Source organism: Ahaetulla prasina, chromosome 2 (assembly GCF_028640845.1).
Source record: "Ahaetulla prasina isolate Xishuangbanna chromosome 2, ASM2864084v1, whole genome shotgun sequence".
Lineage (NCBI taxonomy): Eukaryota > Metazoa > Chordata > Lepidosauria > Squamata > Colubridae > Ahaetulla > Ahaetulla prasina.
This window is the reverse complement of record NC_080540.1, coordinates 28,044,012-28,113,813: the sequence shown is the minus strand read 5'-3', so window position 1 is coordinate 28,113,813 and position 69,802 is coordinate 28,044,012. Positions and strand designations below refer to the sequence as shown.

The 69,802-nt window shown below is 47.9% G+C and overlaps 3 protein-coding genes across 8 annotated transcripts in view; 1 reads left to right on the top strand and 2 right to left on the bottom strand.

The window, feature by feature from the left end:
- The window catches only part of LOC131190871 (major histocompatibility complex class I-related gene protein-like), a 25,001-nt gene extending 3,250 nt beyond the window's left edge, over positions 1-21,751 (bottom strand). Inside the window, exons 1-9 of one of the 5 annotated variants that reach the window (XM_058168353.1) lie at positions 21,623-21,751; positions 16,658-16,946; positions 16,008-16,220; positions 13,894-14,169; positions 10,688-10,963; positions 9,731-10,018; positions 7,730-7,880; positions 6,093-6,128; positions 2,630-2,661 (exon numbers count right to left, since the gene is read on the bottom strand). In XM_058168353.1, coding sequence (XP_058024336.1) covers positions 2,643-2,661; positions 6,093-6,128; positions 7,730-7,880; positions 9,731-10,018; positions 10,688-10,963; positions 13,894-14,169; positions 16,008-16,080 — 1,119 coding nt within the window. In that variant the 5' untranslated portion in view covers positions 16,081-16,220; positions 16,658-16,946; positions 21,623-21,751 and the 3' untranslated portion in view covers positions 2,630-2,642. Of the gene's footprint in view, positions 2,790-6,092; positions 6,129-7,729; positions 7,881-9,730; positions 10,019-10,687; positions 10,964-13,893; positions 14,170-16,007; positions 16,221-16,657; positions 16,947-21,622 lie in introns of all 5 variants that reach the window. The other 4 variants (XM_058168349.1, XM_058168350.1, XM_058168351.1 and 1 more) reach the window with 4 other exon arrangements.
- A 13,450-nt stretch (positions 21,752-35,201) lies between these two features.
- On the bottom strand, positions 35,202-57,703 carry LOC131190873 (major histocompatibility complex class I-related gene protein-like). 2 transcript variants are annotated; one of them, XM_058168356.1, is made up of 8 exons: positions 48,780-48,922; positions 47,836-47,894; positions 42,647-42,892; positions 42,054-42,329; positions 40,107-40,385; positions 38,535-38,597; positions 38,045-38,168; positions 35,202-36,876 (listed from the first exon to the last, which is right to left on the bottom strand). In XM_058168356.1, exons 1-7 carry the CDS (start codon positions 48,905-48,907, stop codon positions 38,056-38,058), a joined length of 1,164 nt encoding a protein of 387 aa, XP_058024339.1. In that variant the 5' UTR covers positions 48,908-48,922; the 3' UTR covers positions 35,202-36,876; positions 38,045-38,055. The 2 variants fall into 2 exon arrangements, 1 of the variants encoding a protein (XP_058024339.1); XR_009153349.1 differs by lacking the exons at positions 35,202-36,876; positions 38,045-38,168; positions 38,535-38,597; ... (1 more) ...; positions 42,054-42,329; positions 48,780-48,922 and adding exons at positions 53,153-54,450; positions 55,718-57,703 and having other exon boundaries at positions 42,850-42,892.
- Positions 57,704-64,666: 6,963 nt separating this feature from the next.
- LOC131190454 (major histocompatibility complex class I-related gene protein-like) lies at positions 64,667-68,866 on the top strand. Its single transcript, XM_058167777.1, has 4 exons — positions 64,667-64,947; positions 65,631-65,933; positions 66,149-66,424; positions 68,544-68,866. The coding sequence occupies exons 1-4, from the start codon at positions 64,875-64,877 to the stop codon at positions 68,864-68,866; spliced, it is 975 nt and encodes a 324-aa protein (XP_058023760.1). The 5' UTR covers positions 64,667-64,874.
- Positions 68,867-69,802: the final 936 nt, after the last annotated feature.

Genomic DNA, 69,802 nt, shown 5'->3' with positions numbered 1-69,802 from the left:
AAAGTTTGCAGATCTGAAAGTCAACCAGGAGACGTGGTTTCTGAGCCTTCATAAAAGTAAAGGTAAAGGTTCCCCTCGCACATATGTGCTAGTCGTTGCCGACTCTAGGGGGCGGTGGTCATCTCCGTTTCAAAGCCGAAGAGCCAGCGCTGTCCAAAGACGTCTCCGCGGTCATGTGGCTGGCATGATTCAATGCCAAAGGCGCACGGAACGCTGTTACCTTCCCACCAAAGGTGATCCCTATTTTTTCTACTTGCATTTTTACGTGCTTTCGAAACTGCTAGGTATAAATGCTCAAATAAGGTATTCTAGTACTATATCATAAAAATTATCCTAACGATGGAATCGAAAACAACAGAACGAGAGTGAACCAAGAGCTTCTTCAGGCATCATCAGGCAGAGTCAGATTTCCTAGGTATACTAGACAGGAAGCATGACCAGATAAGCTAATTCCATATTATTGTAAGGCTACATTAACAGAACTTTGCAAGCCTGAAAGTACAATTTTCCTATAGGCCCCTTCACAGCCTAAGAAGCTACGTTCCCTTCTGAGTTTCTCACCCTGTCTATTATGCAGCTCTGGGCTACAGGTTCTCTTATCTGACCCTTCCCTAGGCAGCATTTTTTTTCTCCCCTTCACTCAAGGTCTTTCACAGGCACCATTGCAGGTAATGCTAAAGTTATAGCATTAGAAGAGAGAAGACCTGGATTCTGATCTTGCTTCAGCCGTGGAGCCTGCTTCCTTGTTTTTCCCAGTGCAAGTTCTGAAGAGCAGACAACACACTGTATTCAGGCTGACAAGGGGTCCCCATAAGGCAATCTTGCTGAGGATGGGGTGATCTGGTGGATCAGAGCCCCTCCCTCCTGGGAATCCAGACTACATTCCATCACAGGTAGGAGAATACTAAAACATGATTGTTGCGCACTGCCTGGAATCACTTTCAGTAAGATGAGAGGCTAAATTTCTTCCTTCCTTCCTGTTGTGTCTTGTCCGCTCTCACCGCAGCCGGGGTCTGCTTATCTGCTCCTGAACACGGAGGAATGTATGCCTCCCGGTCCCAGTCCTGGTTCCATGCCCAGACAAGCTGCAGAGGAGGGGGCACCTCCCGATCCCAGCCCTGGCTCCATGCCCAAGCAGGCTGCAGAGGAGGGAGCATCCCCCGGCCCCAGCCCTGGCTCCATGCCCAGGCAAACGGAGCAGCTAGACCCCTCCCCCTCCTCCACAGCATGTGAGCCTGAGGAAAGTTTACTTCCAACAGCTGCTGATTGGAGTGACCCTCGCATCAGAAGACTGGATAGGCGGAGGCAACAGAAGGAAGGGAGGGGCAGGCCTTAATGAGTGCTGAGTCATGGAGCCACACCCCATGGCCTATATAAAGGATCTGCTTTCTGGCAGTCTCTGAGTCAGGCAAAGTCGAACTTATCTTGCTGAAGTCACTTACTGGTCTCCTGCCTGCTCTGAGGACTTTGCTAGGACTTTGGGCAGAGCTGCAGAGGCAAGCCTGATTCGGATTTCCCTGACCCGGCCGTCAGCGGAGGAGTGGGACACGACACTTCCTTCCTTCCATACATACATACATACATACATACTGTTGTGACCCAGGTTCCTGGACTCAGACTCCTGGACTCGGACTCCTGGACTCAGATGATTCAAAAAGTGAGGAAGAGGAACTGGTAAGGCCTGCTTCTCCTGGGCCCTCTCCCTCCCTGGCACCCACCCCAGAGGAGGAAGAGGGGCTGGCAAGGCCTGATTCCCCCGGGCCTTCTTTTGATTTGGCAACGCCCCAAGAACAATCTTAGCTCGATGCAAGACTGCGCAGACATGATTGGCGCGCGCAGCAGAGGAGGCGTTGGGACAAAGTCAAAGAATGATGAGTCACGGAGTGACACCCACAGGGGCTATAAAAGCAGGAGGCGGAACTTCCTGGCTTTTTGTCTTGGACAAAGCAGTGAATTTGCGTGGGCAAACTGTTTCAATGGAGGGAAGAATATCTTAGTAAGTAACTCTGGCCTTATCTATAATTTCCTAGTTATCTCCAGAGACTTGGCAGGCGCATGGGTAGACGTGGCCAGAACATTTATCTATGTAAATAAATTAGAAAAGAAGGCCTTTGACTGACTCTTTGTTGGGAGTATTGGGGGAGGGAAACAGAACACATACATACATACATGTATACATATATACATACAATATTTTGTCAGAGTATATTCATCAACTGGAATAGGACACAGTAACAAGGTCAGCCAATGAATAGTCATAGCAACTAAGTCAATCAATTAGGAGCTGAGACAGACTGGAGCCAGAGTGTGCCTTAGTCTGCAGCTTCTGAGTCTGAGAATTGAAAGTGACACTAGTCTCTCTACTGTTCTCTCTGTGTGTGAACTTGTCTGCTGATCTGAACTGCAATGAAACTGATCTCTCCTGAAAGAACCACTGTTGGTATTGTAAATTTACTTCATGTGTTATTATGCATATAAAGAAGTTAATGAATCCTGTTGAATCAGTTCTCTGTTTTTCTGGATTTAATTTTACAAGAAACTCTGATATATTTTGTTTCAGTCCCAGTGGTTTTATTTTTTCCCTTTGATGAAAGAGATATGATCCTACAGCCCCGTACCTCCTACTTACCACTGGATGCATTTCAAAAAACTGGCTGGTGGCTGTAACAGAGAGATGAGAAAAATCAAGATCCAGGACAAAGTGAAGTGTCTCCTTTAGTCAGACAATATATCGAAGGGTTCACACATAAGCCACACAAAGTCCTGGGCCTCTCCCACATGTATTCCTCCTTTAAAAAAAAAAAAAAAACCCATCAAGAGTGTTTCATTTTGCCGTCCGTCACCTCACAACAACCATCATCTAGAACAGGGGGTCTCAACCTTTTCTTCATTACAGACCCCTTTTAATTACCTTTTGTGGCCACAGACACCCTTCTCCCAAGACTTAACTCAAGATTCAAATCATAACATTTCTTCAAGCCTTCGCGGGCCTCCTGTCATGATATCATGGCCCCTGCCCAGGGGTCTGAGGACCACAGGTTGAGAACAAGTGATCTAGAACAGCGGTCACCAACTAGTGGTCTGTGGACCACTGGTGGTCCATGAGAAAATTTTGATGGTCCACAGAAAAATTATTTGCATTTTTTATATTGCATTAAATCAGGGGTCTTCAAATTACAGCCCCTGGATACATGCAATTAATATTTGTGTTGCTGCAGAGAGTCTCCCACTTCGGGGTCTTTTTGTGTGGGTCGGAGGGGGGGAGAGATTCCAACTTGGGATCTGCTTCAGCCTCCTGGTGTGGGGCTTTGGGCGAAGGCTGGAGGGAAGTGCCGCTGATGGCAAAGAGCCGGAGGTCCTTTGTTCCAGTTGGACTGTATCATGGCCTGAAACTGGCTGACCATCTCAGCCCGCTGAGTCTCCAGGCACCGGTACCTGGCCTTGCACTCCCGCAGGTCTTCCCTCTGCTTGGAAAGCCTATGCTTCTAGTCCTCAGTGAGGTGCTTCTGCTGTGCCTCCTTCTCGGTCAGATCCAATTTGAACTGAGCCAGCTGTTTTTCCAACTCTTTCTCATGGTGGCTGCTTAGCTCCACCGGGGAGTTACCATGTAGTTCATCATGTTAGCAATAGCTTCCTGTTGGGGCCCTAAGGAGTCTGGGCAGGCAGGAAAGGAGTGGGTGGGAGTGGCGAGTAGAGGCTGACGAGGTGCCCCTTGACGTGAGTGACATTGATTTGGCCATGCCCACCCAGTCACATGACCACCTAGCCATGCCCACCCAGCTGGTCATTAGCAGATCATATTAGTGGTCCGCAGAATTTAAAAATTATGAATTTAGTGGTCCCTGAGGTCCGAAAGATTGGTGACCCCTGATCTAGAACAGGGGTTTTCAAAAGGGCCTCTGGTGGCTCAACAGACTAATGCAGTCTGTTATTAACAGCAGCTGCTTGCAATTACTGCAGGTTCTAGTCCCACCAGGCCCAAGGTTGACTCAGCCTTCCATCCTTTATAAGGTAGGTAAAATGAGGACCCAGATTGTTGGGGGCAATAAAAGTTGACTTTGTATATAATATACAAATAGGATGAAGACTATTGCTTGACACAGTGTAAGCCGCCCTGAGTCTTCGGAGAAGGGCGGGATATAAATGCAAATAATAAAAAAAAGGTGTTCTGTGAGAACTTGATGGGCATTTTTTTTAAAAAAATGCACTCAAATGCAGCCAGGTTTCCTTAGTAGTTTTTCTACTAAAAACTAGTACTTTTCTACTAGTTTTTCTACTGTGTTGTAAATGTTGTAGCTTGATGAAGGTATCTTTTCTTTTATGTACACTGAGAGCCTATGCACCAAGACAAATTCCTTGTGTGTCCAATCACACTTGGCCAATAAAATTCTATTCTATTCTATTCTATTCTATTCTATTCTATTCTATTCTATTCTATTCTATTCTTAGAATTCTTGATGAAGGTATCTTTTCTTTTATGCACACTGCAAGCCTATGCACCAAGACAAATTTCTTGTGTGTCCAATCACACTTGGCCAATAAAATTCTATTCTATTCTATTCTATTCTATTCTTAGAATTCTTGATGAAGGTATCTTTTATTTTATGTACACTGAGAGCATATGCACCAAGACAAATTCCTTGGGTGTCCAATCACACTTGGCCAATAGAATTCTATTCTATTCTATTCTATTCTTAGAATTCTTGATGAAGGTATCTTTTCTTTTATGTACACTGAGAGCATATGCACCAAGACAAATTTCTTGTGTGTCCAATCACACTTGGCCAATAAAATTCTATTCTATTCTATTCTATTCTATTCTATTCTATTCTATTCTATTCTATTCTATTCTATTCTATTCTATTCTATTCTTAGAATTCTTGATGAAGGTATCTTTTCTTTTATGTACACTGAGAGCATATGCACCAAGACAAATTTCTTGTGTGTCCAATCACACTTGGCCAATAAAATTCTATTCTATTCTATTCTATTCTATTCTATTCTATTCTATTCTATTCTATTCTATTCTATTCTATTCTATGACAGAGCAGGAAAGCAAAACTGGTGGCCCCTATCATTGCTCATGAAAATGCCTCGGACAAGGGTGATCTCCAGCATCCATCCATCCATCCATCCATCCATCCATCCATCCATCCATCAGCCAGGGTTGCCCTTTTGCTCACCTTGAACCTGTCTCCCACAAACTCAGCCTGCCCCAGCGCTACTTCCCTCCCCTTTCCCCAAACGAGGTCTTATGGAAGGTTTCAGGGGGATTGTTAGGCACAGCTGACAATTTGTTTCATTTGTTGATACTTTTGCTAGAGTTTTGCCTCTTGATCAGGGATGAAAGATAAATGAATAAAACAAATTGTGGTTGATCAATGGAGCCTGACGTTTACTACAACGTGTATGTTTCAGCTCAAATTCTCTGTCTGTGTCTTTCCCTGCTTCTCTCTTCCTCTTCTTTCTTTCTCTCTGTTTCTCTTTCTCTCTCTGTTTTTCTTTCTCTCTTCCTGTTTCTCTCTGTATGTGTCTGTTTCTCTCTCTCCATTTGTCTCTTTCCCTGTTTTTTCTCTATTTCTCTTTTTTCTCTCTCTCTGTTTCTCTTTCTCTCTCTCAATTTTTCTCTCTCCCTCTCTCCATTTCTCTCCCTCTCTGCCCCGTTTCTCTCTCTCACTGTTTCTCTCTCTCCCTATTTCTTTCTCTCTGTCTTCCTGTTTCTGTGTTTTTCTCTCTCTGTTTCTCTTTCTCTCTCTCCCTGTTTCTCTCTCTCTCCATTTCTTTTCTCTCTCTTCGTTTCTGTTTCTTTCTTTCTCTCTCTCCATTTTTCTCTCTCTCCCTGTTTCTCTCTGTCTGTGTTATTGTGAACTGCCCAGAGAGATTTGGCTACTTGGCAGATAACAAATTGCAATTTATAAATCAATAAATACACTGGTCTATAACCAACTTTCTTCTATGTAACACGATCCGATATTTCCCATTGCAAAGGAAGCCATAAATTGCCACAGCTTCATTTGGGCTGATCTGGATTGTTCCCCTTTCCACCCCAAAGGTGACAAACTGTACAAAAATTGCATTTTGTGGTCACTCACTTGAGGTTTCTCTGCCCATGGCTCCAATGCGTTTGGCTGCAAGACAAAATCCAGAAATTAGAGGTTCCCACTTCAGAGACCCTCATTTCCCCCTCGACCTTTGGTAGATGGGACGTTCAGAGCCTCGGCGCTTCCTCAAGTAGCATCAGAAAGCCGTGGGACAGACTGGGAAGTCGGAAAACCATGCCGGAAGAAGGCAGTGGCCCCTAAATCCATGGGTTCAAACATATCATTGGCTGACTTTGACGGCTTTAAAGAAGCTAAGCAGGATCAATGCTGGTTAGTGCTTGGGCTTACCACTTTCAGGCTGCAGGCCTTGGATTTCTTGGTGGTCTCCCATCCCAGCACTAATGAAACCCGGCTCTGCTTTGTTTCTTAAAGCCTGCCAAATTTGGCTCAATGACGCTACCAGTTAGGTAGAAGAACTCCTGGTTGACAAACCAAAACAAGCAAGCTAAAAGCAAGCCAGCCACAATGTTATGACTTAAGTTGACAATGTTTCTCAACCCCTGGCAGCTTACGTGGACTTCACTTCCCAGAATTCCCCAGCCAGAAGTCTACGCATCCTCAAATGCCAAGGTCGAGAAACAATGGCTTAGGGTCTGTAGAGATTCTCAGTCGTGCAGGTTTTTTTCAGGAGGCAACTGGACTTTCTTGTTTTTATTTTGAAGACGTTTTCGCTGTCTGCAAGGAATATAAATCCTTCCATTCCCCACTAACCTGTCAGAGCTGAAGAAGCTTCTTGGATGAGAAGCGAAAGGTCTTCAAAAGAAAAAACAAGAAAGTCCAGTTGCCTCCTGAAAAAGCACCTTTGGGACACTGGCTTAGGGTATAATGTGGAGCAGCTCTCCGGGACCTTCAGGAGATTCGGAGGGTGGGTTCAGGGAGCTTGCGGGGAATACAGGTAGTCCTCAACTTACAACAGTTCATTTAGTGACCATTCAAAGTTACGACGGCACTGAAAAAAGTGACTTATGACCATTTCCCCACCATTACAACCTTTGAAGTCTCCCCATGGTCACTTGATTTACATCCGGATGCCTGACAGCTGGTTCATGTTTATGACCGTGGCTCTGTCCCAGGGTCACGTGATCGATCATCTTTTGTGACTTTCTGCAAAGTCAGTGGGGAAGCTGGATTCACTGAACAACCAGGTTACTAACTGGGCGTAATTCACTTCACAGCTGTGGCAAGAAAGAGCGTGCAATGGGGCCAAACTCACTTAACAAATGTCTTGCTTATCGAGATGAATTTTGGGCTCAACTGTCGTAAATCAAGGACTAGTTGTACCTGGTTTGGGGGCCTGGAAGTTGGCAGCCTGCACTTTTTGCGAATGGTGTACCCCATTCCAGGGGTGAAATGCTACTGGTTCGGACCGGTTCAGCCGAACCGGTAGTGATGGTGGTGTGTGGTTCGGAGAACCGATAGCGGCGGCAGCAGCGCGAGGCTCCACTCACCCGCCCGGATGTCAGGAAGTAACCTGTTTTTGACTTTCTGCGCATGTGCAAAAAGCTTTGTGCGTGCGCAGAGGGTCCAAGCACACATGTGACATGCACATGTGGAGCACACACTTTTGAACCGGTGGGGAAGGTAAGTAGATTTCACCCCTGCCCCATACCCAACCAAGAATTACTTACCGACGTAGATCAGAAAGAACACAGCCGCCAGAGCCAGAACCGCCAGAAACAGAACCGCCACAGCCACCAAAACTCCAGTCCTGAGCCCCATGCCGTTGGCTGTTTTGGAGAAAGGGCAAAATGACTGGAGGAGCCTCGGGATTTCTCTTCCCTTGGAATGAAACAAGGGACATTGCTCTAAAACGTTCTTAATAGTAGGCGCAGAACTTCTGATCCAGGGAGATGATGGATTTGCCCAGAGGATCAAAACAGTCATCTTTCTGAGATGGTTTAAATTGGATGCCTGAACTGAGCAAGGGGTGGATTGGATGACCTCAAGGGACACTTCCAACTCAAGAATTTTGACATGCAGTCGAAACATACCTGCCTGTTGTGTCTTCCGCCCCCGAGCCAGGCCTCCTGGCAGAGAGTGACTCGGAGAGTGAGGGGGAAGAGCCGAGAGGGTTCCCTTTGCAGAACCTTCCTCTCTGGCTCTGCTCCAAATTCCAGAGGCAGGCCAGGTGGAGGAGGAGGAGCTGATGTGGCCTCTTTCCCCCGACCCCTCCTTCTCCCTGGCAACACCCCAAGAGTCAGCTGAGGAGGATCAATCTTGGCTAGATGCAAAGCAGCGACGCCGAGAGAAACGTGCGCAGCAAAGGAAAGGGAGGGGCTGGCCCAGAGAGTGCTGAGTCACAGAGCCGCACCCCACAGGGTATAAAAGTGGGTGGAGCTTCCATTGAGTTTCGTGACGGACAAAACTGACTTTTGGAAACTTTGGCTGCTTCATTGCAAGACTAAGGAATTGGCTTTTGGGATTTCTGTTTATTTCTGAACTCTGGGTTGCTCCAGCAACAGACCGCATTTGCACTGAAGAGATAAGAGGACTTGGCAGGCAATCGCAGGTTTGTTGCCAGAACTGATATCTGTAGTAGGAGTAAGTTGCTGGCAAATACAGTCAGCTCGCGAGTCTTTTAGGTTGTGGTTGAGGGGGACAGAATACCTGCCTTTCTGTACGATAAGCCTTCCTCCCCTCCCCCCACCCACATTCATTCTTCCGACATCCCACAGGAGTCAAGTTTTCCAGACCACTTTTTATACCAAGGGTCACCAACCTTTCTTGCTCTATGGATCGACAGCAAAAGAGGCAGCGGCAGCAAGGGGGGGATGGAATGGTTTTGCAACCTAGCTCCCACGCTTGCACAAATGAATCTTTGTGCCAGTGGTGGGTTGCTACCGGTTCGTATCGGATCAGGCAAACTGGTAATAGCAGCAGCAGTGGGAGGCTCCACCCACCGGCCTGGACGCTTCTGCGCGTGTGCAGAAGCACTGCATGTGCAAGGGAGCGCATCCGCATGAGCAAACTGGTAGCAACGGGATTTGGAACCCGCCCCCACTTTGTGCGCTCGCCTGCAGCTTTTGTGGCCCAGTTTCCAAACAGGCTGCAGCCCAGTACTGGTCTGTGATCCGGGAGTTAGAGAACCCTGCTCTGAACTTTCTCCTCTTTCAGATGGCCTTAACCCACTAGCTCAGATTTGCACAAAGGTCTGGATGGCCAAACACACTGGACCTGGACAAGGGTTCAGTTGAACCTAAGATAAGGTCTCTCGGGGCCTGGCATGATGAGTGAATTCAACCCGTGGCCAATTTAATCGCAATAGCACTTAGTATATTATATACCACTTTATGGTGCTTTACAGCCCTCTCTAAATGGTTTACAGAGTCAACCTGTTGCCCCAAACAATCTGGGTCCTCACTTTACCAACCCCGAAAGGATGGAAGGCTGAGTCAACCTTGAGCAGGTAAGAATCGAATTGCCAAACTGCTGGCAGCCGGCAGTCAGCAGAAGTAGCCTGCAGTACCGCATTCTAAGCACTGCGCCACCACGGCTCTTAATTTAAGGTCCACAGCATCAGGTGAACCTGGTAAAGGAGGAAACTCCATCACCACATTCATCATGTTGTATGACCACTCAAGGGACATGTTTGCTTGGGTTCAACTGGTATCTCATCCCACTTCTCTCACCAGACTCTTCCAAGGCCACGATCAGAGGCTCCGACAGGCCCGCATGTTCCACGTAGCAACGATAATGATCCTTCTTCTCTTTCGGGTCAACCTCGATGCTCAGCCAGGCATGGTAGGTCCCGTCTGAGTTTGGAAGAACACCTGCCCGGAAGATGCCTTTCTCCCAGACTTCTCCATCCTTCCTCCAGGTGATATTCACTTCTTTGGGATAGAAGCTGTAGGCTCGGCAGATGAGGGACTCTAGGCCCTTGTACTGGATCCCACAAGTTACTTTAGCCACTGGGGGTTCTGTAGAAAAACAACTCTGGCATATTTTAACAGTGCACATGTGTAGCCTGGGGGACACTGTACCACAGGTTGAGCATTATTTTTCTGACCCAGCTCCTAAACATGACAAACCCTCTGTAGCTAAATCAATGATTTCTTTACTAGGAGCGCCAGCAGCCCCAGCAAAAAGTCTCTCTCTCTCATTCTCACAGCAGGCTGACAAGTCCATTCGGCAAGGAGATGAATAGTTGTCTGCCATACCTATTCATCTCCACCCTCTGCCTTTTAATCCCAGAGCTAGGATGGGGCTTCGCTAGAAGCGGTGGCTCTTCCATCCCAAGGATTGGCCCATAGATTTCCACTGCTCTCCTCTCCTCTGCCTTCTACGCACCCACGCATCAGACACTGGACCCAGCTGTTTCTCCTCTTCCTCATCAGCCACCTGCAGATCTGGGGGCTGTTGACTCTTTATCTGAGGGGCTGATGGACAGCCGAGGCTCCACCTCGGTCTCTATCTCTGACAGTTCCATTCTGTCTTCCCCCTCGGAGCTCTCAGGTTGCCTTGATTCTGGCCCTGATTCTCACATCACCTCCTCATCTGATTCGGCTGCTGGAGGAGCGGACAGCTGACAGGCCACAACTACTCTCCTGTGACATCACCAACCCTTGGCTCCCTTCTTCCAGCCTCACCTTTCCTCAGCAGGGAATCCTTTCCATACATGACGCACTTCTGAAGAAGCTCAATACATTTGTTCTCCAAACAGTCATTCCTGCTATGGGCGATCAAAGGCTCAGCTTCCCACCGCCTCTTGGTCACCTGTGCTTGGACATTGACTGCGATCCAGGAGAGGGTCTTCTGATCCAAGCTGATGAAGGGTTCCCCATCATAGCCATACAAGTAAGTGCCCTGCTTTTGGCCTTCATCGCTCAGCTCGCAGCCGATCACGTTCTGCCAGCTGTGAAACCCTGACGAGAAAATGGGCACAGGGCTGAAATGTGACATCACAGGAAGATCAGATAACTGTCTATGGAGATTCTCAGCCATCCAGTTTCAGGGGTCTGCAACCTTGGCAACTTTAAGACTTGTGGACTTCAAGGGCCTCTGGTGGCTCAGCAGACTAAGTCTGTCTGTTATTAACACAGCTGCTTGCAATTACTGCAAGTTCAAGTCCCACCAGGCCCAAGGTTGACTCAGCCTTCCATCCTTTATAAGGTAGGTAAAATGAGGACCCAGATTGTTGGGGGCAATAAAGTTGACTTTGTATATAATATACAAATGGATGAAGACTATTGCTTAACACTGTGTAAGCCGCCCTGAGTCTTCGGAGAAGGGCGGGATATAAATTCAAATTAAAAATAAATAAATCCCAGAGTTCCTCAGTCAGCTTTGCTGGCTAAGGAATTCTGGGAGTTGAAGTCCACAAGTCTTAAAGTTGCCAAGGTTGCAGACTAGGGGTGAAATCTAAATTTTTTCCCTACCGCTTGTGTGGGTGTGGCTTAAATGGTGGGCATGGCTTGGTGGTCTGGTGACCCAGTGGGTGTGGCTCGGTGGTCAGGTGACTGAATGGGCATGGCCAATAATAATAAATAATAAAAATAATAAAGTATACAAAACTTGGGAGCGCACTGGTCTACCTTCTTTAAAAATAGACACCGGTCTACTAATTGCCCCTTTTTGGCAGGCACCGGTCTACCTTCTTTAAAAATAGAGGCACCGGTCTACTAATTGCCCCTTTTTGGGAGGCACCGGTCTACCTTCTTTAAAAAATAGAGGCACCGGTCTACTAGCCACCTACAGCGCTGATCAGCTGTAGTGCGGCCCTTTGAAGCGCCGCGGCAGTCATTTAAGGCCGTTTGCACTATATCACCACGGAGAGCTTCAGGGACAGAGAAGAGGAACAGCGAGGCATGGGCAGTGGTGGTGGGCAGGAATTTTTGCTACCGGTTCTCCGAACTACCCGCCCCCATCGCTACCAGATCGCGCGATCCGGTTGGAACCGGGAACATTTTACCCCTGTTGCAGACCCCTGATCCAGATCATCAAAGATGCTTTTTTCAAGAGGCAACTGGACTTCCTTGTTTTTTTCTTTGAAGACGTTTCACTTCTCATCCAAGAAGCTTCTTCAGCTCTGACTGGATGGTGAGGAATGGAAGGATTTATACTCCTTACAGACAGCTGGTCATTTGCATTCTTTTAGAGAGTCGTTAAGGCCGCTTGGAGGTTTGTCTGTGTCCTCAGGGTCACCTGAGTAGTGCAAGTGGGTATGGGGGTTTTTGGCTGCAGAAAGCACAGCTCTACAACACAGTCCTTTCAGCAGTTCCAGGAAGGATCCACACCCATTTGCACTACTCAGCTGACCCTGAGGACACTGGTGGACCACTGGTCATCTGTGAGAAAATTTTGGTGGTCCATAGAAAACATGCATATGTGCATGTTTTATATTGCACTAACTCAGAGGTCCTCAAACTACAGTCCCTGGCCTGGATACGCACCATGAATGTTTGTGTTGCTGCAGAGAGTCTTCCCCTTTGGGGTCTTTTTGTGTGGATCAGAGGGGTGGGGAGAAATTCCAACTTGGGGTCTGCTTCGGCCTCCTGGTGTGGGGCTTTGGGCGAAGGCTGGAGAGAAGTGCTGCTGGTGGCAAAGAGCTGGAGGACCTTGTTCCAGTGAGACTGCATCATGGCCTGGAACTGGCTGACCATCTCAGCTCGCTGAGCCTCCAGGCACTGGTACCTGGCCTTTCATTCCCACAGATCTTCCATATGCTCGTAGTCCTCAGTGAGGAGCTTCTACTGAGCCTCCTTCTCGGTCAGATCCAATTTGAAAGGAACCAGTTGTTTTGCCAACTCTTTCTCGTGGTGGCTGCTTAGATCCAACAACTGCTCCCTGTTTGGGCCCTAAGGAGCCCAGGCGGGGAGGTGAAGAGTGGCTGGCAGGGGAGGGGCGAGTAGAGGCTGGTGAGGCGCCCCTCGACATGAATGACACCGAGTTGGCCACAGCCACCCAGTCACATGACCACCTAGCCACGCCCACCCAGCCAGTCATTAGGCAGATCATATTAGTGGTCCGCGGGATTTAAAATTAGTGGTCCATGAGGTCTGAAAGGTTGGGGACCCCTGCTTTATTTTGTCCTGTTCATTTTTGCCATACAAAAAAAACCCCTTAATTCAGTCTTCCACATTCATGCGTGAGATAAGTACATGGTCTCTTTATGTCGTGTCCCACTCCTTCTCTGACGGCCGAGTCGGGGAAGTCCATATCAAGCGTGCCTCTGCAGCTCTGCCAAAGTCCTATCAGAGTCCTCAGGGCAGGCAGGAATCCAAGGTGTGACTTCAGCAATCCAGATTAGACTTTGCCTGACTCAGAGAATGCCAGAAAGCAGATCCTTTATATAGGCCATGGGGTGTGGCTCCATGACTCAGCACTTATCCAGGCCTGCCCCTCCCTTCCTTTTGCTGACGTCGCCTCTCCATTCTCCGGAAGCGTGGATCTATCCATTGCATCGTTTCGTCTCCAGCTGTTGGTAATCCCAGCTCGTGGCTGGCTTCAGGCGCACATGCTATCGGAGGGAGGTTTGTTTGTTCGGTTTGTCCGGGCATAGTGCCAGGACTGGGGGCTGGAGGCATGCCAGGACATTCTTCTGTACTATCAGCGTCCGGCAGGAGATAAGAGGGACCCGGCTGCGGCGGCGGGGGGGGGGGGGGGCGGGCGAGGCACAACACTTTAATATAAATTTACACATACCCTTTTAGATATTTTGATTAAGATAGGCACAAGCCCATTTTCTTTGCTACTATTTCCTATCTATCCAGACTCCTCCTGGAGATGAAGGGTGACCTGGGGAGGCCAAAAATCCATGGTCCCCAACCCCCACTTGCATCCCAGTGTGCCTTACCTCTGCTGGAGTTGTGGTAGATGTGCAAGACATGGAGTTCACTCTTGAACTTCCGCTCTGTGCTGTTCACTTCCTGAGATATTGCATCCAAGAAATAAGAGTCCTCCTCCCTTACATTAAGGAGCCAGGCCACTTGAGGCAACATTCTTCTGGTCGTCGGGTCAAAACGTGCTGCCAGTTGGTCATCTACATATACCACCACAATGTACTGGGACCCATCCTGGCTGGAGTCCACGAACAATGTATAGAAAATGTGTAATGAATGGGAGGAGGAGCCTGAAAAGAGAAAGGAGATTTGGGAGAAGGCAACCGTCAGGCTTGCCCCATAGATCCTCTCCTCTCCCCTTCTCTCCCTCAGCCTTGCCCCACAGAAACATCTCCTATTCTCTCCCCTTCTCTCCCTCAGGCTTTCTAGCCCCTTCTCTCCATGAGGCCTGCCCCATGGCAGTCTGTCCGTATGCTACCCCATTCTCTCCAGTTATTTTCAAGTTGGGAGGGGGAATAGAATGTCTAACTCAGTGGTAGTCAACCTGGTCCCTACCGCCCACTAGTGGGCGTTCCAGCTTTCATGGTGGGCGCTAGAGGTTTTGTCCGATACTGAAGCACTTTCCTTTTTTTAAATTTAATTGACTTTTTAAAAAAATTTCATAGCATTATTTAAAAACGTTTTCATTAGGTTTTCATAAAATTCCCTGTGACAATTTAAATTTCTGAAAATATACTATTTGTATCGCCCGCGCATAAGTTTAGTTCACATTCCATAAGTGAAACTAAATGGCGCTATAGTGCGACCACAAACAAAAGAGCCTCCTCCCAGAATAGCTCGCACATCTCCCCCCACACCACCCAGCTGTAACAGACAAGCAGAGCTGGTAGCTGGTGCCCCCCCCCACCCCAATCCACGATGCGCGAGAGGCATGTACAGATGACGATACACAGCGCATTCTGTGGAACTGGTGAGCGGTTAGAAAATTTTACTAATAACAGAGATACAAAAGTGGGCGGAAGGAATAAAAAGGTTGACTACCCCTGCTCTAACTAATTAGCATCAGAGCATGTTATAATAATATAGAAAATACTAAAGCTCTGATGGTCATTTTGAAAAATCCTTTCTTAGTCAGCACCTAGAAGCCAAAAGGAACATATGTGGCAAATTTCAAGTTTGTTGGCTTTATGGTTCTGGAGATTTCGTGATTAATACCTGAGTGGTTTTGGCTTTTATATATATATAGATCAGGGATGAAATGCTCCCAGTTCGGACCGGATCACCTGAACTGGTAGCGATGGCAGCAGGTGGTTTGGAGAACCGGTACCAAAAATCCCTGGCCCCCCACCCCAATGCCCAGCTGAGCCACGCGATCATCAAAGGTTGTTTTTTTTTAACTTTTAAAAGCATTTTTTCTTCAGTCAAAAAAAAATGCTTTTAAAAGTAAAAAAAAAGCCTCTGATAATCGCACAGCTCAGCTGGGATCGTTAGAGAGTTTTAAAAGCATTTTTTCTAGGTTGCAGAAAAAATGCTTTTAAAAGGTTCTGGTGATCAGGCAACTCAGTTGGGATTGTCAGAACCTTTTAAAAGCATTTTTTCTACAACCTCTTCAGGGGAAGAGGTTGTAGAAAAAATGCTTTTAAAAGTAAAAAAAAAAGTTGGCCACGCCCTCCCAGTCACATTACACCCCCCCGCCAAGCCACGCCCACCGAACCGGTAGTACCAAACGTTACATTTCACCACTGATATAGATGGATAAGATGCCAACTGGGTGAAGCCTCTGGAACTCGCTGCCACAAGAAAAATCAGGCAACTGATTTTCAGGGCTCAACAGACTAAGCAGTCTGTTATTAACGCAGCTGCTTGCAATTACTGCAAGTTCAAGTCCCACCAGGCCCAAGGTTGACTCAGCCTTCCATCCTTTATAAGGTAGGTAAAATGAGGACCCAGATTGTTGGGGGCAATAAAAGCTGACTTTGTATATAATATACAAATGGATGAAGACTATTGCTTAACACTGTGTAAGCCGCCCTGAGTCTTCGGAGAAGGGCGGGATATAAATTCAAATAATAATAATTTAAAAAAACCGCCTCCGGTCTCCTTAGCCCCGCCTCCTCCGGCCACTCACCTGTGTATCCTCCCCGTAGCAACAGGACGGCCGCTGCGGACAGAAACCCTAACCGGGCTACCGAGAGCCCCATCCGGACCCGGACGCCGAAGGGCAGCTCCGATCACAGCTTGGCGGAGAAGGAGAAAGTCTGTAAAGGGCGCCGGAGGGGCTGAGCGCTGGAAAGTGAAAGTGGCGCGGTTCTCATCCGCTGAGTCCCCTCGCCGAAGCTCCCTTGGGGAGAAGGAAAAGAGACCCCTTAGAGAGCCAGGAAAGGGAAGGAGCCGGAGCCAAAGGAGAAATCGGGGCAAAGAAAATCTGCCCAGCCCCGAACGCGCATAGAATAATAAGGACCTTAGAGGTCTTCTAGTCCAACCCATTGGTTGGTGGGCCAGGCGTCGTGGGAACGGCCTTTGTGGAGGAGCGGGTCAGCTCAGTGCCCATGGTTACCCAAGAGGGAGAACCCCCCCCCGCTCCCTTGGGGTGGAGGTGATGGTGGGGAGGAAAGACTACAATGCCCATCTTCCCCTGCTGCCTGGGGATGATGGGAGTTGTCTGGAACTCCCGAGAAAGGCGCTGGGTTGCCGGGTTAAATAAGAGCCGTCTGGGATCGGGCGGTCTTTAAATCCAGGTAATGTTTTTTTTAAAAACAAACTCCTTTCCTTTCTCACCTGCCGGGCCTTCCCGCTTCTTTTCTCCCCCTTTGCTGGCTTCCGACGGTGCAGCAGTTAACCCTCTGCGGGAAATGAACCCAGTTTGGCGCTTTGATCCTCAGCTTTAAGCGCCAGCCTTTCCCCGCAGGTCTCAGGGGCTCTTCGGGGAGTCTAGCAATGGGGGCGCGGGGGGGGGGCGGGGAGGAGGGCTGCTGTCCCCGCTTGCCTCTCCCCTCTCCGAAACGCCTCCTTCCTTCCCTCGCGCTTCACCGAGCCTCCTTAGTTGCGGTGTTTTTCCCGTTGGTTTCTGAGCCAGGAGTGAAAGTGAAAGTGTTCAGAGCTCTGCCCGCTTCCTTTTCCTCCTCCTCCTCCTCCTCCCATGCCCATTCTTGTTCTCCTTCCAGTCAGCTCCCCCCCCCCCATTCCCCCTACTCGCGCATCAGAAAAGCCTCCGGTGGACAAAATATCTTTAAAGGGAAGTTAGCCGTCTTCTGTCTGCGATCCAGCTTCCAGAGCTATGAAGTCAAATCTTTTCACAATAGCCTGGAGCAAGGGTCTCCAAAGCTGGCTGAGGAACTCTGGGAGTTGAAGTCCACAAGTCTTAAAGTTGCTAAGGTTGAAGACCCCTGGCCTGGAGGGAAGAGCTGGAGATCCTCCCTTCCCCAATTCTGCCCTTCACCCTCTTCCCTTCCCAGCCTCCTTCTGCCTCTTCCTGTCTATTTGGACCGGGTGGTGTCAGAACTCAGCTGGGGCTGTCCCTTCTGCTTCACCGTGGTCTGAACCAGTGGTGGGTTTCAATTTTTTTTACTACCGGTTCTGTGGGCGTGGCTTGGTGGGCGTGGCTTGGTGGGCATGGCACGGGAAGAATACTGTAAAATCTCCATTCCCACCCCACTCCAGGGGAAGGTTACTGCAAAATCCCCATTTCCTCCCAATCAGCTGGGACTTGGGAGGCAGAGAATAGAGGGGGGCGGGGCCAGTCAGAATTTTTACTACCGGTTCTCCGAACTACTTAAAATTTCCGCTACCGGTTCTCCAGAACTGGTCAGAACCTTCTGAGACCCATCTCTGGTTTGAACTGGACCCAGAAGCAGCCTGACAACCAATGCAACTCGCAGAGCAGAGCAGAGCAGAGCAGAGCAGAGCAGAGCAGAGCAGAGCAGAGCATTCAAATTCAACAGTGAAAAAAGTAAGGTTCTACATTTAGGCCAAAAAACCAAAATGCACAGGTACCGGATATGTGGTACCTTGCTCAATAGTAGTAATTGTGAGAGGGATCTTGGAGTCCTAGTGGACAACCATTTAGATATGAGCCAGCAGTGTGCAGCAGCTGCCAAAAAAGCCAACACAGTTCTGGGCTGCATAAACAGAGGGATAGAATCAAGATCATGTGAAGTGTTAATACCACTTTATAATGCCTTGGTAAGGCCACACTTGGAATATTGCATTCAGTTTTGGTCGCCACGATGTAAAAAAGATGTTGAGACTCTAGAAAGAGTGCAGAGAAGAGCAACAAAGATGATTAGGCGACTGGAGGCTAAAACATATGAAGAATGGTTGCAGGAACTCGGTATGCCTAGTTTAATGAAAAGAAGGACTAGGGGAGACATGATAGCAGTGTTCCAATATCTCAGGGGTTGCCACAAAGAAGAGGGAGTCGGGCTGTTCTCCAAAGCACCTGAGGGCAGGACAAGAAGCAACAGGTAGAAACTAACCAAGGAGAGAAGCAACTTAGAACTAAGGAGAAATTTCCTGACAGTTAGAACAATTAATCAGTGGAACAACTTGCCTGCAGAAGTTGTAAATGCTCCAATACTGGACATTTTAAAGAAAATGTTGGATAGCCATCTGTCTGAGATGGTGTAGGGTTTCCTGCCTGGGCAGGGGGTTGGACTAGAAGACCTCCAAGGTCCCTTCCAACTCTGTTAGTATTATTATTATTAGAGCAGAGCAGAGCAGAGCTATAATGTGTGTTCTTTAGGAAACGCACATCACCATTTCATTTCGCACCAGCTGAAGCTTCCAGAGACTCTTCAGCGGCAGCTCCACAGAGGGTCTATTAAGGAGGTGAAGATGGGCACAGATAACTGTCTACGGAGATTCTCAGTCATCCAGGTCATGGTTGTCCCAAAGGTGCTTTTTTACAAAAGGCAACTGGACGTACTTGTTTCTTTCTTTTGAAGATGTTTCGCTTCTCATCCGAGAAGCTTCTTCAGTTCTGACTGGAGGATGGAGGATGGAAGGATTTATACACCTTTCAGACAGCTGGTCATTTCCATCCTTTTAGAGGAGGGGGTCTCCAACCTTGGCAACTTTAAGCCTGGCGGACTTCAACTCCCAGAATTCCCCAGCCAGCTTTGTTTTTTGAGGGGGAAAAGCCAAGCACGCCAAACACCAAGATCTCAACAAATAAATGTCTGGCTCTGAACCAAGTTTGGTCTTTTCCATGCAGTTCTGACCCAAAGGGGATGTGTGTGTGGAGCATTTTCCCTTCCCTTCTGTCCTGTAGCTGCCCTTGGCTCCCTAGTCCTCCAAGGTTGAAGTTGGTGGCAGAAGAATTGCTGGAACCAGAGTTGCCTGCCAGTGAGGAAGAGGAGTTGGGGGGGTTAAGGAAAAAGAAAAGGAGAAGTGGGAGGGGGGGAGAGGAGGAGAAAAAGGAGGAGGGGGAAGGAAGAGGAAAAGGAAGAGGAGTTGGCGGGGAGAAGAGGAGGAGAGGGAGGAGGAAAAAAGGAGGAAGGCAGGGGGAGGTGGGAGGAGGAGGAAGAGGAAGAGAAGGAGGAGACTGAGGCAGGCCATCTGTTCCCCACTCCCCCCCCAGGGAAAAGAGGTCCTCTGCTGAGAATTGGGGAAGGGGCTTAGACTCTTCTCTTTTGAACAATTCAAAGAGTCTAAGCCAGGGGTGTCCAAACTTGGTCCCTTTAAGACTTTTGGACTTCAACTCCCAGAGTCCCTCAGCCAGCAAAGCTGGCTGAGGAACTCTGGGAGTTGAAGTCCAAAAGTCTTAAAGGGACCAAGTTTGGACACCCCTGGTCTAAGCTCTATAGCCTCAAAACGACGCTATAGAGCACTGCACACCAGAACAACTAGACACAAGAACAGTTTTTTCCCGAAGGCCATCACTCTGCTAAACAAATAATTCCCTCAACACTGTCAGACTATTTACTGAATCTGCAGTACTATTAATCTTCTCATCGTTCCCATCACCAATCTCTTTCCACTTATGACTGTATGACTATAACTTGTTGCTGGCAATCCTTATGATTTATATTGATATATTGATCATCAATTGTGTTGTAAATGTTGTACCTTGATGAACGTATCTTTTTTTTTATGTACACTGAGAGCATATGCACCAAGACAAATTCCTTGTGTGTCCAATCACACTTGGCCAATAAAATTCTATTCTATTCTATTCTATTCTTGAAAACTGCCCCCTTCCTTTTGTCAGTCCTCCTGGAGGACCTGATTGAAGCCCTGGTCAGGAATCCTTTTGACCAGATTTGGCTGGTGTGCCATCTTTCCCCCTTTCCGAGAGACAGCCCTGGCTCCATTCGCCACACACTCATAATCTCCACCCGCCCACCCCCACCCATCGCCCCAGGTTAGATTACTGCAGTGTGCTCCTCCTTAGGTTTCCCTGGAAGACTACAACAGAACTGCAGCTGATTCAAAAGCTGACAGCATTTTGTATGCAGGTGTAGGAAGTTAGCACCCACCCACCTCCTAGAAGAATGAAATATTTTAGAAAATATTTAAAAAGGCAGAATATATTTCCCTGGATGAGAAATGGAGAAACATGTTTTCAAGACAAAGCAGCTCCCTGCAACTTCCTGCCACCCCCCCCCCCACCTTTGTCAATGGGCCATTAAAGCAGTGGTGGGATTCAGCCAGTTCGCACCTATTCGGGAGAACCGGTTGTTAACTTTCTAAGCAGTTCAGAGAACCGGTTGTTGGAAGAAATCTTACTTTGTTTTTTTCCACCTTCCAGGGCTAATCCTGTAAGGAAGGCAGGGAGGAAATATTCTGGTGGTGTTTCTAGCCTAATCTTTATTGCCCTGCTTACAGAAACTGCCTCTCCGGTTAACCCTTATTACATTGTAACAGCTAAAGCAAAGTGCCCATCGATGTGAGTAATGTTGAGTTGGCCACGCCCACACGGTCACATGACCACCGAGCCATGCCTACCCTGCTGGTCATTAGGGCAGAGAACCAGTTGTTAAATTATTTGAATCCCACCACTGCATTAAAGCCTCAGCCAAGCTCACTCATTTCCCCCCACCTTTGTCAATAGGCCAGAGGCAGAAACTCATTCTCCCCACCTTTGTCAATGGACCATCATCTGCAACACAATAGAACCCACCTAGCAACAGAAACTCACCACATAACATCTGGGAAGATTACATCAGCCAGCAATGTTAGCTAAGACCCCCAACCCCTGGGAGTCTGACAACCAATCAGGATACTCTTCCTGTGCCCCAGATAGTTCAAAGCTCAGAAAAAGCATAAAGCTAGGGAGCGCACAGGATCTTATCCCTTTTCTGTTCAGGAACTCAAGCCATGTGATCCTGGCCACCATTAAACCATCTTTCCAAGCAGCCTCCATGTTTCCAGTGTCTTTGTCCCCACTTGGAACTGAACCCAGATGGATGTTTCTTCCAACACAGGCTGGGATAAGATGCTGCAGTAAAGGAGCCCTAGAATGGGGTGACTGGGTAGGGAAGGGTTTGCATGGCCTCCAATGAGGCTCTGAATACAATTCGAAGTGCTTCTTGGAATTTACAAAGCCCTGGAGAGCCTGGACCAAGATGGCCCACAGGGACACCCCTCCATGGACTCTGGTTGGCTTTTCTGTCCTGCTTATGAGTACAGGAGGGGAGGGGGTGGAGGCCCATAAGCGGTGGTTTCCCTCAACCCTCTGGCAATGTCCCCCCCAACACCTAGTTAGCCCCTCTAGACATTTTCCAAGAAGCTGTTCAAACCCACAGTTGCTGTTCTCAGAAGCTCCCGAGATGAACATCTGCAGTTTCTCTCCCTCTTTTGCTCTTTTCATTGCTGTTCAGGAGCCTCACTTGGTGGTTTCACCCTCTGAGGTTGCTGAACCATCAAGAGCTGCTGGGAAAAAGAGAAAAGATTTATTTTATTTATTTTATTTTTTTTATTTATTTTTTTATTTTTTTATTTTTTTATTTTTTTTTATTTATTTTTTTATTTTTTTATTTTTTTATTTTTTTTTATTTATTTATTTATTTATTTATTTATTTATTTATTTATTTATTTATTTATTTATTTATTTATTTATTTATTTATTTATCGTATTTGTATACCGCCCTATCTCCCTAGGGACTCAGGGCGGTTCACAGGCAAATAAAAAAGTACATATAAATACAGAATAAAATATCAATTAAAAAACTTATTCTACACAGCCAAATAATTAAAAAAGAACAATATAAATAATAAAACCCATTAAAACCAATATAAATTTAAAATCTAGTCCAGTCCTGCGCAGATGAATAAATATGTTTTAAGCTCACGGCGGAAGGTTCGGAGATCCGGAAGTTGACGAAGTCCTGGGGGGAGTTCGTTCCAGAGGGTGGGAGCCCCCACAGAGAAGGCCCTTCCCCTGGGTGTTGCCAAACGACACTGTCTAGCAGACGGCACCCTGAGGAGTCCCTCTCTGTGAGAGCACACGGGTCGGTGAGAGGTATTCGGTAGCAGCAGGCGGTCCCGTAAGTAGCCCGGCCCTATGCCATGGAGTGCTTTAAAGATAGTTACCAAAACCTTAAAGCGCACCCGGAAGGCCACAGGTAGCCAGTGCAGTCTGCGCAGGAGAGGTGTCACATGGGAGCCACGAGGGGCTCCCTCTATCACCCGCGCAGCCGCATTCTGAACTAACTGAAGCCTCCGGATGCCCTTCAAGGGGAGCCCCATGTAGAGAGCATTGCAGTAATCCAGACGAGACGTCACGAGGGTGTGAGTGACCGTGCATAGGGCATCCCGGTCTAGAAAGGGGCGCAACTGGCGAACCAGGCGAACCTGGTAAAACGCTCTCCTGGAGACAGCCGTCAAATGATCTTCAAAAGACAGCCGTTCATCCAGGAGGACGCTCAAGTTGCGTACCCTCTCCATCGGGGCCAATGACTCGCCCCCAACAGTCAGCCGCGGACTCAGCTGACTTTACCGGGATGCCGGCATCCACAGCCACTCTGTCTTGGAGGGATTAAGCTTGAGCCTGTTTCTCCCCATCCAGACCCGTACGGCTTCCAGACACCGGGACAGTACTTCGATAGCTTTGTTGGGGTGGCCCGGTGTGGAAAAGTACAGCTGAGTGTCATCAGCGTACAGCTGGTACCTCACACCGAAGCCACTGATGATCTCACCCAACGCCTTCATATAGATGTTGAACAGAAGGGGCGAGAGAATCGACCCCTGCGGCACCCCACAAGTGAGGCGCCTCGGGGTCGACCTCTGCCCCCCTGTCAACACCATCTGCGACCGATCGGAGAGATAGGAGGAGAACCACCGATAAACGGTGCCTCCCACTCCCAATCCCTCCAACCGGCGCAGCAGGATACCATGGTCGATGGTATCAAAAGCCGCTGAGAGGTCTAATAGGACCAGGGCAGAGGAGCAACCCCTATCCCTGGCCCTCCAGAGATCATCCACCAACGCGACCAAAGCCGTAAGATACCGAGTGCTTGAAGCAAAGGACACCCGTCTTCAAATTGGCTCTCCAGCATTACAGACCCCTCACATCCTGGACATAAACTGTTTCAACTCCTATCCTCAAAACGTCGCTATAGAGCACTGCACACCAGAACAACCAGACACAGTATTTTCCCGAAGGCCATCACTCTGCTAAACAAATAATTCCCTCAACACTGTCAAATTATTTACTAAATCTACACTACTATTAATCTTCTCATCGTTCCCATCTCCAATCTCTTTCCACTTATGACTGTATGACTGTAACTTTTGTTGCTTATCATTAAGTGTTAAATTATACCCTATGACCATCATTTGTGTTGTAAATGTCAACTGTTGTACCTTGATGAAGGTATCTTTTCTTTTATGTACACTGAGAGCCTCTGGTGACTCAGGCTGATAAGACAGTCTGTTATTAAACACAGCTGCTTGCAATTACTGCAGGTTCGAATCCCACCAGGCCCAAGGTTGACTCAGCCTTCCATCCTTTATAAGGTAGGTAAAATGAGGACCCAGATTGTTGGGGCAATAAGTTGTCTCTGTATATAAATATACAAATAGAATGAAGACTATTGCTAACATAGTGTAAGCTGCCCTGAGTCTTCAGAGAAGGGCGGGATATAAATGCAAATTAAAAAAAAATATGCACCAAGACAAATTCCTTGTGTGTCCAATCACACTTGGCCAATAAAAAATTCTATTCTATTCTATTCCAGCATTGAAAGAATCGTTCTCCTCCCGCTCCAATTTTAATGTAAGTTGCATCTGCTAATAGCCATCCAGTAGCCCTATTTAGTCGCTACTGGTTAGGGAAGATCCCTCAGAAGGTTGGGCCACTATGAGGATTACTCAGCCTTATTGTTGCTCAGAGACACTGTGACCTTGACTGTGACTGAATAGTGGATCAAAAGCAGAGTATGTTAGCGTGGTCTCGCCAACCAATGGTCCATGGAACACCGGTGGTCCATGAGAAAATGTTGGTGGTCCACAGAAAAATCTGGACGTTATTTGCATTTTTAATGTTTTTTTAAGGTAGCCTGCTGCTACCTTATGCCCCCCACCGACCCGTACGCTCTCACAGAGAGGGCCTTCTCAGGGTGCCGTCCGCCAAACAATGTCGGCTGGCGGCCCCCAGGAGTAGGGCCTTCTCTGTGGGAGCACCAACACTTTGGAATGAACTCCCCCCTGGCTTACGTCAAGTGCCTGATCTTCGGACCTTTCGTCGTGAGCTTAAAACATATTTATTCATTCAAGCAGGACTGGCATAAATAGTTGTTTTAAATTGGGGTTTTAATAATATTTTAAATTTTTAAATGTTTTAATTATCGGCCGCATAGTAATAGTTTATTTTAAATTCTTTTAATTGTATATATTCTGTGTTTTATTTTGGCTGTACACCGCCCTGAGTCCTTCGGGAGAAGGGCGGTATAGAAATTTAATAAAATAAAAATAAAATAAAATAAATAAAATATTAGTAATATTAGTAAAAATATAAAATAGGTATAAAAAAGGTATAAAAAGGTTGATTACCCCTGCTCTATAAGTATATATACTGTATATTAGAATAATTTTATTGTCACTTCAAACAATGTACACTAATCGGCATACATTAATATGAAATTTTATTGTTGCTCCCCCCATGCATGCGACCCCCCCCCCCGTTTTTGGCATAGCAGGCCTCCCTGCAGCCTCCTGGGCCCAAAAACGGGCTGTGGTAGGGGCCACGCAGCATCCCCCTATGCTCCTCCCCCACTCCCCTGCACATGTGCCCCCCTCCGCACATCCTGAAAATTAACTGGCTAGTGGGAGGCACACATGAGCATGCACGATGGAGCTGAGCTGGGCAACGGCTTGCGTCCCTGCAGAGAGGGCTCTGTGTCGCAGCTGTGGCATGCGTGCCATAGGTCCACCATCGTGGACCTACTGTCAGCCTCCACTCCAATCCTCACATCCTTTTGTACTCTTTATATTCAGTAGTTAGATTGCATGGGGTTTTTATGTGTAATGTAAATAGCTCATGGATTCAGGTTAAGTAGAGAGGGCCCTTTAAGAGTGTCGTCTGAAATGAGATCAAGGGGAGGGGAGATTGATGGTTTGAATTCAGCAGGAATGTTAGAGTGCGGGCTTTCAATGGACATTGCATTCCTGAGATGATTTACAGCCAGAGACCTGCGGAAGAAGATTACCGGGGTGGGGGTGGGGGGGCGAGAAGGAGCTGGCATTGAACCAGATCTGCTGATCTCTTGGGGGGGAGGAGGGACTAATGATGGGATATGGAATGTTAGCCATATTTTGTCTCAGATCCAACTTTATACTGCTGCAGTCCAGATGTATTTAGTAAAAGTACTTTTATTTGCAAATGAAGTCAAGGTATATTCTTTCCTAAATATAATCAGAGGCAGCCTGACACCTACAAAGTCTCTCCCAGCTCTCTTAATCCATTAAATCTTTTTTTTATGTTTTATATTTTATTTTATTTTATTATTTTATTTTATTTTATTTTATTATTTTATTTTATTTTATTTTATTTTATTTTGGATTTGGCTTGATCTAGGAAGCTGTTGTGTCTGCGCCCCCCGAGCCGGGCCCCCTGCCAGAAAGTGACTCAGAAAGTGAGGGGGAAAGGCCATCAGGACTTACCTCTGGAGCACCGGCTTCCCTGGCTCAGCTCCAGGAGCCAGAGGCAGGTCAGGTGGAGGAGATAACGAGGCCTCCGTCCCCTGACTCTTCCCCCCCCAGGCCATGCCTCCAGACCTGGCTGATGGCAATCAGGCCTGGCTGGACTCTAGGTTTTGTAGGCAGGAGAGGCGGGAACAACAGAAGCAGGGGTGGGGCAGGCCTAGGAAGTGCTGAGTCATGGAGCCACACCCCACAGGATATAAAAGCAGCAAGGGCTGCTATACAACTTCGTGGCAAGCAAATCAACTGCTTAACTAGAGCTGAAGTACTGTTTGTTCCTGGTTGACTCATCGGCATCAAGAGAGATAACAGAGACACTTGGCTGACGCTCGCTAGTTTGCTGCCAGAAGCTGATAGTTGCCGGCTAATTAAGTCATCGCTCGGACTGAGGCGAAGGGGACAGAACAGAAGCTCTCAGTTTCCCAGCAGGAGCTATGGTTGAGTCTATCCATATATTGTGCAATTAAGAAGTTTTCATCATTTCTTCTGACTGCAAGTTGGTATTCATGGACGCCCTTTGCTGATCTTCGGCCTTTTTATCCTACCTACTGACTGTTATAGTCCTTACAGTGCAGGATGTAGATGACTCTGTTTTTTTCTTCTGGGGCTGCTAAGTTTTGGAGGGTGTAGTCAATTTAAAGTTCATGATGGTCTTGTTTTGGTCTTAGCCTGGAGCTGTGTCTCCAACCACACATTCCTTCTTCTCCACATTGGTGGCAGCTTTCCTTCTCGCCTGTGCAATGATGACAAGGTAATTTCTGGATCACTCCAAGTCCTTTGCAGTCCATAGGATGCCACGATGTAAAAAAGATGCTGAGACTCTAGAAAGAGTGCAGAGAAGAGCAACAAAGATGATTAGGGGACTGGAGGCTAAAACATATGAAGAACGGTTTTATATATATATATATATGTATGTATGTATGTATGTATGTATGTATGTATATATGTATGTATGTATGTATGTATATATGTATATATGTATATATGTGTTTTCTGAGGTTTTCACGGGTGTTTGTATGTAGGTCTTTGGTTGTTCGGGTTTTCTCCCGTGTAAAATTGGAAGTGTCTTGGTGACGTTTCGACGAAATCTCATTTGTCATCTTCAGGCTTCAGCTTCAGCTTCGTGCTTCTGGGAGCAATGTGTGATCACAGCTGTTTCTTCCTTTTAACTGCTAATGGGGGTTTGAACTGATAGGGTGGGAGCTTGGCTGTGCTCTGATTGGATGGGGTTTTTTTTGTGCTCTGATTGGCTGGGGGTGTGTCCTGTTTGGGTGGGGGCTTGGTTGTGTTCAGTTTAGTCTGTGTTGCAGGGGGATTTGAGCTGGTGAGCTGCAGTGCTGTTGTTTGGTTTCGTGGTCGTGCTCCATCTTCATAGTGGGTGTCAGTCTGCTGCATGTATGGATTGGAGGGGTTTGAAATGGCTAATGTTGCAGCTGCAGTCTGGCTTCTGGTCCTTGGTCGTGCTTCATGATCAGTGTGGGTTTGGGTCTGCTTTCTGGGTGGATGTGCGGTGGTGACATCCTGTGTGGACTTCGTGAGTGTGGGTCTGGTGTCATTCCTCGTGTTAGGGACTCGTTTGTCAATAAGGGCGGGTTTCCAAATGGCTGGTAGGCAGGAGGTATCATCTTGTTTGTTCATGCTGTGTGGGCGTTTTTCTATCTCAATGGCTTCTCTGATTATTCTGTTGTTAAAGTGTTCAGTTTTGGCGATAGTTCTGGTCTTTTTAAAGTCAATATCATGTCCTGTGACTTTACAGTGTCGTCTGGCGACGCCCAGGGGAAGGGCCTTCTCTGTGGGGGCTCCCGCCCTCTGGAATGAACTCCCCCCAGGACTCCGTCAACTTCCGGACCTCCGAACCTTTCGTCGCGAGCTTAAAACTCACTTATTCATATGCGCAGGACTGGGTTAGTTTTTTAATTAATGGGTTTTTAACGAGTTTTTATTATTTATTCTAAATTTTAATTTCGGCCAATTTGAATAAGTTTTTTAATTGTATTTTAATTGTATTTATTATTGTATTTTTATCTGGCTGTGAACCGCCCTGAGTCCTTTGGGAGAAGGGCGGTATAAAAATTTAAATAATAAATAAATAAATAATAAATAAAGTGTTGGACCAGGGAAGAAGTTGGTTCCTCTTTTTTGACCGAGTTCTTGTGTTCTTCAATGCGTGCACTTATTCTTCTGTTGGTTTGTCCGATGTATGTGGTGGGGCAGGCGGTGCATGGGATTTCATATACTCCTTGATTTTCTAACTCAATTTTGTCTTTGGGGTTTCTTAGAATGGTGGATATTTTTTGGTTTGTGCAGAATGCTGTCTTGATGTTGTGTTTGTGGAGGATCTTGCTGATTCTGTCTGTGGTGCCTTTTATATATGGGAGGAGGGCTGTGCTGTTTTCTTGTTCTCTGTCTTGGATTTTAGTGGGGGGTTCTTTTTGGATTAGCTTGGTAATCTTATTTCTTTGGAATCCATTGGATGTTAGTACGTTAGTGAGAGTGTGTAATTCGGTTTTTAGGTGCTGTTCGTCAGCTAAGCATTTTATTCTGGAGATGAGTGTCTTGGCTATGGAGTTGATCTGTGTTGGGTGGTGGTGTGAGAGTGCGTGCAGATAGCGGTTTGTGTGTGTTTTCTTCTGGTAGATGGTGTGTCCTAGGGAGCCATTGGGTTTCCTGTAGACTAAGACATCCAGGAAGGGAAGTTGGTTGTTAACTTCTGTTTCCATGGTGAACTGTATTTTGGGGTGTAGGCTATTGAGGTGTGTGAGGAAGTTGTCAAGTTTTTCTTTCCCGTGTGGCCAGATTATGAAGGTGTCGTCTACATATCTGAGCCAGAGTTTGGGTTTGTGATCAGATTTTTCTAGAGCTGGGGTTTCAAAGTGTTCCATGTAGAGGTTGGCAATGACAGGTGAGAGGGGTGATCCCATGGGTGCTCCTTCTATTTGTTTGTATTTTTGTCCGTTATAGATGAAGTATGTGTTGGATAGGCAGTGGTTGGTCAGATCTAGGATGTGCTTGGGGGGGGGGGTTATATTTGTTTTGAATAGCTGTCAAGGCTTCTTTGATTGGCACTTGGGTGAAGAGGGATATGACATCAAAGCTCACAAGTAGGTCGCTGGGCTGTAAGTTTTGTTTCTTTATGATCTCTATGAACTGGAATGAGTTTTTTACGTGTGAGGTGATGGATTCTTCATAGGCCTGTAGTTGTTTGGCGGGAAATTTGGCTAGGTTTTGTAGAGGTGAGCCTATGGAGCTGACTATGGGTCTAAGTGGGGTTCCTTCTTTGTGTATCTTGGGGAGACCATAGAGCTTAGGGCATCTGGATGATTTCTATCTGGGAATGATTCTTTGTTGGATTTCTTCGCTGATGGGAGAGGCTTTTATTTTGGATCTAGTGGTTTTTTCTAGGTAGGTGGTGGGGTCTGTGTTTAGGGGCTTGTATGCAGGGTCCTGGAGTAGGTTGGTTAATTTGGTTTGGTAGTCAGATGTGTTCATAACCACCATGGCGTTGCCCTTGTCTGCTGGTAGGATTATTATGCTGGTGTCTTTTTTCAGGTTCAGTAGTGGTGTCTGTTCCTCTTTGGGTAAGTTGCTTTTGGGTGGCTTGCTGGTGCAGAGGATGTTGGAGATTTCGAGTCTGATTTTGTTAGCGTCATCAGGGTTGATTTTGGTAACCAAAGACCTACATATATGTGTGTGTGTGTGTGTGTGTGTGTGTGTGTGTGTGTGTGTCTTTGGTTATTCGGGTTTTCTCCCGCGTAAAATTGGAAGTGTCTTGGCGACGTTTTGATGAAGTCTGATTCGTCATCTTCAGGCTTCAGCTTCGTGCTTCTGGGAGCAATGTGTGATCACAGCTGTTTCTTCCTTTTAATTGCTAGTGGGGGTTTGAACTGATTGGGTGGGAACTTGGCTGTGCTTTGATTGGATGAGGGATTTTTTGTGCTCTGATTGGGTGGGGGTGTGTCCTGTTTGGGTGGGGGCTTGGTTGTGCTCAGATTAGTCTGTGTTGCAGACTAATGTTGCAGACTGTATTGCAGGGGAATCCCCCTGCAACATAGACTAATCTGAGCACAACCAACCAGTTAATCAATGGAATGAACAGCTTGCCTCCAGAAACTGTGGGTGCCCATCACTGGAGGTTTTTAAGAAGAGATTGGGCAACCATTTATCTGGGTGGTATGAGGTCTCCTGCTTGAGCAGGGGATTGGACTAGAAGACCTCCAAGGTCTCTTGTAACTCTGTTATTCTGAATTCTCTTCTGCTGCTTCCACATGAGTCACACACACTTCCGCGATGGGGACGATGAGGGACAGAAATCCCAGAGGATTTTTGGAATATGAGTGTGTGACGTGAGTGCCAGACTCAGCCTGCATTGCAAATGAGTCAGATCCAGAAGGCAGAGCACATTGACTGGAGGTGGCTGACAGATGTAAAAACCCCAAATGCAAAACTCAATAAATCCCCACCCTCCTGGTGACAAACAACCAAACCCTCACCCCCCAAGTTTGGCAAAACCAGGGCATTTGGAGAGTATCAAGGTGGAAGCCAATCTTATCTCCATGGGGATGAGTTCCCCAGGGAAGGAACCACCAAGCAGAAGGATCTCCTCTTGGTCCCATTAGATCAGCGGTTCTCAACCTGTGGGTCGGGACCCCATTGGGGGTCGAATGACGATTTGCCAGGGGTCGCCTAAGACCATCGGAAATATGGGAAGTATACTTGCGAGTTGAAAAATCGTGCTTTAATGGTTGACTCCACAAACCAGATGCAGGCTCTTCAAATCGCTAGCCGAATTCGGCTTCAGGCGCGATGAATTAAAAAAGAGAAAAATCTTTGCTCTGATGTCTCCCTCTCAAGCCAGCTGCAATCACTCTCAATCGCTAGCCTAATCTGGCTTCAGGCGCGATAAATTTAATAGGGGAGGAGTCTCCGCTTTAATGCCTCCGTCCTCAAGGCAATCGCAAGCAGTTCAGATCGCTAGCCAATACGGCTTCAGGCGCGATAAATTCAAAACGAAAATAATTTTATGGTTGGGGTCGCCACATCGTGGGGAATTGTATTAAAGGGGTCGCCACATCATGGGGAATTGTATTAAAGGGGTCGCAGCACTATAAAGGTTGAGAACCACTGCATTAGATGGATCTCCTTAAGGGAGGGGACCCATAATGTACACTGCCTCGCCACTTCAGTCTCTCTGGTTGAGGTCACTGGGAAAGATTGCTAGGCCTCCAGTGTGGCTTTTAACTCCCATTGGAACCCTAAAAGATCACATTCTAGCTTAGTGAGATGGAGAAAGAGATTGTATAAATCTATGGGGACTATAAGGGGCAATAGTTCCACACGGTGGAAATAAACTCATTGTGAGGCTAAATCACTCTGGAACCCTAACAATAGCAATAGCACTTAAACTTATATACTGCTTCACAAAGCTTTACACCAGGGGTGTCCAAACTACAGCCCGCGGGCCAACTGCGGCCCGCGGGTCAGTTTTTATTGGCCCGCAGCAAATTCTGAACATATAATTGAATATGGCCCGCCGCCTTCACCATTCTGCGCTGTTGCAAAGAGGGTTGGGGCAGTTCAGCCGCCGAGCAGCAGGGGGAGCTCGCGCAGCAACGGAAAGGTGGCGCCTGCGTAGCTGCGCCGCCAAAATGGGCGACTCTGAGGATGAATTTCAGTGGCGGGATCCGCTGGGGTGGCGGCGGGGGGAAGCGGCGCGCGGGATAGGCACAGGCGCTGCTCCCGCCGCCGCCCCCGGAGTGCGGACTGAAGCGAGGCGGTGCCCTCGGCTGCCCGGGAGGAAGAGGCAGCGGAGGCGGACGGAGAGCCGCTGGTGGTTCCGCCAAGTTCCGCTGGAGGCCGGCCCAGGCGGGAGCCGCCCCAGGCCTGGTGAGCCAGGCGGGAGGCGGGGAGTGGGGGGGGAAGAGGCTGAGGGGATCGCCGCCTGGGAGCCACTGACTGCCACCTGCTCTCCGCCTAGAGACGAAGGGCCACGGGAGGCCGCCGCCCCGCTGCTGCTTCAAGGGCGGAGGGCGCCAGCCGCGGACTCAAGGTCAGGCGGCCCTACTGCTTTTGGAGGCCCGGCGCGCCCTCACGCCCCGCTGCCCACCAGCTGCTGGAAAGGGCCCGGCTAATCTGAGGCCGGGTTGGCTGTGGGAGCTGAGCTCGTTGGCGGGCACCCAGGCGTAGCTGCGCCGCCAAAATGGGCGACTCTGAGGATGAATTTCGGTGGCGGGATCCGCTGGGCGGCGGCGGAAGCGGCGGGATAGGCACAGGCGCTGCTCCGCCACCGCCCCATCCCCGTCCCCAGTGCGGACTGAAGCGAGGCGGTGCCCCTCGGCTGCCGGAGAGGAAGAGGCAGCGGGATGCAGACGGAGAGCGGCTGGTGGTTCCGGCCAAGTTCCGCTCGGAGGCCGGGCCAGGCGGGAGGCGGCCCAGGGCTGGTGAGTCAGGCGGGAGGCGGGAGTGGGGGAAGAGGCTGAGGATCGCCGCCTGGGAGCCACTGACTGCCACCTGCTCTCCGCCTAGAGGCGAAGGGCCACGGAGGCCGCCGCCCCGCTGCTGCTTCAAGGGCGGAGGGCGCCAGCCGCGGACTCAAGGTCCGGGCGGCCCTACTGCTTTTGGAGGCCCGGCGCGCCCGCACGCCCCGCTGCCCACCAGCTGCTGGAAAGGGCCCGGCTAATCTGAGGCCGGGCTGGCTGTGGGAGCTGAGCTCGTTGGCGGGCACCCAGGCGTAGCTGCGCCGCCAAAATGGGCGACTCTGAGGATGAATTTCGGTGGCGGGATCCGCTGGGCGGCGGCGGAAGCGGCGGGATAGGCACAGGCGCTGCTCCGCCACCGCCCCATCCCCGTCCCCAGTGCGGACTGAAGCGAGGCGGTGCCCTCGGCTGCCGGGAGGAAGAGGCAGCGGAGGCGGACGGAGAGCCGCTGGTGGTTCCGGCCAAGTTCCGCTCGGAGGCCGGGCCAGGCGGGAGGCGGCCCAGGGCTGGTGAGTCAGGCGGGAGGCGGGAGTGGGGGAAGAGGCTGAGGATCGCCGCCTGGGAGCCACTGACTGCCACCTGCTCTCCGCCTAGAGGCGAAGGGCCACGGAGGCCGCCGCCCCGCTGCTGCTTCAAGGGCGGAGGGCGCCAGCCGCGGACTCAAGGTCCGGGCGGCCCTACTGCTTTTGGAGGCCCGGCGCGCCCGCACGCCCCGCTGCCCACCAGCTGCTGGAAAGGGCCCGGCTAATCTGAGGCCGGGCTGGCTGTGGGAGCTGAGCTCGTTGGCGGGCACCCAGGCGTAGCTGCGCCGCCAAAATGGGCGACTCTGAGGATGAATTTCGGTGGCGGGATCCGCTGGGCGGCGGGGAAGCGGCGCGGGATAGGCACAGGCGCTGCTCCGCCACCGCCCCATCCCCGTCCCCAGTGCGGACTGAAGCGGCGGTGCCCCTCGGCTGCCCGGGAGGAAGAGGTGGCGGGAGGCGGACGGAGAGCCGCTGGTGGTTCCGGCCAAGTCCCGCTCGGAGGCCGGGCCAGGTGGGAGGCGGCCCAGGGCTGGTGAGTCAGGCGGGAGGCGGGGAGTGGGGGGGAAGAGGCTGAGTTGATCGCCACCTGGGAGCCACTGACTGCCACCTGCTCTCTGCCTAGAGACGAAGGGCCACGGGAGGCCGCCGCCCCCGCTGCTGCTTCAAGGGCTGGAGGACGCCAGCCGCGGACTCAAGGCCTGGGCGGCCCTACTGCTTTTGGAGGCCCCGGCTGCGCCCCGCACGCCCCCGCTGCCCACCAGCTGCTGGAAAGGGGCCCCGGCTAATGCGAGGCCGGGCTGGCTGTGGGAGCTGAGCTCGTTGACGGGCACCCCGGCCGTAGCTCCTTGGGAGGCCGATCAGGTGCGTGGCTGTGGCGAAGCGTCGGGCTCTTCTCCGGGGTCCTCCCTTCCCCTTGGGGGCAGCTGAGCCGTCGCTCTTTGCGGCGTTTCTGTCCCAGGAGCATCCCGAGGCCGAGTTCGCCTTCAATCCAAATATTACATTAAAAATCAACATAACACAAACACACACGTACACAAACATAGAGATACACATGCACATATATATAACTCACACACATATAGTATACTTAAGCCTAAACTGTGCATAGGGACTACCCAGACGGCTGAAAAAAGTGATTTCTGACAGGTTCTCACACTTTTGACTGGTCCTCACACGTACAACTATCTTTATATTTTGCACCCTATCTTGTAACCGTGGTGAAGAGAAGCAGTTGTGAAATGAGTGATATGGTTGTTAAAAATGCTGCAATGGGCATAAATGTGAGGATGGTCATAAGTGTGAGGACTGGTCAAAAATTACTTTTTTTAGCCCTCTGAGTAGTTTCTATGCCCATAGCCACATCCACTCAGTCACATGAGCAGTTAGCCATGCCCACCAGTCACATGACCACCAAGCCACACCCCCAAAATAAGCCACACCCATTCCCCCCCCCCCCCGTGGCCCGGGCCTTTGCTTATTTTTCTGTATTTGGCCCTCACTCAAAAAAGTTTGGACACCCCTGCTTTACACCCTTCTCTAAGCCAGTTAGGATCGAACTGCTGGCAGTGGGCAGAGCTAGCCTGCAATGTTGCATTCTAACCACTGAGCAGAGCTAGCTAACTAGCTACCTAAATAGACAGACAGACAGACAGACAGAGATAGGTAGATACTGTAGAAAGACAGCAGATACAGAGATATAGATGATAGCACAATAGCACTTAGACTTATATACCGCTTCACAGTGCTTTGTAGCCCTCTCTAAGAGGTTTACAGAGTCAGCATATTGCTCCCAACTATCTGGATCCTCAATTTACTGACCTCGGAAAGATTGAAGGCCGGGTCAACTTTGTGCTGGTGAGGATCGAACTGCCAAATTGCTGGCAGCCGGCAGTCAGTAGAAATAGGCTGCAGTACTGCACTCTAACCACTGGGCCACCGTGGCTCTTGTCTTGTGTGGTGATTCTGATGTCAGAGCTGGTAGCTGGGAATTCCTGAGCTTGGACAGAAGGTCTGGTTGGATTCTTTTTCTCCACTTGCTGTGGGGCCTCTTTAAAATGACAGTCCCTTCCCACCCATGGTAAATTTCCCACACCTGGTTCTTCAACTTTTTGTTCTTCAAATTTTTATTTTATTCAAAAAAAATGACAATAGAAACTTTAAAAAAGACTTTCAAAGAGAAAACAAAACTAGACAAAGCATTTTTTTTATAATTGTGCATCAAAAAATACAAAAGACCAAAATACACATACATATACAGTATTGTCCCCCCTTGTTTTTTTTGTTTTTTTTGTTTACATTTATACCTCGCCCTTCTCCGAAGACTCAGGGCGGCTTACAGTGTATAAGGCAATAGTCTCATTCTATTTGTATATTTTTACAAAGTCAACTTATTGCCCCCCCAACAATCTGGGTCCTCATTTTACCTATCTTACTTGTTGAATATTGATACATATATTACAGCAATAATAATGCAAAACAGGCCCACATGTTTATTAGACTCATTCTTTAACATTTTTTCCTTTAAATAAGTGATCCTTCTTAACTAAAATCTTCCCTCCTCAAGAAGCTGGTTCTCCGCACATCCTTTTTCCCAATCTCTTGATAAACAACTACCTGTATTTTTAAAGATCTTTTGCCATATTTTTGTAACATAAAAATTGAGAGTTCCTTTCCCTGGTGTGCAAGCCCCCGAACCACATCTGATAGGTGGAAATGTGTAAGGCTTTTCTTTGTAAAGAAGCAAGTTCCAAAATGGAACCACCCTGCTCCACAAACAAGTTTGAAAAGCACATCTTGCCATGAATCACACTTGTCATGAAATCACACATACACCAATCATTAAGAGCAATATTATATATTCTTTATATCTTCGGTAGTCATTGTAACAGCTAAAGTTCAAGTAAAGCTAAGGAGGTATTGGAGACCTTGACCTCCTACACTGAAAGCATCCCTAAGCCACTTGGGTACCAGCATCTCATCCGCCACCTTAATGGACAGGCATCCTCGAGCAGGAAGGCCAATGGTCTGACTTTCATCTATTGCAGGCCAACCACTAGATCAAAAGCGGATGAACCAGTGTGTCAACTAGCCTCAGATCAGTGCTTAAGACCCAACTCCATCATTTTGAAGAAATTGGTAATTTATACTAAGCAAGTCTGAAATGCTGGACAGGCAAAGCCAGAACTGGAAGTAAATCAAAACCACAGAGTCATATCCTCTCTTGAACCCTCCCTATACTAGAGGTCATACAGTAATAATCCAATGTCGTCTTCCTCCTTGGCCACGTGTAGTTTCACTTCTGATATTCTTCCTCGGTCAATCTTCTGGATGGAATGTGGAGCCAGCAGCTGCCGTTACATTCACGCGCCAAAACAGTTCAAACGTCTGTTTAAAAAGGCTATCTCCCTCTCCCACACATGCAATGTCAGCCGAACGCTGGAAACAGTGAAAACCTCCCCCCTCCTGTATTAATCATGTAAGACACTCAGTAGAGCAAACTTTTAACAAGGTAATAAAACAGAAAACAATCTAGTAGGAGAAATGCACTTAATTAAAGCGGAGGCTGATACAGTGGATAACATCATCATTTGATACATAGCTTGCCTCTGCTACAGTTATGTGCCCAATACTTCAATACATGAAAAAAATGGTCTACTAATACCTAAATTACAGTACATTAAACTAGAGGACAACCAGGACAACCCATGGATAAACACAGCAATAGATGCAATGCCCACAATTACCCCGTTGTGCTAAATAATAAGTAATACATCTTTTCCTTCTCCACTGGGCTTCACTGGGTTGAAACAATGCCTTTGATCGTCCTCTGGGGCCTTCCCCCTCCTTAGGTTGTGTTGTGCTGCAAAGCAAGAAAATGGAGGAAGTCAGCAGCCTGGTTTGTATGAAGAGGGCCTTTTCTGTCCTCTCCTTGGCTCCCTTTCCCCCTCACAGCAACCCACAGGAGGCATGGGGGCTGTTAAGTTGGCCGAGTAAGGAGACCGAGACCGGGGTTGTGACAACAGCTCTTTTATTTAGTATGAGACTTCAGCAAAAGATACAGGCAGGATGCTCTCCTTATATACACACCTGGATCAGTTGGCCACCAATAGAACTCAAATGTTTTCCCTCTGGAATCTCCCGCTGGAATTTCCCACCAATGGGATCTTACACAACAGGGGCCAAGCAGCCAAATTGGAGAAGGGCTTGCAATTCTCACCCACAGAGATAATCTCCCTGGAGCGAGGAATTCTCACCGCTGCCCTTAGAATAGAATAGAATAGAATAGAATAGAATAGAATAGAATAGAATAGAATAGAATAGAATAGAATAGAATAGAATAGAATTTATTGGCCAAATGTGATTGGACACACAAGGAATTTGTCTTGGTGCATATGCTCTCAGTGTACATAAAAGAAAAGATACGTTCATCAAAGGTACAACATTTACAACACAAATGATGGTCATAGGGTACAATTTAACCCTTAATGATAGCAACAAAAAGTTACAGTCATACAGTCATAAGTGGAAAGAGATTGGTGATGGGAATGATGAGAAGATTAATAGTAGTGTAGATTTAGTAAATAGTTTGACAGTGTTGAGGAAATTATTTGTTTAGCGGAATCCCTTTCCCCCTCCAATTTATCACCATCAAGGAGCTTTTTCCTGGACAGCTTCCCTTTATTTCTCCAGCCCTCCCCCTCAATCTCTTTCTCTCCCTCCCCTCCAGTCCTCCTTGGAGAGACATCCCTTATTTTCCCAGGGGGCCCAACGTTTCCTCTCTCACATTCTTCCCTGAGAGCTGGTGGGCTGGAGAGGCTGGCCTGGCCTGGATGTTTCCTGAACAGCAGCTGATCAGAGGGTCCCAGGCAGGAGGGGCTGAGCCCTCCACCATCTCTTGATGGCTACCTTGGAAAGATTGAAGAGGGTGGATTCCTCACCCGCAACAAGCCAGATGGTCTTGGCTACGAGGTATTTTCCAAGCTCAGAGTTTAGTCTCTCAAATAGATTTCAGCAATATTCAGGCTCACCTCCAGTTATTTTAGGATGGAGCATCACGTACGACTGAATCCCATCTTCTGCACTTGTGGGAGAAGGAAGCAGTTCTAGAGAAACTTGTCACTTCCCAATGGCGGTTTTTCCTGCATCTCCAGCCTGATAGATGGTGAAAAAGAGACGGCAGCCAGTTTATTTCTGGGGCAGCACTTTTCTCGCCTTTCCTAGATCATTTATGGGACTGTTGTTTGATTCTGGAGCTGATGATATTTGCTCCTCTGAAGAAGGTTTATTAAGGCCAAAGAGGAATGTGGAACATTCTGAGACTTACAGGAGCTGGAAAAACGGTTTCAATAGTTTATTCTGATTCTCATTCAAAATGCTGTTTACGGGGAAGGGTGTTGTGGGGATCATAGGTGAAACTCTCAGGGAGGCTCTGCCATCCACAGCAACTCAGTTGATGCAGAAAGACACCGGGGTGGGGTGGGGGGGTGGGGAGAGAGCAATGGATGTGTTTTTACTTACAACTCAGGAAGAGAATCCCATTTGCCAAGATCAGGGCAGCCACAAGAATCCACCAAATTGTAGCTAAAGAAAGGAAGCATATGATTAGACAGATCCTGGGTTACCTGAAGTGGAGATGCTGAGCAATGGGAGCATTTCCCAACCTGCATTGGCCTCCAGGAAGCGTTCCCATGTTATGACCCAGGTGGTCAATGCAAGGCTGGCCTCTAGAGAGTCCTTTATGGGTGTCAATAAATATTCTAACTATCAGCCTTCTCAACCAGTAAGACCCCACCACCCCACACTTCCCTGAAGGCAGTCACCCTCAGTCCCCCAGACAACAGCCTCTATATAACAGCAGTCCACAGAGTAGCAGAATGCTCACAAGGCAAAGTCCAGGGTCCCAAGTCCACTCCACCAGGATAAGCCAGTCAACAGGGCAAACTGTAGTCCACAAGGCAAGGACAAGGCACAGGTCAAAAGGCAGCTCTCAAGGCCATGGCCAAGGCCAAGGCAGCAAAGAAGGCAAAGGCAAAAAGGCAAAGGCAAAGGCAAAGGCAAAGGCAAAGGCAAAGGCAAAGGCAAAGGCAAAGGACAAGGCAAAGGCTGCTCTCAAGGCAAAGGCAAAGGCAAAGGCAAAGGCAAAGGCAAAGGCAAAGGCAAAGGCAAAGGCAAAGGACAAGGCAAAGGCAAAGGCAAAGGCAAAGGCTGCTCTCAAGGCAAAGGCAAAGGCAAAGGCAAAAGCAGCAGCAGTGGCAGCGGCAAAGGCAAAGGGCATGAGTCAAAGCCCAGGGAGTGGAGAGGAGACAAAAAGCCAGGCTCAAACAATTAATGTTAGTTGCAAAGACAAACTCCCCATGGCTTCTCCTTAATTCACTCCATTCCAGGTGTTCCTTGTGAGGAGGGGTGGGGTGACCTTCTCCCAAGTAACCTTGCAGCTCTTCTCTAGGCATGCCTATGCTCCTCTCTCCGTGTCCTTGGATCAAGCGGGAGAGACAGCTGTTCCTCATCAGAGGGGATCTGCTGCCTATTGGCACCACAGCCTGTCATCAGCTGATCCTGCCCTGTGTCTCTGAGAGCAGCACCTCTCCATCCGTCTGGTGGTCGACCACCTCCCACAATGCCTGAGGGGCCTGGGACAGCATCGTCCTCAGCCCCTGGCCTCTCCCAAACAGAGAGACATGCCATTCCTGTTGGACAGTGCAGGTTTCAACTCCTCTTCCTCCAAACAGGGCTCTGATGGGGTCATGACACCCCACCTGAAGGAAGCCCCTCCCCTCCAAGGCTGCGGAGAGTGGAGCGAATGGCCTTGAACTGCGGAAGGAAGAGCCACAACCAATCAAATCTTCTATCATTATCATCTCAGATATTATCACATGCCTTATCTGCATACCTTTGCTATTAAATTATACCATTTCCAATTTCCAACAAGAAAGCACTTTTCTCCCATTGCTAAATGCATTTCCTGCTGTTTCCCTGAAAATATGAGATGATGCAGCAGGAAGAAAACCCTTCCACATTTTCAGATATGGATGTAAAGTTCACTCCTACCTGAGGTTTCCTTCTGCATGTCACAACCCCTCAGCCTCTCACCTGTTTCCTCCTTCAAAGCCAAGACCAGGGGCTCCTGCAAGCCCTCGTGCCACCAAAAACGGTCCCTCTCCTTGGGGTCGATCTCAATGCTGATCTGGATATAATAGGTCCCGTCTGAGTTGGGGGTCACATTTTTATGGAGGGTCTCATACTGAAAGGCTTCTCCGTCTCTTCTCCAGATGGCCTGGATCTCCTTGGGGTAGAAGCCAAAGGCCTGGCAGATGAGGACCTCCAAGCTTTCATCCACCACTTTGTGGGTCAATATCCCCACTGGGGGCTCTGCAGAAACAGCAAAAAAGGGAGTTTGCAGGATTTTGAGAGTTTCATTTTCATTTCATTTCATTTATTTGATTTTTATACCGCCCTTCTCCCGAAGGACTCAGGGCGGTGTACAGGCAAATAAAAACAAACAAGACACTATATATAAAAATGTAAAATTAAAAAACTTATTATAATTTGCCTAAAGATTTAAAAATATATAAAAACTAAAACCCCATTTAAAATTAATAATAAAAACTATAAAATCCATAAAATTTAAGCCAGCCCGAATAAAAGATGTGTCTTCAGTTCGCGAAAGGTCGAAGGTCAGGTATTTGGCGTAAACCCGGGAAGTTCGTTCCAGAGTGTGGGAGCCCCACAGAAGGACCTTCCTGGGGCCGCCAGCCGACATTGCTTGGCGGACGGCACCCTGAGAAGTCCCTCTCTGTGAGAGCGTACGGGTCGGTGGGAGGCATATGGTAACAGTAGGCGGTCCCGTAAGTACCCAGGCCCTAAGCCATGGAGCGCTTTAAAGGTCATAACCAAAACCTTAAAGTGCACCCGAAAAGCCACAGGTAGCCAGTGCAGTCTGCGCAGTAGGGGTGGAACATGGGAGGTACGCGATACTCCCTCTATCACCCGCGCAGCTGCATTCTGGACTAGCTGAAGCCTTCGAGCGCACCTCAAGGGGAGCCCCATGTAGAGAGCATTACAATAATCCAAGCGAGAGGTAACGAGTGCATGAGTGACTGTGCACAAGGCATCCCAATCAAGGAAGGGGCGCAACTGCCGAACCAGGCGGACCTGGTGGAAGGCCCCCCTGGAGACGGCCGTCAAATGGTCTTCAAACGACAGCCGCTCATCCAGGAGGACACCTAAGTTGCACACCCTATCCTTTGGGGCCAGTAACTCGCCTCCAACAGTCAGCTGCAGCTGCAGCTGACTGAATCGAGATGCCGGCATCCACAGCCACTCCGTCTTGGAGGGATTGAGCTTGAGCCTGTTTCTCCCCATCCAGACCCGTACGGCTTCCAAACACCGGGACAGCACTTCAACAACTTCATTGGGGTGACCTGGGGTGGAGAAGTACAGCTGAGTGTCATCAGCGTACTGATGGTACTTCACCCCAAAGCCACTGATGATCTCACCCAACGGCTTCATGTAGATGTTGAACAGAGGCAAAGGCAGCAAAGGCAGAACAGAGGCAAAGCCTTTCCAGCCAGATGACTTAATAACAGGGAATAACCTCTCCTTGTGTCTACCTGTGGGAGCCTCCAAGATGGGGGATTGAAGCTCCTTAGATTTATTTTTGAAAGGAGTAAATAGGATTTGTGGTAAAGCTGTCCAATTGACCAACAGTAATTGCAAACTTGGGGTTTATATCAAACCCCTACCCAAAATTGAATTTGTTCAAGCGGTCCCAGATAGAAATCAGGAACAGGTTGATCTTTTCCTTCTGACCCAAACATGAGTTTCTTCTGCTTTGCAAGATTTTCCCAGGGAAACAGAAGGAGACCTTCATGAATTTCTTGAACATTTAGTTACTTTATCTATAAAGTTCGTATTCTGGGGAGCATTAAAGATCATTTTTCTCCTGTAATGTGATGTGGGTCACTGCCTGACATTTAGGATAGAAACAATATGGGGAGGGGGTAGCACTGCTCAGTGGAGACCCCTTTTGCCACTCACCGATCCTCTGCAGAACCTCCTTCTTGTAGAACAGGTATCTCTGCAGCCACTCAATGCAGGTCTTCTCCAGGTAGATTTTCATTTTCTTTGTCCATCCTGGATCCTCGTCCCACTTCTCCTTGACCTTCTGGGCCTGGGCCTGAGCTGCCACCCACCTGAGGGTCTCCTTGTCGAAGCTGATGAAATCTATTCCATTGTAGCCATAGTGGAAATAGCCTCCTTTGCTCCCATCTTCCCTGAGTTCACATCCCCAAATCGCCTGCCAGGTGTGAAGCCCTAAAAGGAGGCCCAGAGGGGGTGGGTGTGAATGAAAAGGGTCCAGCGCTCCTCTCCCTAGACAGCATTAGAGTCACTTGGAGAGAGAGACCCAATTTCTCCTTCCCCTCTTTATCACACAGGGGAAAATATCTTCTACTTCAATTAACCCTTTTTGGCTGGGATCAGGCCATGAAGAATTTCTAGGTGAGGGAGATAATTGGGGGGGTGGGGTCAGGAGGTGGGGAGTGGGATGTGTTTCCTTTTTAGGAAAGAAAATCTCACTATTATGCCCCCTGCAGGCATTGCTTGCCAAAGATGTCACTAGCTCTGCTCACCTCCAGCATGTTGGTCCACTTTCGATAACTTCTCCAAGTCAGGCCTGAAGACCCACTCTGGGATCAGAAACCTCTTCTTCTCCACCTCCTCCATCCAGGGCACCAGAGGCTCCATCCTCCTGGTGAGGCTGTCAAATTGAGCGATGGGCTGGTCGTCCAAGTAGCTGTTAATGAAGAACTGGGGCAGCTCCTGGTTGGGGTCTGGCAGTTGCAGGTAGAAGTAGCACAGGGAGTGTGAGAGGGAGCCTGGAGAGGGAGGAGGGAGAAGGGCAGAATGAGAGGGTCTGCACTGGAGCTCCATCCCCTCTGAGACTTTATTGTCACCCAGCACCCCCCAACAATTGAGCTCTTCTCTTTCTGCTCTGCTTGGGAAGGTTCCTTCCCTTAAAGCTAAAGAAGAAGCTCCAGCATCCCTTGGCTGACCTTGCAAACATCTGGGCAGAGCCACATGTGGTCACAGCTTCTGTGGGCCCTCAGAATTCCCAGCTTCTTGTGAGTGCCTGACTCCAATCACAATCACAAGCACAGGGAATGTCATGGGCACTGGAAGATTCACCCGGAGCTTCATTTTGGAGTTGGAGACCTGGCTGCTCTCCAGAGAGGCAACCCAGCCCCTCCCCTGCACTCTACCCCTTCCCAGGTGACTCGGTTTTCTGAGAGCTTGGGGCTCCTCCTAGGTAGCCTGGCCCTTTGCCAGCCCAGCGGTGGAACACAGATATGTGGAAACAGGTTGAGCTCTGAAGGTTCCTCTCTGATGGAAAAACTGAACACTTAAACTGCAAACTCTTCTACAAGCAGCCCCTCCTTTTCTTTGCCCTTCTGTTGGCCTGCGGCAACCTTCCTACCCCCCTCTTTGCCTCCTACGCGTGTAAATTAACCAGCACCAGAAAGTGTAACTCAATGACTCAACCCTGGCTTCCTTATCATTGCCAATATTGCCTCCCCCCCCCGGCTATTTTTTATTTATTTTATTTTATTTATTTATTTTGTCACAACAGTATATATAAGCATAAGCATGAAAGTAACTATATAATATATAAGCATATATATATATTACTATACCTAAGATGGCACCGACGAAGGCTGCCTCGGTGAAATGCTCTCTAATTGTCTCTTTATTTCTAATTGTTCTCTGTGACTCACTACGGATTTCCTACTCACGAGACCATCTGCTAAAAATTAAGGAACATTTCTTTAAGGAGCAGCTTTCTTTAATCTCACCCCCGCCTGTCTTTACAAACACAGGAGATTCTAACACAGGAGGAGGCAATTCCCACGGAGCCATGGATTACTAAAAAAACCAAACGAAGGAAACGAGGTAAACGATCTGGGATCTTAATCAAGCTAAGAACTCGCACTAAAACTCCTCTGCCTTCAATTTTCCTAACAAATATACGCTCACTTGCAAATAAGATGGATGAAATACTCCTCTTAAACAAATACTATTCTGATTTTCGCAATTCAGCAGTCCTATGCTTCTCTGAAACCTGGTTAAATGAATCAATTGAAAATAGCAGCCTGAACATTCCAGGATTTCAAATTGAATGATCAGACAGGATTCCAGAAACATCTGGTAAAAAGAAAGGAGGAGGCTTATGCCTATATATTAATTCAACCTGGTGTCAAGATTTTAACATAATTTACAAATTCTGTGACAACAATTTAGAGACTCTAATTATCAACTGCAAACCTTACTATTTGCCTCGTGAATTTTCCTCATTTCTTCTAATTGCTGTTTATGTCCCACCACAAGCCTGTGTAAACAAGGCATTACGAACTCTAGCTGACCAAATCATGGAGGCTGAAGCCAAACACCCTGATTCACTGGCCATTGTTTTGGGAGATCTAAACAAGGCAAACTTAAGGAAAGAACTACCAAAATACTTTCAGCATGTCAATTGTCCCACCAGAGGCAAGAATACTCTAGACCACTGCTACACAACACTAAAAGATGCCTATTGGTCTTTACCACGTGCAGCTGTAGGACACTCTGATCATTGCATGATTCACCTTGTACCTGCTTACAGGCAAAGACTTAAAGCCATAAAACCAATAATTAAATCAGTGAAAACCTGGACGGAGGAATCAGAATTAAAGCTACAGGCATGTTTTGACTGCACTGATTGGAATATTTTAAAGATACCTCTGCAGACCTGGATGAACTCACAGATACTGTAACATCATATGTCAGCTTCTGTGAAGACCTATGTACCTACAAGGAACTTGCGAATACACAGTAATAACAAACCTTGGTTTACACCTAAACTTAAGCAGCTACGACATTCCAAAGAGGAAGCCTACAGAAAAGGTGATAAAATGCTGTACAATCAGGCCAGAAATGCACTAACAAGGGAGATAAGAGCAGCAAAAAGAAGCTACTCTGAAAAGCTAAAGAATCAATTTTCAGCAAATGAACCAGCAAACATGTGGAAAACTCTTAAAAATATCACCGGCTATGGCAAACCTCCTTCCCAGGCTGAAGGTAATCAACAACTGGCAGATGACCTGAATGAGTTTTACTGCAGGTTTGAAAGGAAACTACAGCCACCTATCTCCACAACCACCATCTCAGACACACCAACAACAGCCAAGCCTCCTACAACTGACCCCATTTCATTGGGTTCACAACCCCTAGTGATCACAGAAAAGGAAGTGCAGGACCTATTTCACAGACAAAAGCCAGGAAAAGCTCCAGGCCCAGACAAGATAACTCCTTCTTGCTTAAAAGTCTGTGCTGACCAATTGGCCCCATCTTCACCCATATTTTCAATAAATCACTAGAGATGTGCTATGTTCCTTCTTGCTTCAAACGCTCTACCATCATCCCAGTGCCAAGAAGCCCACCATCAAGGAACTGAATGACTACAGACCAGTTGCTCTAACATCTGTAGTCATGAAAACCTTTGAAAGGCTAGTGCTTTCCTACCTGAAAACCATCACGAATCCGCTCTTAGACCCCTTGCAATTTGCATACCGAGCAAATAGATCAACAGATGATGCTGTTAATATGGCTCTGCACTACATCCTACAACATCTTGAGTCTCCAAAGACCTATGCAAGGGTCCTTTTGTAGACTTTAGTTCAGCATTCAATACCATCATTCCAGACATTCTTCTAACTAAGCTAAACCAGCTACAGGTACCGGAACAGACTTGTAAGTGGATCACAAGCTTCCTAACAAACAGGAAGCAGCAGGTGAAGCTAAGCAAGATCACATCAAATACCTGTACAATTAGCACAGGGCCCCCAAGGCTGTGTGCTCTCCCCACTTCTCTTCTCTCTGTATACCAATGACTGCATCTCCAATGATCCATTTGTTAAGCTACTGAAGTTCGCAGATGACACAACAGTGATTGGTCTCATTCGAGACAATGACGAATCCGCATATAGACGAGAGGTCGAACGACTAGCCTTGTGGTGCAACCAAAACAATCTGGAACTGAACACACTCAAAACCGTAGAAATGGTGGTAGACTTTAGGAAAAACCCTTCCATACTTCCACCTCTCACAATACTTGACAACACAGTATCAACAGTAGAAACCTTCAAATTTCTGGGTTCTATCATATCGCAAGATCTCAAATGGACAGCTAACATCAAAACATCATTAAAAAGGACAACAAAGAATGTTCTTTCTGCGCCAACTCAGTAAGCTCAAACTGCCCAAGGAGCTGCTGATCCAATTCTACAGAGGAATTATTGAGTCTGTCATTTGCACCTCTATAACTGTCTGGTTCGGTTCTGCAACCCAACAAGAAAAACACAGACTTCAGAGGATAATTAGAACTGCAGAAAAAATAATTGCTACCAACTTGCCTTCCATTGAGGACCTGTATACTGCACGAATCAAGAAGAGGGCCGTGAAAATATTTGCAGATCCCTCGCATCCTGGACATAAACTGTTTCAACTCCTACCCTCAAAACGACGCTATAGAGCACTGCACACCAGAACAACTAGACACAAGAACAGTTTTTCCCAAGGCCATCACTCTGCTAAACAAATAATTCCCTCAACACTGTCAGACTATTTACTGAATCTGCACTACTATTAATCATTTCATAGTTCCCATCACCAATCTCTTTCCACTTATGACTGTATGACTATAACTTGTTGCTGGCAATCCTTATGATTTATATTGATATATTGATCATCAATTGTGTTGTAAATGTTGTACCTTGATGAACGTATCTTTTCTTTTATGTACACTGAGAGCATATGCACCAAGACAAATTCCTTGTGTGTCCAATCACACTTGGCCAATAAAAATTCTATTCTATTCTATTCTATTCTATTCTATTCTATTCTATTCTATTCTATTCTATTCTATTCTATTCTATTCTATTCTATTCTATCAACAACCTCAGATATGCAGATGATACCACTCTAATGGCAGAAAGCGAAGAGGAACTAAAGAGTCTCTTGATGCGGGTGAAGGAGGAGAGTGCAAAAGTTGGCTTGAAACTCAACATTAAGAAAACTAAAATCATGGCATCCGGCCCTCTCAATTCCTGACAGATAGATGGTGAAGAAATGGAGGTAGTGACAGATTTTATTTTCCTGGGCTCCAAGATCACCGCAGATGGGGACTGCAGCCAAGAAATTAAAAGATGCTTGCTCCTGGGGAGGAAAGCTATGGCAAATCTAGACAGCATACTAAAAAGCAGAGACATCACCCTGCCAACAAAAGTGTGTATAGTCTGTAGGAAGGGAACTTCACCCAGGCAGTGTTGAGCAAAAGGAAACCAAGCAAGGGCACATCATAATAACAAAAGACACTGGCTCAGAATTAAATCTGGCCAGGGAAAAACCCACAAACCTCAAGGCTATTTAAAAGACAATACCAAGAAATACAGGAAAGGAAATAATTAGGTCACACAGACATAGCCGACCAAATAAGGGAATAGATTAGATCAGGACAAGATTCAATCACAAGCCTGAATAGATTAACTTCAGTCAAAGCATATGGAAAACAACTAACGGAAGGGAGAACACTTAAGGAAATCAAATCCTTAGAATGAACAGATTAAACCGGAACGCACGCCCGAACACGAAACCCACCCACATTAACATAATCAGAAAGACAAAACACAGAAAACTTAGCAAGCACACACACAAAGGGAAATCCCATCAAGTACTCCCAAAACAAAGAAATGTAAAGGGAAAAAGAGTATAAAAAATGTACACTTACTGTATATGGTTGTCAGCTCACCCAGGAACGCGGTCCTTGCGCTTGCTGGATTCGTCTTCCTGAAAAATAAAGAAACCTCGCTTTCACGCAGCTCGCTTCGATCTCAATTCCTTCTAATACATCGGCTACGCTCCAATCTGCTGGAGAGGAGCTCCCAGCAAGGAAATTCGAACCCATTCGGAGAACGATCTATCAAGTCAAGGCTATGGTTTTCCCAGTTGCAATGTATGGCTGTGAAGGCTGGACCATAAGAAAGGCTGAGCGCCAAAGAATTGAGGCCTTTGAACTCTGGTGCTGGAGAAGACTCCTGCGAGTCCCTTGGACTGCAAGGTGAACAAACAAGTCAGTCCTAGAGGAGATCAACCCTGACTGCTCTTTAGAAGGCCAGATCCTGAAGAGGAAACTCAAATACTTTGGCCACCTAATGAGAAGGAAGGACTCACTGGAGAAGAGCCTAATGCTGGGAAAGATTGAGGGCAAAAGAAGAAAGGGACGACAGAGGACGAGGTGGCTGGATGGAGTCACTGAAGCAGTAGGCATGAGTTTAAATGGACTCCAGAGGATGGTAGAGGACAGGAAGGCCTGGAGGAATGTTGTCCATGGGGTCGCGATCGGTCGGACACGACTTCGCAACTAACAACAACAATATAAGCATGTAATAACTATATTAATTGGATATAATGAAAGAAAACAATAGGACAGGAACGGTAGGCACGTTTGTGCTTTTATGCGCGAACATTTTTTCACAAATACAAAGGGGAACGGATTACAAAGGAAACGCCAAACGTTCTTAAACGAGGGTCGGCGAAGCGTCTCGAGGGAAGGCAGATTTTTCCTTCTGGGAAAATTGCTTCGAGGGGGAGAGACCCAGCCCAGGACACGACCCCCCCCCCCCTCCCCTCTGCTTCCTCTCCTCCGGGTCTCAAGTCCTCCTAAGAACTCACCGCAGCAGCCCCCCCGCACGGAGGCCCCCAGCACCGCCCCCAGGAGCCAGAGGGACGCCCGTTGCAGCAGCATCGCCCGCCAACCACGCGCCGCTTTTCCATCTGCAAGCGAAGACACCTGGCAGCATCCTCTCCGCCAAGGGAAGCCCCGCCCCTTCTGATCCACCCACCCCTCCCCAGCTTATATATTGCCCAGTCTCTGGGACTGAAGTTCTCTATGCCGTCCGCAGGCTCTCTCGCCAGTTTTGGGTCGGCGAAGGACGGGAAAAAACTGCGCCCCTCCTTTGCTCTCTTGCGGCCCCCAAGAAGCGGGAGCGGGGTCCTAGCCAGGCGCTCCCCACAACGCGAGGCGAGCCCCTTTAGGGGAAGGGCGGCCAAGTTTAGCCCCCAGACGATGCGGCCACGCGTGTTGCGTGACCGCAGCCACAGCGATGCCCTCCGTGCTACTTCGTCTGGCGAGGCCCCTCCGAGAGACCCCCGCCCGCTCATTCCAGCGACTTCTGTGGACCTTTTGGGAGACCGCGATCGTAGCTTCCTGGCGCAGTTTTATTTCTCCTTTTGTGTTTGAAGACTCTGGACAGTTCAGATTGTAACTGAAGAAGGGATTCTATGAGCGGATAAGGGGCATTTTAGTCCATCAGAGATGGGAGGAGTCCGCGCTTGTTTATTGGATAATGGTTTTCGGCAAGAGACCCCACTGAGTCCCTTTCCTTTCCCTTTCCCTTCCCTTCCCCTCCCCTCCCCTTCTTTTCCTTTTCCCTTCCCTTTCCCTCCCCTTCCCTCCCCTTCCCCTTCCCCTTTCCTGCCTCCCTTCTGACTTCAATTGCTCCTTTCCATTTGTTGCTCCAAAACTACAATCTCCCATGGGAGCTGTGAGAGGCCGCCTGGGCCAAATCCCCTCAAGGTCTTCAGGGAAGGAGGGCTGTGAGCCCAGCCTGACTTCAGTTCACCATAAGGTCTAGCTGCTTCTCCCTAAATTAAATTGCAGATAGTGTTTATAATATATATCTAATATATATCGTGTATAGTACAGTTCATTTAGTGACTGTTCAACGTTACGGCATTGGAAAAAGTGACTTATGACCATTTTTCATACTTACGATCGTTGCAGGATCCCCACGGTCACATGATTTATGTTTGGATGCTTGACAACCGTGTCACATTTATGGTGGCTACAGTGTCCCGGGGTCACGTGATCAACCACAGGGAAGCCGGGTTCAATTAACACCTGCAGTGATTCACTTAACAACTGTGGTAAGAAAGGCTGTAAAATGGGGCAAAACTCCCTTAACAAATGTCTCACTTAGCCACAGAAATTCTGGGCTGGGTTGTGGTTGTAAGTGGAGGAGCAGCTGCAGCCTGTTGGACTAGAAAACCTCCAAGGTCTCTTCCAAGTCCCTTCTCTTATAGGAAGAAAAATAGAACAGAATAACAGAGGATGAGAGTAACAGTATATATGTGTGTGTGAAATACTTTGCATGGGTGTCTTCAAGGTGAGACTTGAGAAAGAGAAGCTGGAAAACAGGTTCTTGAGCTGGAAGATCCCCAGAAGCTTAGACTGCCAGTTAGGGTGGTTGCTGGGGTGGCCCCTGGAGACTGTCTAGGGAAGGTCCCAAATAGAATAGAATAGAATAGAATTTTTATTGGCCAAGTGTGATTGGACACACAAGGAATTTGTCTTGGTGCATACGCTCTCAGTGTACATAAAAGAAAAGATACATTCATCAAGGTACAATGCCCAGATAAACTTGTCTTCCTGCCTTCCTGGAAACCCGCAAGGCAATTGGCAGCTGCGCAGAGCAGCAAGTGTGGAAGGGAGATCTTAAGGCAGGCGTGACTGGTCCTTGGAAAGAAGACAGAGAGGTCCTCTATGTGTGGTTGAGAGTCCGGGAATGGGGGGATTTCCTTCTTAAGGCCTTTAGAGCCAAGCTCTGTGTCCTGAATGTGGCTCAGCCTCTTTCTAGAGGCCTGGATCTTTCTCCAAACACTCCTTCACAGAACCCCCTCAGCCAACCCCCACAACACCACCCTTCCTTCAGGGCCTCCTCATGAAAAGCTTTTTCTTCCTTTTTTCCACCCAAGAACCCTGTGAGGTGGGCTGAGTTGAGCAATGAAGTTCTAGGGCTGAAGGTGAACTTTAGCCTACAAGAAAACGTCTTGGAGGCTGTTCCCCTGTAACTGTGATGAGTGTTGTCTGTGCTGAATCTAAACCAGATGGGGCTTGTCTCCAGGACTCAAATCTTGGAGGAGAAACACCTGCAGGAAAGAAAAACATTCTTGGCACCTAGACAGCCTTTTACTTAGGCAGGGAAATTCCCTTTTTTACAAGCAGCAAAAATACTGAGTCCCATTGGTACCAATGAAAGATTTCTTTACGTATTTGGCGTTTTTCAACCCAATTTTTTTTAAAAAAATATTATAAAGTTAAAATACAAAATCCCAAAGAAAAGGGAACAAGAAGAAAACAAAAAATGTGCATAAAAAGAAATGTTGTTATATGGTCATAAAAAGAAAATAACACATACACATCGATTGCCCCTCCCCCAGTTTAATACTGATAAGTGTATCTCAACAATAGCTTCGCACACACCCCTTACAAAACTCCACAATTGATGAACTTCTTCCTGCTCTATTTATCCAACCAATTTGATCTCCCGAAACAAGTGGTCGATCTACAAGGCTCTTTTCAAGGGGGTGGGGCGGGGGAGGGAAAAGATCCTGTCCCGTCACTCCCGCCGGGCGCGGCCAAAGCCTGAAGGTCCAAGAGGGACGCGGAGTCCCCGCAGGCTCTCCGGCTGCCCTCGCTCGCTCTCTCCGGCCTCCTCCGTCTCTGCTTGGACCCTTCCCGCAGCTCCAACGCCTAGCCCGGCGCTTCCACCCTCCTTGCCCGGGGCGGCGTTTTCTCCATCCCATTGCAGACTCGGCCTCCCCAAGGAAAAATCCCAGGAGCCGCGGAGCTCCCGCCTGCTTGGCGCCCTTCCTGTCGCCCGGCTTTGCGTCTCCCTTCGGGGCTCCCTCCGGAGAGAAGCCGGTCCTTGCCCCCCACTCCCTCCTTCGGCTCCTCCTTCTGTTCTGGGCAGCGGCCTCTCCAAGGCGACCTTGCATCGTTTGTGCCCCGGGAGCCTCGCTGCCCTGTGTGTCCCCCAAAGCGCCTCTGCTTTCCCGGGAAATGTGCAGGCTTATGACTACAGAGTGTCCTCTGTGGCAGAGGACCATAAACCGCGGGGAGGGGAGGGGGGGATGCTTGGGGAAATGAAAGTAAGGAAGGGAGGAGGGCCCCAAAAGTGCCTTTTTCAAGAGGCAACTGGACTTTCTGGTTTTTCTTTGAAGATGTTTCGCTATTTCAGTGGTGGGTTTCAAAAATTTTTATTACTCGTTCTGTGGGCGTGGCTTGGTGGTCATGTGACTGGGTGGGCGTGACTAGTGGTGAAATCTAAACAGTAAAAGTTCTTAAACGAGGCTCAGGGAAGCGCCGCGAGGGAAGACAGGTGTTTCTTCTGGGAACGTTGCTTAGAAGGGGAGAGACCCAGCCCAGGACTACCGCCACCTCTCCCTCTGCTTCCTCCCCTGCGGTTCACAAGTTCCTTCCAGGAACTCACCGCAGCAGCTCCCGGGCAAGGAGGCCCCCAGCACCGCTCCCAGGAGCAAGAGGGGCGCCCGTTGCAGCCGCATCGCCCTCCAGCCACACCTGGGCTTTTACATCTGCAACCGAAGACAACATCCTCTGTCTGAAGCAGTGGGATTCAGCCAAGAACTCCTTCTAACACCTTCTTCCCAAGCCTCGGTCCCTTCCCTAAGCTGCCCTAAGTTCTCTATACAGCGAAAGGAGAAGGGAAACTCCTTTGCTCTCTTTCCGGTGCAGGGTCCTAGCAGGCGCTACCCACAACACGCGGCGCGACCCCCTTTAAGAGACCTCCAGCCCAGTTTATCACGTGCAAGTTTAGATCCGTTCACGCGCGTCGTGGGGACGCAGCCATAGCGATGCCCTCCTTGCTAATTCTTCCTGCGAGTCTCCTCCGAGAGTGACAGCTCTTCTCCATCTTCCACGGCTTCCGGGGCCTTTTGGCAGGTGATTGTAGCCTTCAGGTGCAGTTTTATTTCTCTAAGGATACCGGCCCGTTAAATTTGAATTTAAGGATGGGATTCTACGAGCGGATAACGGGCATTTTAGTCACGAGACCATCAGGGATGGGAGAAGTCCGCTCTTGTTTATTAGATAATGACTTTCGGCAAGAGCCCCCAGTAAATCTGTCTTCATATAGGATCCCCTCCTTCGTCTTTTCCTTGACTGCTTCCCTTCTGTGTTCAGTTGCTCCTTTTTATTTCTTGCCCCCAGAGCCACAATCTTCCCATCGGGGCTGGGAGAGGCTCACCTGAGTCTCAAGGTCTTCAGGGAAGGAGGGCTGTGAGCTCAGTCTGACCCGGATTCACCACGAGGTCTAGCTGCTTCTCCCGAAATTAAATGGCAGAGTCTGCCTATATGGACAAACAGTCCTTGGCAAGTGGGGGAGTGAGAGTCAAGGAGTATTTGTGTCTCTGTGTGTGCATGAAATACTTCGCAGAGGTGTACACAGCAAGGGCAAACCCTGTCATGCGTGATTGCGAGGAGCCCCCCCCCCCACTCCAGTGGTCCACGGGATTTAAAATTATGAATTTGGTGGTTCCTGAGGTCCAAAAGGTTGGAGACCCCTGGGCTAGACAGTCTCCAAAGCAGGGAGGTGAAGGAAAGGGGGAATGGGAGGGGCAAGAAGGGGGAGGAGATTTATTTGGGGCACTCTGATGGCTCAACAGACTAATGCAATCTGTTTTTAACACAGCTGCTTGCAATTACTGCAGGTTCTAGTCCCACCAGGCCCAAGGTTGACTCAGCCTTCCATCCTTTATAAGGTAGGTAAAATGAGGACCCAGATTGTTGGGGGCAATAAGTTGACTTTGTATATAAATATACAAATAGAATGAAGACTATTGCTAACATAGTGTAAGCTGCCCTGAGTCTTTGGAGAAGGGCGGGATATAAATTCAAATTAAAAGAAAAACTTGCCTAATGAGTGATTGTGAGCAGAGCCCCTCAATCTAGGAATGGGTGCAATTAACACACAAGACAAAATTCAACAAAAGCCAGACCCTGGACAGTGGACCTTGGGAGACCCAAGCCTTTGGATGCTGCTGCTGAACATTAGGTTACTCAACAACAAGGAATTAAGACCTAAATCCTCTCCAAACACTCTGCTGCACCCCGCAGTCACCCCCCTGCAACGCTTCAGGTCCTCCAGGCACTTCAGATTGTAAAAGAAACCACCACATTTCTTCTGATTCTCCCCCGCCCCCCCAGCTCCTCCCAACAATCCTGTGAGGCAGGCAGAGGTGAGAATAATCCTTTCTGGACTGAGGGTGGGAGGCTCAGCTCCTGGAGAAGACTCCTTGGCGGAGTCTGCTGCCCAGAACCCAAGGAGTCGATGGCTGGATGGCCGGAGACAGGAGAGGAAGACAAGGACAGTCATTTGGTATCCATTGGCTGATAACGGCACAGGCGAGTTGAGGGGCAGAGTCTGATTATATTGTGCAAGAACGCTATGGGATGATAATAGTTTCTTTACTGCAGAGGCTTCCTTCCGTCCCCAAGGTCCAATTCGCCTTCTTGTCTAGCAGTCGATGTAGCTACCGTCACCTTCTGTGGCAGAAAAATACGATAAAAGTTTAATGGGCCCAGAATTGCCTGGAGTTCTGTCTGATTCTTTGGGGTGGGGGCTTTCTGTATGGCCTTGACTTAGCTTTTGGTAGGGTGTGTCCCCGAGCCGTCAATTAAATATCCCAGAAATTCGACTTGTGGAATTTTTCTTTTTTAACCTTATTCTGGCTTCTTGAAACCGGCTCAGGACTCTCTTTAGTGGGATGAGCTCTTCTTCTTCATCATCAAAATAATATAAATAATAATAATAAATAAAATATAATATAATAATAAATAAAATAAGGCACCACCCCCAGAATGCCCTGTAGGAGGCGTTCCATTATACCAGAGGTCTTCAAACTTGGCAGCTTTAAGACTTGTGGACTTCAACTCCCAGAATTCTCCAGCCAGCTATTGCTATGCTTGCTGGAGAATTCTGGGAGCTGAAGTCCACAAGTCTTAAAGCTGCCAAGTTTGACGACCCCTGCATTATACTTTGAAAGAGTCCTTGGTGCCACACTTAAACCAAATTGCAGCGGGCGGCATTTAAATGCCCCTCTGTGTGTTACAATAGTTTGTGCCTCTGCAGTGGTGTCATCCACCGGCAATTGCTGATACGCTTGAGCTAAATTTTGCAAAAGTTTTGCCCTTTCCTAAGGAATGCAATAAAAGTGGCTCAGGGGCTAGGATGTTGAGCTTGTCGATTGAAAGGTCGGCAGCTCAGCGGTTCGAATCCCTAGTGCTGCTGTGTAACGGGGTGAGCTCCCGTTACTTGTCCCAGCCACATGACCATGGAGACATTTTCGGACAGCACTGGCTCTTTGGCGTTGAAACGGAGATGAGCACCGCCCCCTAGAGTCGGCAACGACTAGCACATATGTGCGAAGGGAACCTTTACCTTTAAGGAATGCAATAAATGCTGAGCGACCCAGCACAGGGTAGGCACTCTGCTGTAATGCCTTATTGGGGTCTCCCATTTAGCGTGATCAACCGGCCCCAGAACCCCCTGGTCTAATTCAGGGGTCTCCAACCTTGGCAACTTTAAGTCTTGTGGACTTCAACTCCCAGAGTTCATCAGCCAACAAAGCTGGCTGATGAACTCTTGGGAGTTGAAGTCCACAAGTCTTAAAGTTGCCAAGGTTGGAGACCCCCGGTCTAATTGACTGTCTATTTTGGGCGCGAGAGCAAAAGGGACCCCCACAAGGTTTCATTCAAATGGGGGCGACTTTGGGGTTTAGGTTGAAAGAGATGGGTTCCCCCATGTACTTGCCCAAACTCCCGTTGACGTCCACGAATTTCTTGGGCAGCTTGATCCTTTCACTGTGGTCGGTCAATCCTAAACCCAGAGAACCGAACCATTCCAGTCCAAGCAGGCTTGGCAGGTCGCCTTTCACCACGGTCAGCTGCAACGGTCCGAGAAAATGGTTGTATTCGACTTGGAAGGATCCCCTCCCTACGACGGGGATGGGGTTCCTTTGATAGTCCTTTAAAAGTACCTTCAGAGGCGTCAATTCTTTCTTTGCCAGTTCCGGAACCGCCTTCTTTATGGTTTTCCACGACACCACGGTCATGCACGAACCCGTGGCCACCACCATGTCGCAGGGAGACCCTTCGATGAGAACCGTGACACGGATTTGCTTTGAGGGATGTACGTTAATGCACCCTATGATGGTTTCCCGTGTTTCTCTTGCTTCCGCCGCTCGGTTTTCTCTTCTCTCGGGCTTTGGAAACTGCGCTTTTGGGAAACCCGTTTGGGTGGCAGGCTGCCACTGGCGGTCCCGGGCAGGATGGTTGGCACGGCAGGCCCTCGCTATGTGCCCCTTCCGCCCGCATCTTTGGCAAATGGCATCCCGGAATCTGCAGCCCGTTCTGGGGTGATCGCCCCCGCATCTGGCACAAAAAGGCAGCCTTTCCCCCGTCTCCGGATTCCCCGTCTTTCTTTCGAAACGTCTCCGGATTTCATCGCCCTGATCTGTTGAGTCTTCGTGCTTATCGGAGGCTTCGTTTGCTCTTGCTTCATCAAGCGCCATTTCAAACGTGAGATCAGGCTTCGCTAGTAAACTGGTCTGCAGACTGAGGTCCCTCAATCCCAAAACATGCCTATCGAGCAGGGCTTCCTCTAGATTCCTAAACTGGCAATCAACTGCGGCTTCTCGTAGCGCGATGACGTATTGGTTGATCGTCTCACCTTCCCCTTGGCTCCTGTGGTGAAATTCGTATCTGCACAGCATCTTTGCCGGGACGGGCGCATAATGTGCCCGTAGCGTTTCCTGGAGGGTTGTCCACGGTACCGTCCGGACATCGGCTGGTTCCGAGAGTGCCTGAGCCATTTTGAAGACTTTGGGTCCACAGCGGGTTAGGAAAATCGCCCTCTTCCTATTGTCCGGCAGACCCAATAGATCGTTGACTTCCAGGAAGCAATGGAACCGCGCCATATATGATTTCCAACTCTCCGTAGCTGGGCTGAATGGAGCTAGGGGAGCGTCCGTGGTCATCTTGGCAAGAAAACCCTGATGCAATTTCTCAACTTGCTGCTGGCCGCGTGGATTCCCTGCTCAGTTCAGCTCCTTTGTCCTCTTCGGAGCCCACCTTCGTTTTCCAATGTTAAAGTGGGGGGGGGTGTGTGGACTGAAGAGGCAGGACTCCGTATGGTGACTCCAAGCTCTCTATTGAGTAGATTGGTACAGCGATCTCTTCGGCTGGCATTCCTACCACTGAGCTTGCTCTATTTTCCCGCCTTTCATGTGAACCAATGAATTTAAACTAACGTTGTTTTCCCGCTGGGAAGGCGGACCTGAGTGAAGCCTTGGCTTCCCTCTCTATTAACATATTTAGCAAGGAGGGAACCCCTAAAGGGAGCCGCAGAGCCGGGTGACCGGCAACCAGGCAGGTGCTCCGCGGCTCCCGGTTCTTACCCTGCGGCAGCTGCAGTGGGATGTTGAAACCGCCCCCGCCCGCAAAGAAGGAAGCAGCGCCGGGCAGGGCGTCGGAGTTGCGGGGAGGCTCCAAGCAAAGACTGAGGAGACCGGAGAGAGCCAACGAGGGCATCCGGAGAGCTGCGGGGAGTCTGGGTCCCTCTCGGACCTTCAGGCTTTGGTCGTGCCCGGCGGGAGTGACGGGGAAGGGATCTCCTTCCTTCACCCCCCCCCTCGCCACTGCGCCCTTGAAAATAGTCTGAGGTCAGGACAAATGGATCGATCACTTTTTTTTTACAGGAGTGAGTTGGCAGGTCGAATTGGTTGGGTAAATAAAGCAGAAAGGATTTCATAAATTGTGGAGGTCTTTTGCAAAGGGGGGAGGGCCAAAAGTTTTATTGTTGAAAGATACTTCTCAGTATTAAATTGGGGGTATCAAAGCGATGTCTGTTCTTTTCCTTTTATACCCTTTTTTCTTTTGTTCTTGTTTCCTTTCGGATTTTGTATTGTAACTTTCAAAATAAAATATAATTGCTGGAGGGTGGGAAAACTCAGAATATATGAATAATTCTTTCATTAGCCCCAAAGGGACTCAATATTTTTGCTGCTTTTCCCCGGGAGTGGGAGACAGAGAGGCTGTCCAGGTGGCAAAATGTTTTTTCCTTCCCAGAAGTTGGAGAGGGATCCGATTCTACCTGAGTGTTTCTCCTCCTCCAGGATCTCTCAGTCTTGGAGCAGGTTTAGATTCCAGGCCCAGGCGATGCCTGACAGGTGCTTGTATGGCCTGGGCACAACGAGCCTTGAAGTTCTCGTACCCTGGAACCTCGTTTCTCAGCTCAGCTACCTCACAGGGTTCTTGTGGGGACAAACGAAAAAAAAAAGCTTTTTATAAGGAAATCCTGAAGGGAGGGTGGCATTGTGGGGGCTGTGCCCCATTCCCGGTACAGCCAGTTTACTCCATTGCTGACTGTTGGGGGCGAGTCATTGGCCCCCACGGAGAGGGTTCGCAACTTAGGCGTCCTCCTGGATGCACGGCTGTCTCTAGAAGACCATTTGACAGCCTTCACCAGGGGGGCTTTTTATCAGGTTCGCCTGATTCGCCAGTTGCGTCTCTTTCTAGACCGGGTTTCCCTGCGCACAGTCACCCATGCCCTCGTTACATCTCGCCTGGACTACTGCAATGCTCTCTACATGGGGCTCCCCTTGAAGAGCACCCGGAAGCTCCAACTGGTCCAGAATGCGGCTGTGCAGGTGGTAGAGGGAGCACCTCGTGGCTCCCATATAACACCTCTCCTGCGCAGATTGCACTGGCTCCCGGTGGTCTTTCGGGTGCAATTCAAGGTGTTGGTTACCACCTTTAAAGTGCTCCATGGCTTAGGACCGGGCTATTTACGGGACCGCCTACTGCCACAAACTGCCTCCCATCGACCTGTGCGCTCCCACAGGGAGGGCCTCCTTGGAGTGCCGTCGGTGAAACAATGTCGACTGGCGACCCCCAGGGGTAGGGCCTTCTCTGTGGGGGCTCCTGCCCTCTGGAATGAGCTGCCTCTGGGGCTTCGCCAACTCCCCGACCTTCGGACCTTTTTTATTTCATCGTGCTGGGCTAGCCTGAATAAGTAATTTTAAATGGGGTTTTAGTTTTTATACTGTTAGTTTTTAATATTTGGCTACTATTTATATAAATTTTAGTCTGTTTTTAATTTTGTATTTATTGTACTTTTTAACTGGCTGTGAACCGCCCTGAGTCCTTTGGGAGAAGGAAATACAAATGCAATTATAAATAAATAAATAAATTCAAAACACGGAGCTGCGCTGTAAGGGGCTTTGGAAGGAAACCCCGCTCCCTCGCACTCAACCACACTTGGAGGACTCCCCTGGCTTCTTTCCGAGGCCCAGCGAGCGTCTGACTTAAGATTGCCTCTTTTTCAGAGTTGCTGGTTTGCAAACCTGCTGTTTCTCCTAAGTGCTTCCAGGAAAGTAGGGGGATAAGCCTTGGTTTCTCTCCAGCTTTCCCCCCATCTTCTCACAGCATGAAATGATTTGCATAGACACAAATACTCTTCCTCTCCAACTGTCATCCCTCCCCCAACAGCGTTAGCCACTAAGAGGGAAAAAGTGGGATAAGACCAGGTCAGGAGAAGAAAAGATTACAATAATAGAGTGAAAAAGTGATTATGTTGCAAAGAAACGGGGACTTCTGTTACCGCTGAAGACCCCCAAAAAATACACCCTATTTTCTGCCCTTAGAATGACGGGGGTGGGGTTACCAGAGTTCTCAAAGATATTGAGAAGTAACACAGAAGCTGGAAGTTACAACCAGATCCTGCCGGAAGATCCCCTGTGTGACGGGGGTCTCTCGGAGGGGCTTTGCAAGAAGAAAGAGCCAGCTTGTGCCGGACGGGTCGGGGGAGTCGTGGAGGCTGCGTTCGCACAACCGGAAGACCAGATTGTTTGGGTGCTGAACTTGGCTGGGGAGAATTTGACGGAAGGTCGCTGCGTGTTGTGCGCAGGGTCTGGATAGGACCCCTCCCCCCTTCTTCCAGGACCTCAGAAGCCAGCAAAGGAGCAGCGCTGATTTTAATCTTTCTTTGCGGACCTGAAGACTGATTCAACGGAGAATTCAGAGGGGGTGGGGCAGGGGCGGAGTGCGGCGCTGCCACTGGAGGAGCACAGGTGTCTTCGGATGTAGGCGCCAAGGCGCGCATTTTTGAAGGGCGATGCCACTGCCTCGGGTCTCCTTCTTGGTCCTGGGGGCGACACTGGGGTCCTTGCTACAATTGCCACCAAGCTGCCTTCCATTGAGGACCTGTATACTGCACGAGTCAAAAAGAGGGCTGTGAAAATATTTGCAGATCCCTCGCATCCTGGACATAAACTGTTTCAACTCCTACCCTCAAAACGACGCTACAGAGCACTGCACACCAGAACAACTAGACAAGAACAGTTTCTTCCCGAATGCCATCACTCTGCTAAATAGAATAGAATAGAATTTTTTATTGGCCAAGTGTGATTGGACACACAAGGAATTTGTCTTGGTGCATATGCTCTCAGTGTACATAAAAGAAAAGATACATTCATCAAGGTACAACATTTACAACACAAATGATGGTCAATATATCAATATAAATCATAAGGATTACCAGCAACAAAGTTACAGTCATACAGTCATAAGTGGAAAGAGATTGGTGATGGGAACTATGAAACGATTAATAGTAGTGCAGATTCAGTAAATAGTCTGACAGTGTTGAGGGAATTATTTGTTTAGCAGAGTGATGGCCTTCAGGAAAAAACTGTTCTTGTGTCTAGTTGTTCTGGTGTGCAGTGCTCTATAGCGTCGTTTTGAGGGTAGGAGTTGAAACAGTTTATGTCCAGGATGCGAGGGATCTGCAAATATTTTCACGGCCCTCTTCTTGATTCGTGCAGTATACAGGTCCTCAATGGAAGGCAGGTTGGTAGCAATTATTTTTTCTGCAGTTCTAACTATCCTCTGAAGTCTGTGTTTTTCTTGTTGGGTTGCAGAACCGAACCAGACAGTTATAGAGGTGCAAATGACAGACTCAATAATTCCTCTGTAGAATTGGATCAGCAGCTCCTTGGGCAGTTTGAGCTTACTGAGTTGGCGCAGAAAGAACATTCTTTGTTGTCCTTTTTTAATGATGTTTTTGATGTTAGCTGTCCATTTGAGATCTTGCGATATGATAGAACCTAGAAATTTGAAGGTTTCTACTGTTGATACTGTGTTGTCAAGTATTGTGAGAGGTGGAAGTATGGAAGGGTTTTTCCTAAAGTGAGTATGGACACTCCATACTCTGAAGAGAGTATGGAGACTTCAGGCTCCGGATGAGAGTCCTCTCCAGAGTTTTATGATCAGGAGACAGGTTGATTGGAGGCTCAGCCTTTGTCCAGCTGGGAGATATGGAGGGTTAGATAGGGAGACTTTCACCCCTCCCTCAAAAGATACCCTGAAAGAACGGATTAAACTTTCTCTTTGGACTTGTGCTCTTTGCTCAGAAAGTCACTCAGAATTGATTACAAAGTAAACACCAAACTTTATTGTCCCACAGGAGCCGCAAATTATTAAAACCCTCCTTGTAATGTGCATTGTTCATAAGATTACAGATTAAAAATAAATAAATAGAGGAAGCGAATTTAATCAAAGGAGATGCTGGGGCGACTTTGAAGGTTCCCTTTTATTTTCCGCTCGTTCAAAAATACAAATGGGACTTGAATACAAACTGAATGCAGAATGTTCTTAAATGAGGCTGAGCAAAGGAGGAGAGAAAGGAGACAAAGGAAAGATAGAGATCGAGACGGAGGTGGAGACGGAGGGTGAATGTGGGGGAGAGACCCAGGCAGGACCCGTGTCCCCACCCCCATTACTTTCAGCTTCCTCCATCTCATCCTATGATTGAATGGGTATCAAAATCATCATCATCATCATCAACAACAACAACATCATCAGCCTGCTGATTCTGGTCCTGAGTTGGTATTTTCCCATGCAAGGAGAAATCAAGAGCTCTGGTGGCTCAACAGACTAATGCAGTCTGTTATTAACAGCAGCTGCTTGTAATTACTGCAGGTTCAAGTCCCACCAGGCCCAAGGTTGACTCAGCCTTCCATCCTTTATAAGGTAGGTAAAATGAGGACCCAGATTGTTGGGGGCAATAAAAGTTGACTTTGTATATAATATACAAATGGATGAAGACTATTGCTTGACATAGTGTAAGCCGCCCTGAGTCTTCGGAGAAGGGCAGGATATAAATGCAAATAAAAAAAAAAAAAGAGCTCCCCCTGGAGATCCAACAGCTCACACCGACTTTTTAATCTTGGGACCCTCAATATCTGTCTGTACCCCTAAGCGCTGGGTAGGCTGAAGTCAGAGGGGAAGGCTGTGTGGTCTTTTCAAATTTCCTTTTATTCTTCCTCTTTTTGGTTTTATTATTTTTTTCCTTTAGGTCCATGTACGGGTAGTCCTTGACTTACGGACACCACTGCACCCAACGTTTATGTTGTTCAGTGAGTTTTGCCCCATTTTACGACCTTTCTTGCCACCGTGGTTAAGTGAATCACTGCGGTTCATAAGTTAGCAACCTGGTTGTTAAGTGGATCTGGCTTCCCCATGGACTTCGCTGGTCAGAAGGTTGCAAAAAGTGATCATGTGACCCCGCAATATGGTCATATGGGACTAGCCTAAGTGTGTTTTAATTAATTTATTTATAATTTTAAATTTTAAAGGGTTTTATATTGGTCTGTGACCGTTTTAGTTAATTAGGCCTATTAAATATTTCGTTTTAAATTCGTTTTAAATTTGTGATTTATACTTTGTATATTCTATGTTTTTAATATGGCTGCAAACCGCCCTGAGTCCTTCGGGAGAAAGGCGGTATAGAAATTTAAATAATAAATAAATAAAATAAATAAATAAATAAATATGTATGAACCAGTGGCCAAATTTTGACCATGTGATCATGGGGATGCTGGAAAGGTCGTAACTGTGAAAAACGGTCATTAGTCACTTCTGCTGTTATATGAACTGTTGTAAGTCGAGGACTACCTGTACTGCAATGTGATCTTCCTTGGGCTTTCATTATGCAGAAGCATCAGTTGAGTGTTAGAGACCCTGGATCCAAGTGTGCTCAGGGATCCAAGTGTGCTCAGGGCCATCCCTTCAATGGACTCTGGCTGCTTTAATAATAATAATAATAATAATAACAACAACAACAACAACAACAACAACAATAATAATAATAATAATAATAATAATAATAATAATAATAATAATAATATCAGAGTTGGAAGGGACCTTGGAGGCCTTCTAGTCCAACCCTCTGCCCAGGCAGGAAACCCTACACCACTTCAGACAAATGGCTATCCAACATTTTCTTAAAAACTTCCAGTGTTGGAGCATTCACAACTTCTGCAGGCAAGTCGTTCCACTGATTAATTGTTCTAACTATCAGGAAATTTCTCCTTAGTTCTAAGTTGCTTCTCTCCTTGATTAGTTTCCACCCATTGCTTCTTGTCCTACCCTCAGGTGCTTTGGAGAATAGTTTGACTCCCTCTTCTTTGTGGCAACCCCTGAGATATTGGAAGACTGCTATCATGTCTCCCCTAGTCCTTCTTTTCATTAAACTAGACATACCCAGTTCCTGCAACCGTTCTGCATATGTTTTAGCCTCCAGTCCCCTCATGTTTGTTGGAGGGGAGAGCGAGGGGAGGGGGCAGAGGCCTTGAAGGGGTGCTTTCCCAAATCCTCTGGCATAACCATCCCCCCCAAAAAGAACCACATACAATTGCTAATTCTCAGAAGGATTGAAGACAGCAACAGCACATAGACTTATATACCGCTTCACAGTGCTTTTACAGCCCTCTCTAAGTGGTTTACAGAGTCAGCATCTTGCCCCCAACAATCTGGCTCCTCATTTTACCCACCTCGGAAGGATGGAAGGCTGAGTCAACCTTGAGCCAGGTGAGATTCGAACTGCCAAATTGCAGGCAGCCGGCACTCAGCAGAAGTAGCCTGCAAACTTCCTCAAACCCCCAAAACCTTAACCTTAGACTGTCTACTGTAGACCTCACCCCATTCCTAAGAGGTCTGCAAGGGGTGTGCATAAGAGCACCAGTGTGCCCACCGTCCCTGTCCTAATGTTTTTCTTTTATTCATATCCTTTACATGTATTTATAATTATTTTTACACTTGTATCTGTCATAAAACAGATGCTTGACGAAATAAAATAAAATAAAATAAAATAAAATAAAATAAAATAAAATAAATACTGCATTCTCACCACTGCACCCCCGCGGTTCAATATATAATAAACATCTCCATTCTCTCCATTTGTTGCGCGTCGAAAATAAAACTTTATTATCGTGCAGCGCACCTTTCCGCCCCCGCCCGCCGGGCCCGCAGACTTTGAACAGGCGGAGAATTTCAAGGGAGCTCGGGGGGGGGGGGGGCGGGAGAGGGGCCGAGGATGGAGACCTGGCGCTCTTATTGGGCGGAGCCAAAGATATCTTCGGTTGCAGGTGCAAATAAAACGCACAGCTAAGCGCCGCTTTCGGGTCCTTCGTGCTAGGATGAGACGCAGGAAAGGCAAAGAGCGCGGGGCCTTGGTGAGTCTCCGGGGGTCTTGGAACAAGGGAGCGGGGTCTGAGCCTGACGCTGCCCAAATACACGGCGACCCACTTCAGATCATCGACCGCCACCTTCTGCCTAAAGGTCTCCAATGGAGCGGGAGAGGTTCGATCGGAAGGGCTCAGAACAAGAATTAGCCAGGAGGTGGCTGCGTTCACACAACGGGCGGAACCAGGTGTTCTGAGCATTAACCTGCCGGTTGCGGGCAGCCTCACTCTGCGATCTCTTCCTCTCTCCAGGGCCCCGGAAGACCGCAAGGGAGCAGCGCGGTTTTTTCTTCCTGGAAGTTCAGCAGAGTCGGACTTCTTTGCGAATCCGGACGGGACCAGCACCGGAGGCGCCACCTCAGCTACTTAGCGAACAGCGGGTGGAGGGGGATGGCGCTGCACCGGGCGCCCCTCTTGCTCTTGGGAACTGTGCTGGGGTCCTTCGTGCCTGGGGCTTTGTGCGGTGAGTTTGCGACCAGGGGTGGGGGGAGGAAACAGACGGGGAGGGGAGCGCATGTCCTGGGCTGGGGTCTTTCTCTGCCCCACCTCCCCTCAGTCCCAAACCCCTTTCGCAGAAGGAAAAACCTTCCTTCTCTCGCGCTTCACCGAGCCTCGTTTAAAAACGTTGGTATCGGATTTGTAATCGGTTCCCATTTGTCTTTCTGCGACATTAGAGAGTAAAAGTGAAAAGAGAAGTTACAGACTTCAGCCCTGCAGATTTTCTCCTCCCTCCTGCCTGGGCGTTGGCAGAAGTCCTCCCCATCCAGCTCCATCCTTATCATCAAACTTTGCCCTCGCTGGAAAGATCCTCAACTTCTTTGTTATTTTCCACATGAATAGGAGCTCCCTGACTCTTCCCAAGTGGGGTCTGGGGTCGCCATGGAGGTCAGGCCCACAAGCAGCTGCCTGGGAATCCCAAGAGCCCAGAAGGACTTAACCAGATGTGTCCATGCCCAGTTCCCAAGCTCAGCCGAGGGTGGCTGGGGGCTCTTTCCTCCAGTTTACAGCAGTTCCCAAGCAGAAGTGAAAAGGGGTGGGGGGGACCAACTTGTTCCAGAGGCTGCTTGTGACAATAAACTGTTGAAGGGGATGGGGCTGCAGGGCTGAAAACCCCCCCTCCCAATTCTGCCCCTCCTCCATCTCCAGGCGCTCCCTCACACTCCCTGTGCTACTTCTACCTGCGACTCTCAGAGCCCAGCCAGGGGCTGCCCCAGTTCTTCATTAGGAGCTACTTGGATGACCAGCCCATCGCTCGCTATGACAGCCTCACCAGGAAGACGGAGCCTCTGGTGCCCTGGATGGAGGAGGAGGAGAAAGAGACATTTCTGGCCCTTGAGTGGGTCTTCAGGGCTGACCTGGAGAAGTTATCAAAACTGGACCACCATGTTGCAGGTGAGCAGAGGCAGTGCCATCAATGCCTGCTGAAGAGGAGAGAAGACCCCAATCCCGGCCCCCAATTATCTCTCTCACCTAGAAATTCTTCATGGCCTGATCTCAGATAGGGTTAATTGAAGTAAAAGACTTTTCTCCTTGTGTGATAAAGAGGGGAGGGGAGAAATAAGATTTCTCTCCCCAGGTGGGAAGGAGTTAGGATATAATTGTGTCTTAGGAGAGGCATCCTGGACCCTTTTCATTCACATCCATCCCCTCTGGGTCTTTTTCAGGGCTTCACACCTGGCAGGTGATTTTGGGCTGTGAGCTCAGGGAAGATGGGAGCAAAAGAGGCTATTTCCACTATGGCTACGATGGGATGGACTTCCTCAGCTTTGATAAGGAGACCCTCAGATGGGTGACAGCTCAGCCCCAGGCCCAGAAGGTCAAGCAGAAGTGGGAGAAGGATCCAGGGTGGTCTGAGAGAAATAAAGTCTTCCTGGAGAAGACCTGCGTTGTGTGGCTGCAGAGATACCTGTCCTACCAGAAGGAGGCTCCACAGAAAATTGGTGAGTTGCAAGAAGTCTCCATTGAGTATGTTCTTTTTTTTTTTATTGAAAAAGTTTTACAAAAATTTTTTACCACTTAATTCCCCCCCATCCCCCCCACTCTCCTCCCTCTCCCTTTCCCCCTCCCCCTCCCCCCCCCCCGCGAGACTTCCCAGAGCAGAATACAGGTTATTGCATCTAACAAACATAACCTAAATTGTACCAATAAACCATAATCCATAGTCTCTCCTCTCCCTTTGAAACCTTAACTCCCCTTTCCCATATAAACATATACATTAATACAATACAGTTCTTACAATCACTCATAAACTATTTAACACTTCAGTCTAAAATCTGATTTAAATATAATCAATCCAATTTTTCATTCTAGTGTATATCTTTCTTGTAGGTGTACACGAAAAATATTCTTTTGTAGACATTCTTTTGAGTACACTAAAGTTTGTTTTCTTTCTTAAATCCATTAAAGTTAGTCCAATCTTCAAGTATAAACAGTGATCCATCTTCCAGTGTATCGTAGTGAAAATCCAACTACCAATATTAGATTTAAAGTCAATTTAGTCCTTATTATTCTTCGAAGTAAGTAATGTCCACCCAATTTATAATTCTATCATACTGTCAGCCTGCCCCAGATCAGTGTTTGAGAAAATAAAAACCCAACTCCATCATGTTGAAGAAATTGGTAATTTATATCAGACAAGTCTGGATGCGGCAAAAGCAAAGCTGGAACTGGAAGTAAATCAAAACCACAGAGTCATATTCTCTCCTGAACCCTCCCCCTACTAGAGGTCAATACAGTAATAGTCCAATGTCTTCTCCCTCCTCGGCCATGTGTAGTTTCACTTCCGATATTCTCCCTGTCAATCTTCTGGATGGAATGTGGAGTCAGCAGCTGCCGTTACATTCACGCGCCAAAACAATTCAAACATCTATTTTAAAAATAGGGGCCGGTGAATGGCGCAGGCTGGTAAGGCCTGTTATTAAGAACAGCCTGTTATTAGGAACACAAAGCCTGCAATTACTGCAGGTTCGAGCCCGGCCCGAGGTTGACTCAGCCTTCCATCCTTTATAAGGTAGGTAAAATGAGGACCCAGATTGTTGGGGGGGCAATAAGTTGACTTTGTAAAAATATACAAACAGAATGAGACTATTGCCTTATACACTGTAAGCCGCCCTGAGTCTTCGGAGAAGGGCGGGGTATAAATGTAAACAAAAAAAAAAAAAAAGGCTTTTCCCCTCTCCCACACATGCAATGTCAGCCGACGCTGGGAATAGTGAAAACCTCCCCCCTCCTCCATAAAGCATGTAAGACATTCAGTAGAGCAAACTTTTAACAAGGTAATAAAACAGTCAGATAATCTAGTAGGAGAAATACACTAAATTAAAGCGGAGGCTGACACATACATATTAACAAATAATATCATTTTTCAATCCTTAATACTCCATCTCTTATTCTATTTTTATCATTACCTTATTTAACCCCAAATCAAATTTTATCCAAAATAATTTACAGTACTACAATCACTCAAGTATTTAAATTATAAATTCACATTGAGCATGTTCTTGTAGGCTCCCCCTCCCCATATTATTTCTGTCCTACATAGCCGATCCATCCTTTGCAGAAAAGGGTGAGGATGTATCTCCCATCTCCCATCTTACAGAAGGAAAATAATCTTCAATGCCTCCCCCACACACATCCACACACAAAATAAGTACTTCAAAGACAAAGAAACTGAGTAGGAAAATAAGGTCTACTACTACTGCAGTGAGAAAAATCTTGGAAAGCAAAAGAAACTAATTTTGGGTCAGAACAAAAAGATCAGTTCCTGATTCCCGTGTGGAACTTAGGCAAATTCAATTTAGAAAGTTACAAACAGACTCAATTCCCAAATTAGGGTTTCTGTTGGTCAACTTGAGAACTTTACCCCAAATTCTATGTATCTGTTTAAAACAAAAAAAACCTGAAGAGCTTCAATGTTCCCATCTTTGTGGGTACCAGAGGTTCAGAGGAGGAGAGGGAGCAGAGGGAGAGGAGGGCCAAAGGAGGACTTGATACAGTATTTAAATCATCTTGCCAGAAAATCTAGAAATTCTGGGAACTCTGATGTTGCTGTTTCTGCAGAGCGCCCAGTTGGGAAGGTGACCCGCAAGGTGGTCAATGACAGCCTGGAGGTCCTCATCTGCCAGGCCTTTGGATTCTACCCCAAGAAGATCCAGGCCACCTGGACGAGGGACGGAGAGGCCTGCGAGTATGAGACCCTCCCTGGGAACGTGGCCCCCAACTCAGACAGGACCTATTATGTCTGGCTCAGCATTGAGATCGACCCCAAGGAGAGGGACCGTTTTCAGTGTCACCTGGAGCATGAGAGCTTGCAGGAGCCCTTGGTCTTGACCTGGAAAGAGGAAACAGGTGAGAGACTGAGGGGATGTGACATGCAGAAATAGATTTTACACAACTGTTTGAAAATATGTGTTAGGGGGAGAGGCGTGGAGGAAGTCGCGACGAGACGGACGCGAACCCCTAAGGCTCCGGGGTGGGGGTGGGGAAGCGCCGAAAATCCCTTCATATGGGGATCCGCTATGGACCATGGCTGGCCTGCAGGGACAGTGAAGAAAGAAGGAGCTGATGGTGCGAACAGGTAAGTTGCAAATTCCCTGTAATGCTGGCCATTGTCCTTCGAGCCTGCGATGAGGACCATAGCCATCACCAGTTGCCTAAAGTCGGGACGGCCACAAAGAACGGGCAGGAGATTGAAACGGAGAAACTGCACAAGATATTGAAGCTGGGTGAGTTAACACCAGCTCACAAAGAGGCACTTTGATTGATTTTGGCAACAACCTTTTAAGAAATTTTTTTTGAAACAGCGGCTAAATTAGGAAGTGAAACTGGAAGGAAATAATTGAAATGATACCTAAAAACCTAACCAAAATTCAGCTTGGAATGGAAGTCTGGAGCCCTAAATAAACAGAGAAAAATAAGACTTTTAATTCAAAGTAAAATTTGGACAATTTTGGAAGTTTTTATTAATTAGTCAAGGACTACATACAAGGGAGAAAAAAAAGAAAGGAATTAAAGGAGTATTTAAAACTGGATTTTAACTGAATATCTACAATTTACTCTATTCTATTCTATTTATTTATTTATTTATTTTGTCACAACAATATATGTAGGTATCATACAAAAAGATTATATAGTATATAAACACATATATGAGTAAATATAGGAGGTATCAGCATATATATATATATATAGGAAGAAGAAAAGAAAAACTATAGGACAGGAACAGTAGGCACGTTTGTGCACTTATGCACGCCCCTTATGCTCCTCTTAGGAATGGGGTGAGGTCAATAGTAGAAAGTTTTTGGTTAAAGCTTTTAGGA

Bases quoted from the DNA above. Each gene is read 5' to 3' on its own strand.
- LOC131190873 (XM_058168356.1), bottom strand. From the start codon at position 48,907: ATGCTGCCAGGTGTCTTCGCTTGCAGATGGAAAAGCGGCGCGTGGTTG. The intron at 42,330-42,646 runs GTGAGCAGAGCT...GCCTCCTTTTAG, and splicing joins AGTGGACCAACATGCTGGAG to GGCTTCACACCTGGCAGGCG. The intron at 38,598-40,106 runs GTGAGAGGCTGA...TCCTTTCTTTAG, and splicing joins GGCTTTGAAGGAGGAAACAG to CTACAATTTGGTGGATTCTT.
- LOC131190454 (XM_058167777.1), top strand. From the start codon at position 64,875: ATGGCGCTGCACCGGGCGCCCCTCTTGCTCTTGGGAACTGTGCTGGGG. The intron at 64,948-65,630 runs GTGAGTTTGCGA...CTCCATCTCCAG, and splicing joins CGTGCCTGGGGCTTTGTGCG to GCGCTCCCTCACACTCCCTG. The intron at 66,425-68,543 runs GTGAGTTGCAAG...CTGTTTCTGCAG, and splicing joins GGAGGCTCCACAGAAAATTG to AGCGCCCAGTTGGGAAGGTG.